Source organism: Cupressus sempervirens, chromosome 2, assembly GCF_028749045.1.
Source record: "Cupressus sempervirens isolate cs-2001-9-10 chromosome 2, ASM2874904v1, whole genome shotgun sequence".
NCBI lineage: Eukaryota > Viridiplantae > Streptophyta > Pinopsida > Cupressales > Cupressaceae > Cupressus > Cupressus sempervirens.
Window position 1 is genome coordinate 248,295,968 of NC_143119.1, and position 72,089 is coordinate 248,368,056.

A 72,089-nucleotide genomic window follows, 5' to 3' on the forward strand; every position below is an offset into this window, starting at 1 on the left:
AACTATACACCAAGGTCCTCTAAGGGCCAATAGTCTCAGTAGCAGTAAGTACTCTCACAGGGTTACCAAGGCTCCGAGCCTAGGCATTGGCAGTCACAGCAAGATCAAAAAGTACATACCCCATAGCCACAGTCAGTGCAGACTCAGCAGTCTCCCAAGGGTGGATACAGTGGGTCTAGCAGGTCAGAGGCCCACAGCAGTCTGGATCACAGGATACATGATCTTATACTTGACGACCATGCTACACTTGTGGTGGCATGGGTCACATAGCTAGAGAGCATTCACAGGGACAGTCATCTAGTGGTCAGAGAGGGGCTTTTTCAGAGCCGACAGTTGGAGACATGGGCAGGTCCCATAGAGTTTTTACAGTGGTTGACAACCGCCAGGCTGAGCATCAGGCTACAGATATTGGGGCTATAGGTGGAGTTGGTCAACCAGTTAGTGCTAGAGACTATACATATTATTTCCCGACAGACCGTAGCTCCTCGAGGTCGAGAGCTGGACCAAGTTAGGGTCTAGTAGGAATGGTACGATGAGGTCATGGCTTTGTGGAAGGATGTGCCACGGATGCGATCTCAATACCCTTATCTTTTGATGAACTCCAGGAGGAAGTTCATGCCTAGTGGGGGAGAATGTGAGGCCTCACCTCGACCCTTCATGGGCTTAGTTGTTACTTTATCTTTTTGTTACTCATGACTCAAGATGTCGAGACATTATTAGATACTTGAACATATCATATTATTTCATGTTGTGTGATGTTATTTTCAGATATTTGATATCCTTCATTTAATGCTTTATGTATATGTATGTGCATGAATTTAGTAAAATGTAGGATTAACACATTAATTTTTGGAATCTTTATGATAAAGGATATAAGTAGGATGCAAGAAATCCTAATTGATGTATGTTTCAATTTATGTGAATTTCTTATACATATATATGTACATGTGATTTTTGGGGCTACTGATGTGTGCACTTAGTGTGCAGATATTTTTAGCCGAGGAAACCGATGGAGGAACAACACTGATCCCTATGTGCCATTTGTGGAAACCTTATTGTTCGTAATTCAAGTATTGTATTGAGAGATGTATGAATTTATCTTTTCATGTTCAGTAAATGTGAATGTCTCATAATTATGTTCTATTAGTGTCGTTTGACACTCGTGAATTGTTTGTGCCCTTTAGCAAGTTAGGGTTAGCTGTGTAACCCATGGACCTAAGTTGGATTAAGTTAGTGTCAGTTTATTGATTGGGTTCTTAATCGAGTTTAGTCATCCTTAATCCAGATTAGTGCTTAAGCTACTTTTTAGAGTTGTTAGTTGGTCCCAATTATTTCTTAGCTTTTGTTTAGCTCTAAACCTCTTTCCTAAGGCTTAAAACATGAAATTTTTTTTACCCAAAGGGTATGGGTATGGGTTAGGGGTCTTTTCCAACCCCTAAGCCCCTTTTTTTGACTTTTGAGGTCACTCAAAAAGTCTCTTTTTTCCTTTGTGCGAAAATTGACCGTGGTTATCTTGAGTTACCTCACCTCATCTCCACTTAGTGTGTAACCATAGTGAGGATAGAGTTAGGAGTTTCTAGAATGGCAAGTGGGTGGGAGAAGTTATTGATCCCTTGGGTGGTTGAGTTGGAGGCTTATTTAGAGGCCTTTCTTGGTCTAGTTGGGGTTGTTACCCAATCTCTACATTTAGATAGGAGTTCTTGAAGATTGAAGCAAGGAAGGGGAAACTCTACTCAAACTTTTTCATTTGCCATTACCTCTTGTGAAGGTAGGAAATTCTCATCTCCCTTGTTCAGTTTCCATGTTTGTTTCATGTTTATGCTACCTTGTTGATTGTTTCAATGTTTGCATGTTTGTGGGTATGTTGGGAAGCTTTGCAAACCATGTTATTGTTGGATGATTTCCTTTCATGTTTATGTTTGCAATTTTGAGATTTTTCTTGCATGGGTGTTTTGGTATTACTCACCCTTGGAGAGGGCAGAAGTGACCAATTTTGGGAAAGGTTTGTTTAGTCGGACTCCAACCAGTGTAGTTCTCAGGATGAGAAGAGGGAGAAAGGGTGGGGTGTTATGGGCCCCTACCTATCACCACAAACCTTGTATGATTATGGTATGTTGAAATGGAAGAACGGAAGTTCTTTGTTTATAGCCCCGATTGGGCATCTGTTTGGTGTTGTGCTTGACTTCTCCTGTTGGAAGAATCCACCTTTCCCTAGTGTTGATTCATTGTGAATCATATAGTGATAACCTTGTGTGAATATGCATGGTTTAATTGTACTTGGTCATGCTTGTTGTCACCTGATCAGAATTCTGTTCCCTCTATGGTTCTTAGAAATGTGATGCAGAAAAAGATAAATACCCCTTGATAAGGGCCATAAAGGAAACTTATATTGGATTGTTGAAAATTTGGAGATTGGAATCCTATGTATATTGTATTTCAATTTTGTTGTAGTGGCCACGACGCTAGGTTTTCTTCCTGGTTCTTTCCCGGCTGAGCCCTTGAATCAGGTTGTTAATAAAATAAGTGATTGAGTAATTTATGTCTCTTTTGAAGTTTTCGTATTTTATTTTGTCATATGAATGTATATCAAAGATAAGATGAAACAAGGATGTTCAATTATGCAAGTTTCAATTTGTAAATATATGGTATCTCCTTTGAGTTGATATGATCTAGTTCATGATTGATTGCGTTGAAAGTAAATTTGCTAGAACATGTAGGAAAGTATTAAGTCATGATTTCCAAACTTAAATTTGAAACACGATAGAGGAAAGAACTCGGTGTGTTTTGATACTCCCTTCAAAATGAATAGAGCATTATCATTTTGATCTCTTTATTTTCTCAATTGTCCTAAGATTAGTTTAGTCATTATGTTATTCAATTTGTGCTCCATCAGTTATAATAGATAGTTAAATGAATATGTAGATGATTATTCCATGTAATGTGGGTATCATTGAAATGCATAGTGTTTAGGGATCATGGAAATTATTAACCAAGAATTCATAAGAGATCTACGTAGATTTTGATGATCTTGCAATAGTTGTTTTGTTGAGCATGATGTTTAATAAGATGATAAGTTAATATCATTAAGAATTAAAACACTCCATAGTAAGACTTAAACCTACAAGTAAGTTTTAAAATGCATGAAAAAAAAAGAAAAAAAGCCTGCAATAGCACTTATATCATTCTGGAAATTGTATGGCAAAAAAAAATGAGTTCATACTATTACAGACTAATAAAATAACAGACCCTCAATGATATAAAACCAATACTTTATAAAAATCTAAATATCCTAGCTACTAATATCTTTTCCTACCATATAAACTTTATGTCATTAATGTTTCCCTCAGCTTGGTGGATGTCACTTTGGATGGAGGTTTTAAAAATGTGTTAAATCTTGAAAAGTCAAATTTTACTGCCACTTGGTGACATCACCGTACCTCCACCCTGTTCTTGGTTTGCGCTAGCCTTGTCTTGTCTTGGCTAATTTGCTTTTGGTATGGTTTGATGTAAACCTTTGTTTTCATTGCCATTTTTTTTATTGGCTACTTTTTCCTTTAAACGTGGGTCTGCTCATGACTAAGGCTTGGTCAGCGCTCATGATGATTGGGCAGAGCACTGTCCCAAGGACAGCACTTGGGAAGCGTTGCCCATGCTTGAAGGGTGATGTTAGCATAGGGGGATGTAGGGTTAGTATAGGTTAGTTTGGATAGGTTAGTGTTTAGTTTAAATTATGTTATGATATGTTAGTTTAGGATAGTAATTGTTAGGATAGTTAGGATTTATTTGATGTTAACTTTATTTTATTAAAGTTATATGTAGGTTAATTCTATTGTTTAGTTTAGGTTTTAATGATGATAGTTTCTATGTTTAGTTGAGTTGTTTTATTGGGATTTAATTCATTTAGTTTAGATTTTGTTAGAAGTCATTTCTAGTTTTATGATAGTTAGATCATTTTAAATTTAGTTTAGTATAAGTTATTTTCTTGCTAGTTACTTTGTATTATTTGTTAATAGTTTTAGCAAGTTAGTTGTAAATTAAGTTAGTTTAGTATTAAATTATTTTAAAATATAATATAGTTGGATTTTAAATTAGTTAGTATTTTTATATATAGTTTTTAATTTAGTGATCTTTAAATTTTGGTATTTGATTTATGATTGTATTAGCATTATATTAAAAAGTTTAGTTTTGTTATGAATCAGGTATCATGATTAATTAATATTAATTTATAGGTTCCATCATCTTTTAAATTAGTGTAACTTTAGTTCTATACTAATATGTTTTTTTTCACTAGTCTAAATGTATTATCGATTTAATTTTTGTTAGGTTAAATGTTAGGTTTATTAATGTTATTAAGGTAACTTTTTATTAAAAGAATGGATTGATTGATTTATTAGTTTAAATGTTACAAATTAATAATAATGATAAATTTTACGTGAGACCCATAAGAATGACTAAAATTGTTTTGCTTTAAGTATTCGATGGCATTTCTGGGTATGTGCAGGATCATGGTGTGCCAAAAAGTGGCGATGTGAAAAAAAAAGAGTTTGAAGACGCCTAAAAGCGCTTCAAAATCCGCTCTGACTTTTTTTTACCTATCCAGGAACCAAACCTGGAAGGTTAAGCCGAGCCTTATCAGATATCCGATATCATATCGGATATTCGATATCATATCGGATATCCGATTTGATATCAGATATCCGATTTTAAATCCAATATCCGACTAATAATTAAAATCATATAATAGTATGATATATTATTTAATATTATTATTATTGATATAAAATAATAATAATAATATTAAATAATATATCATACTATTATATTATAATAATATTATTATTATTTAATATTATTATTATAATTATTATTATACTATAATATAATAATATTATTATACTATAATATAATAATATTATTATACTATAATATAATAATATTATTATTATTATATTATAATCGTATAATATTATACTATAATAATAATATTATAATAACATATTATATTATAATAATATAATATAATATTTCATATATTATAATATATAGTAATGTAATATAATATATATATATAATATAATATAATAATAAAAAGTAATATCTTATAATATAATATATAATAAAAAAGTATAATATATTATAAATTATAATAATATAGTATAATAATAATATTTTATATTATAATATATAGTAAATTAATATAATAAATATAAAATATAATATAAAAATATATAAAATGTAATATATATGTTATATTATATATATTATAATATCAGATATCCGATATAATATCGGATATCCGATACCTGTGCATGGATTAAACACAAAATCACAGACCCACGACCCTTATTTTCACGCAAATTTGGGCCAGTCAGATCGGATATCAAATAATAAATCAGATATCAGATATCAGGTATGTTTCCCCCCCCCCCCCCCTTGACTCATTTTTAACCTAAATTTAATAGATTTTAACAAGATTTTGTTTGTTTTAGTTGAATCTAGGGTTTTTTTGACAAAAATGGTTAAAATTTAGATTTTTTTTTAATATATATTACGTTTTGCAATTCAATAGGAATGGCTGATCAAAATGATGACACTGAGGCAGGGAATAATATTCCTCGCAACCCACCACCAAACGATCCAGTATCCCCACAAAACCGTCCACCAAATGATCCTCTACCTCCTCAAAACCCTCCTCGAATCAAGGATTTGATAAATGAAAATCTCACTGAGCTGAGAGGTTTGCATAGAACATACAATAATGTACCTGCACTGGCTCCTATGTTATCCATGTTAAACACCATAGTGGATAACATTGAAACTCTTACAAACCAACAAAATGCCGCTCTTTTTTGGTGTGATGAAATGCACCAGATGTTTGATGATGGTTTGGATTATGATGAGGTCGCGGCCCTCAACATAACCAAAGATGATTTGGCAAGCCTTTTTGCTAACCCAAAAACGGGTATACCAGTTGACCCAAAAAAAATCAAACTATCGATTAAATGGTGCACAAATGACGCCATACGTGCAAATTTTTGGGACCGTTGGTGGATGGTCTTTGATATCCCTCCACATGGCAATTTAGACATACCATTTTATTTCATTAAAAAATTATATGCAGAATTTGTGTTGAAACTTAAAGTGAACTATTGGAGCATGAAGCCCAACATGGGCTTAGGACTAGGAGCTCCTCAGGATAGACCCTCTTCCCAGCGGAAGAAACTTGGCACTTCCCCCCCCCCCCCCCCCCCTGATATCTCCCCCCCTCCTCGAGTGTAGCATCCAGATATTATGGCAGAGGCTAGCTCTCAGACCATCAGAGCCATTCATAGGCTACGTAGCCTAATGATATCTCAGGCTAGGTCAGTCTTGCCTCCTTGTGTTGATGATGTTGGTGCCAATTCATCATCGGCTAGCTCATCACACGTTTGTGTGCCTCACACTTGCATTACATGCAAGAATATTTGCCTGGGTCCCATAGGTGATCTTCCTGAGTATCATTTTGTATTAGACGAGGATACACCAGACGCACGTGCAGAGGCTACAGACCCTGATGCGAGAGAGGAGGGGAATGTAGAGGCATGGACTCCTTCGATGTCGGTACGTGTATACATTTTTTTGTTATGACATATGTGATTTAAAGTTAATTTTTATAATAGAGTAATTTTAATTTTTAAGCCATACTGACTTTTACATGTATGTGATCTTCATTCATGTTTAGTTGATGACCGAGGAGGAGCTCAAACAGATAGATGATGCTACACTCTCGGCCATTTCATTTGGCCTTGAGACATCTACGGTACATTATGTTGTGTTCGCATTTCTTTTTTCTATTTGATATTGTAGCATATATGGTTGCTAATCTTTCTTTTATCTTGCAGATACCACCTGCCCCAGGGGGACAAAGTGCGGGGGGTGAGCCAGCATGCATTAACAAAGGAAAGGTAATTAGATGTTTTCTAATTGATTAAATATTGATGAATTCTTGTAAAATTTTTTTGGTAATCTCATTTAATTAAATTATTTATTGTATATAGGGTGTGGCTACTGGTGATGAACCTGTACAGATTCGGCATCCTAGATCATTAGGGATTTTCATTCGCACAGAGAGCCCCATTGTATGTATAAGTATCATTTATTTTTTATTTTTTTAATTGATGTAGAGGAAAGTATGATTGTTGTTCTATACAATTTCTATGATTTTTTTCGTACCAATAATGATTCATGTCTTGCATATGTTCATTACAACTTAAATAGGCTTATATGCACCTGTCCAACCGACCAAGTTGGTTACAAAGGTTTATTTAATCAAACAAATACCAAATTACTACTTTCCCTCCAAAACTAATATGACCGTTTGAATTTGAAATTCAAATTTCAAACTATAGTTTTTATGCATTCCCTAACTTTCTAAACTATTCCATTGACTCAAAATTGGTCATATGGATTTATTAAATGCAACTAAGTAAATTTCCAGAAAATTGAAGTTTTTATTATTTTTTCTCCAAACCACCGTACACTCTGATCTCCCCCTTTCAACTGAGATCACATATGACATATATAAAGGTCTACATGACCGTTGGAACAACCATATAGGCATTCCCAACCATAAAACAAACAAACAACCACTTTTTGCTAATATTGTTTAGACTCTAAATACCCTATTCTAAGGCCTTTTGGTCCCATGGAGTCACTTGGTTTATAACCACACCAAAATGCTTGTGGGCCTTACATGTGCCTCTATTACAAAACATAGACCAACTTGTAAAATATTGACCAAACCTTTATTCCAACTTCCTAATCTACTTGAATCCTCGCTTTCATGGAGTGGCAAGGTGTCCGGCAACAGAGATACTTGTTCCCCCCTGCCACATAGGTTAGGTGCCCTGCACCACCTTTCCTCTCTCTCATTCTGAACACTAGTCCACCAAGTGAGTGATGTTCCTCTTAGTCTTGTTGTTGCTACTTTTACCTTCTTATCTGCCTCTATGTCTTCAAGATCAAAGTAGTTCTCAAGGCCCTCTATCCACCCTAGCACTTCTTCACTATCCATTTTACCCTGGTATATTGGAAAATCAATATGGTTCTTCCCACCATTACCTTGTACTGCCTTAATGATTCTCATAAATCTCCTTTCTTCAGGATCATCTATTGTCTCATGCTCTTGCCTTGCATTACCAACCTCTTCTTCTTCATGATTCTCTCCATGATTTCTTCCTCTAACCTCTTCTCCTCTAGGTTCTTGCCTTTCCTTTTCTAAGGATTCTATCCTTGCAATAAGCTTCAGCCTCTCTCTTCTCATCTGTCTTTCTTCCCTCACTCTAGATGCTTCAAGTTCTCTCCTCTCTCTTTTCTCTTTTGCCAACTCTTCTCTCAATTCTTCAAGTTCTCTAGCCATTTGATTTTTAGGAGGCATTTTCACAAAAAGTTTTCTTCCTTCCCAAGGGCCAACTCACTGATTCTCTTTCTTTCCTCACCAAGAAATCTCTGGACACCACTTATGTACCTTTCAACTCTGGGACACACAAGGAGGAATTAGACACACCAAGGCTTCAACAAAGGGACCAACACACTAAGGATTTTCAAGATTATAGGTCTTGGTCACACTCCTAAACACCCAAACTTCAAAGCCCTCCTTAAAATGGCTTAAAAACCAGGGCCTACTTGTTCAAACCCCAAAACTCAATTCTAGAATGTTTTGACTTGTCTAATGACAAGATATGATCATGACAACCTACATGAACCTATCAAATGACACATCTACCATATGAAATCCTAAAATCCTATCTCATGCCCAATTACAACTTTCTTCCACATATGAGTCCAACATTATAACTTTGTATGCTTCCATGAGCCATAATTGGTGCAAGGATTGCCCAATTGACTTCAAGAGATGTTCCATGACCTCTGTAATGCCTTGGATCTTCAATGTTCCCCTGATGAGCATGGGATTCTCTTGCATCACTTATCTTCATAAATAAATTCAAAACTAATTTCCATGATATTAACAACTACTATTTTGTATCTCATAGGAGACTCCTAGTGCACATGAGGTTCGACGGGACAGTTATGTAGATTTGATGACGCGGCCACTCACTCCTGAGGAGGAGCCTATAATAGTAAGTTGTAGTTTGAATTCATGATTAAATATGTTATAAATTTAGCATGCTATGAATTATAATGTTATAGTTTAAATTGTAGATTCATCTGACAAAGGTATTTGAACATATACAACCCACAATCACAGAGGTACCAGCATTGCCGAGGGCATACGAGAGGACTTCTGACCGGCGCACGAGGTCGACGAGAGAGGTATTTATTATGAAATTTTGATAGTATTAATCTCCAATACGGAAAATATCATTATGCATTTGAGTAATTCAATGTTAGATACGTAGAATCATATAAATTTAGTAGTCTAACTTTGGGTTTTCCTTTTTTGTTTATGTAGGAGGCATCTGATCCACCTAGTGTAGTGAAGAGGCTGCATTTTGATCATCCACCAGCACCCTAGGATAGTATAGTTTTCGTAGGATGCATCATGAGACATTTTGAGATGGCATATGCCACATTGTATATAGAAACATTGATATTATACACATTCTGATGGTAGGATCAGCCACATTTTGTATATGGATCTATGTATTTTGATATATATATATTTGAGTACTTTGTCTATGGATACATGATCTTTGATATATATTTGTGTAAAATTTTGTCTATGGATACATGTATTTTGATATATATTTTTATCATTTACGTGCACAATGATATACATATTAATTTAGTATCTAGTATTGTTCAATTTATCGTGGATCATGTGTCATGCCCTAAATTTTACAAGTAAAAACACAACAATTTTTTATTTTTTTTTTAGCTTATGGCTCAACTGCCCATCCGGAGCTAATGGCACTGACGATTCGATGCCAAGATCAGCGGTTTCAAAGTTACGCTGTGGTGCACCTATGAACTGAGGCACACTGCGAGTTTTGGCATCGAGCGAGATCGTTGTGCTGAATCCAAATGGAATGTGATCTCTCAAAAATGAGATAGGTTATTTTAAGCCTCAGGATCACCGTCCTGTAGCATTTGATAGTTCATCGATAGCCCTCACGAGCTCTGAGTTATGACCCTCGAAAGATCGACCTCAAAATGCACTTAGAGCACCTTAGAGACTCCTCGGTACGGGGTGGCCGCAAATGATGGATGGTCTTCGTGGCCAGAACAAGGGTGTGACTAAGGTTCACCCGCCCATCCGGAGCTAATGGCACTGACGATTCGATGCCAAGATCAGCAGTTTCAAAGTTACACTGTGGTGCACCTATGAACTGAGGCACACTGCGAGTTTTGGCATCGAGCGAGATCGCTGTGCTGAATCCAAACGGAATGTGATCTCTCGAAAATGAGATAGGTTATTTTAGGCCTCAGGATCATCATCCTGTAGCATTTGACAGTTCATCAATAGCCCTCACGAGCTATGAGTTATGACCCTCGAAAGATCGACCTCCAAATGCACTTAGAGCACCTTGGAGACTCCTCGGTACGGGGTGGCCGCAAATGATGGATGATTGTTTGAAGACTACTCCATGTGTCACTATCTTTCTTGGAAAAAAAAATTCTTTTGAACATCAAGCTTGCAATATTATCAATTATTGTCAAACTTTTTCAACCAAGTCAAAATGTCAAATGCAAATATTTGTTTGCATTTTTTGCTAAGGGGAGTTTCATAAATTGACTTTGATTTTCTATGTCTCTAGTGCTTGAACATACTTAAAATGGCTCTTTGGTCTTAGAGCTATTGGTATTTTCTAACTTCATGGTCTATGATATGCATACTAAGAATTTCTTTCACTAAATGGTTTCCTTGATCTATTGACTACACTTAAATTTGTTCACTTGTCATCTCTCTTTCTATATGTTCAATACAAAGAGCTAGAAGAGACAAATAATCTTTCTTACCTTCATCTCTCTAAGCACATGATAGAAATCAATTCTAAACTTGAGAAAAGGCTAGAGGAGAATATTGCATTCTTAAATTAATCTCCCTCAAGACCTTTACATACACACGGGGCATTCTTAAATTAATCTCCATGGAAGAAAATTTCATAAAACTAAAGATTCCATAGTGTTGAAACATAAAATCCAAGATCTCATTTATGATGGGATTGTTGATACCTCTAATGACTCATCCACTCATAGCCTTCATATCCAACTTCATATCATGTCAGTATGCATGTGCTATCTTGCTTATTGGCTTTAATTGCTTATCCTACATGCTATCTTCTTTCATGGATTTTATGGCTTATCCCAAATGTGCTTCATACAACTTTTCAATATGAAAGTCTTTCAAAACATTATACAATATTATGACTCTTTATGCTTTCAAATGCTATGATTGGTTGTAAAATGGAAGAAATCAAGTATTCTAATTTTTCATCCGTACTTTATGGATTTTTCTTATTTGATTAGTTTGATAAAAATAGTTTTAATAATCATAATGTCAGCTTTATGTCAAATAAGGAAAAAACCAAATTTGTAATAAGATATCCGCATGCAATTATCTTTCATATAGTTATAAATGCTCTTAAAATTGTCGTTATAGCCTTGTATCACATGCAAATATGATTTGGAAGAACTTGTTCAATATCTTCCTCTTATAATTCCTTACAAAGAACCTACCAAAATACAAAAACCATATACAAAAAACTACACATTTTACATCATAATACATCATAAATTTTAGAAATTCTCCCCAATACCACCCCCCTCCAACTCTTCATGATGTACCTACATTCCAATATCATACAAAAATTAGTAACTTATTGTATTAAACAAGATAATCATCAATTCATTAAATCATTATGAAGAAAATAACATAAGAAGTATATATACCTAGTCAAGTATTCCAATAGGGTCCTTTCTCTGTTTTAGGGTCTCCAACAAGGCTTCATGATCAGCATTAGCAATAGTAAAAAGTTCTTTTACTTTTGGTCTTCCTTGATGCTTCAATAAGTTTACATTTGTTGCTATAATAAGATGCGAATATATGAGAATTACTTTGTGCTTCTAATAGTCTTCGAATGCAGGAATTCCATTCCTTCTAAGCATGTATGTCCACAGCCATGTTCTAGCAACAACCACTGAACCAGTAGGATACGTGAATCCATCATCATCTGTGATCGGTTGTGCAAGTTTTTGTTTTCCTCTTACACAACATGCTAACCAATAATCGGATTTCTCATCATTCCCCTGTGGTGCAACCAATGCAAAGACATGTCCTGGCTGAAGTAGATCTGATAGATGATTATGCTCAAGTGAACTTTCCATGTCATCATTTTTGATAGAGGGTATGATAGACAATGGAGTAAGATAATGTGGAGCCCATGTGTCCACCCACTCACTTGACTCACAGTGATCCCAATCACATTGAAAACAAGTACGACAAAAACAAGCTAGTTGTCATGTCCAAATGGTCCATGTACTAGAATTAGAGCTCCGAAATGAATGCATTTTTGATGAGTCTGTCACTGTAGCACAATATGATCTATCACCTATGGACCCTTCCTCAACCAACCAAAAGAACCTGCGTACCACTGAATTAAGAGTCCCCCCCTGTGATAATGCTAAACTACACCAATCAACAATGCTACGAGCATCAAGAAGCTCTGTTGTTGAAATCTTCAGTTGCTCCTTAACTAGAGCTCTCTTCACACATGCCCCTGCTCCATCATGTTCCCCTTTTCCATGGCCGGACTCAAAAAAACTCCAAATATGAGGCACCCCTCTCTCTACGTGCATCCTACACAACCAATAAAACATGCGAGCATTCTTGAATTCACCTGTAGAGTTATCTGACCAAATGATATGTCTATCCATAGCAATTGCATGCTTGTGTAAGAAATAAAAAAAATTCTTGAAACAATGTTGCACAAACTCGTGAGAGTGAGATCTATCATCACTCATATAAAAATGATACTCTCTAATAATCTTTCAATTATCTTTCGCACTATCAGGGGCATGTCTATATGTTATGTGAACAAAAATTGCAATCTGAATAGAGTTGTAATACTAAGATTGTGTCTCATTTTGAGGTTGCAATGTGTAGTTCTCAGCAAAATCAACAACTGATATAATAGTGTCAATGGGAAAAGTCTCCTTACACGTTCTAAATTGTTGATCCAACCACTGAGACCTGTGACTATGTCTTGCATACTTGTAAAAAAGATTTTCCTTGAAATCTGAAATAAAATTAGCCACATTGATATCTTTTTCAACCAATTCACATCTAGAGCTCTCACTCCCACTCTTCAATGTGTATTTCACCATTTCATAGACCCTTTTTTTCACTATTGTCTTTCCAAGATCTTGTTCACACCCCTCATGGAAACATGTGTCAAACTTGGATAAGCCACCACATTCTGAACACTTCTCATTTAAGCAAGCATTTTTATAAAAGGAACAACCATCAACTCTACGACATAAGAGTTGATCTAACAAGTCTCTTGATGATTTTGGAAGCCCACTAGCCCCACAATCCTCCAACATTTCTTTACTATGCAAAGTAGAACAGATGGAGCATAATAGTTCATGGTGCATAGAAAACTCAACATGATATTTGCAACAACATGTATTTCGAATTTTGAGTGGCACACAATAAAATGGCTTCAAAGATTCAAAAGCCCTTTGTGATATATGAACACTTGGATGACTCTCTCTAAATTTTTTGAACAACATAGTTTGACTTACCTCCAAATAGTTTTTAGGATGTGGCGTGCGGTCTCTGATGCCGATTCTCAACTTTAAGACATCTTTAACATTGGCTGATACTCATGAGTTAGAGTGCCAAAATTGTATAATTTCTTCCTTCACATCATCGGATAGCTTCTTATCAAAACGTGGAAGTCTCCCACCAAATGCCCATGTTTCATTTTGAAGAGGATCATCAATTTTCTCTCGTCAACTAAGTGCTCTTCTCAAAGTAGTACGGTTTAGATTCAAATCAATACAAGTTTGTCTCATATATCTACCCTTTCTCAAATGATGACTTACCAAAGAGGTTGTAATAACCCTTCGAGCAGCTCTATTATCCTTCTCTCTGCTATTTTTCCCAATGCTATTGAGAGCACTGAAAAGATTCTTCACAATAATGGCATTTCTTTCCAACTTTTTATTGACACGAATTTTCAATTTGGAAAGCATAGGTCTCATCTTTTGCATCTTTAATAAATGCATGAAAAGCTGACATTGCTCTACCACTGTCTTGTTGCCGAAAAACATCTGATATAGTTTTGAAGCCCATAACCGAATGGTTCTTTCTGATTTTTTTCCTTCCAAACTAGTCATAATCGTTTCATCAATTTCAATTAACCATTTTGGTGTTTTAGAACCTTCATTTCGATTATAATTAGGAGATATGTAAGGTTCTTGTGCATTAAGTTCCTGTGCATTGTCATCTTCGACATGGTCAATTATGCAATTTGGATTATGACTTGGTGGCATTTCTTCTTCAAAATTTTCAATCTCTACATTTTCAATTTCCGCATTATCATTTTCAATAGGTACATTTTCATTCCCCAACTGTACATTTTCATTATCTAACTCTATGATTTCACCTTCTATTAATTCATCGTCAACTTGATTGATATTTAGCATACCTTGTCTTTTTTTTTCGGTGTTTCATTTTGTCCTTTTCCCTATATGCTGCAATGTCTTCATTGGATATCTTCTTTTACGTTTATTCTTTCGACGACTACTGCTCCCCATTCAGATGACAAATTCGAACACCTAAGGTTATATTTTCGAATTCTTTTCGATTGGTTGGGCCCCAAAACATGACTTTTTACAAATCCCGTGAAAAAAGAGGTAAAAAAGTAATGTTGTCGGGTCTGTAGAGACAGTTAAATATTTGAAATTGATGCCAGTATAATCGGATATCCGATATAGGAAAAGGACTTTTGGGGGGAAAACTTGCTAAGGTTTCCCTCCTTTGCCACAATAATATTAATATTATGAAAATATTTCAAGGCAAACGACTTTAATTTATAACTAAGTTAATAGTATATTAGTATTAGTATAAAATATCAATAATATTAAGATAAAATAGTATTAATATACCTATAGTATCAATATTATTATTATACCTATAATAGTATTAATATTATTAATATAGATATAATAGTGTAAATATATAGTGTTTATTTATATTAAGCTACAATATATAGTATTAATATATATTATTATTATAGCTATAATAGTATTATTATTATTACTATACATATAATAATATTAATATTTAGTGTTTATTTATATTATAATTATTATCCTAAAATAGTATAAATAGTATATCCTAAAATATTACGTTATATATACTAAAATATTTCGTTATTATATAGATATATTAATAACATATATATTAATATAATAATATTTATAATATATATTATATTTAATAAAAATATTACGTTGTTATATATATATTATATTATTATACATATTAATATAATAATATATAATACAAAGAGGGTCATCATTTAATGGGTCAAAGGGGGTCATAGGTCACCTTATAACCCCCTTTGACCCATATGAACGACTCGACTATGTCCCTAGGGGTCCTAGGACCCCTAGGGACATACGTCATCGTTTAATGGATCAAAGGGGGTCATAGGGTGACCTATGACCCCCTTTGACTCATATGAATGATTCAAATATGTCCCTAGGGGTCCTAGGACCCCTAGGGACATATGTCGTCATTTAATGGGTCAAAGAGGGTCATAGGTCACCCTATGACCCCCTTTGACCCATATTACCCATTCGAATATGTCCCTTGGGGTCCAAGGACCCCTAGGGACATATGTCGTCGTTTAATGGGTCAAAGAGGGTCATAGGTCACCCTATGACCCCCTTTGACCCATAATACTGATTCGAATATGTCCCTAGGGATGCTAGGACCCCTAGACACATATGTCATCATTTAATGGGTCAAAGGGGGTCATAGGCCACCCTATGACCCCCTTTGACCCATATTACCCATTCGAATATGTCCCTAGGGATCGTAGGACCCCTAGGGACATATGTCGTCATTTAATGGGTCAAAGGGGGTCATAGCTCACCCTACGACCCCCTTTGACTCATATGAACGATTCAAATATGTCCTTAGGGGTCCTAGGACCCCTAGGGACATATGTCATCGTTTAATGAGTCAAAGGGGGTCATAGGTCACCCTATGACCCCCTTTGACCCATATGAACGATTCGAATATGTCCCTAGGGTCCTAGGACCCCTAGGGACATATGTCATCGTTTAATGGGTCAAAGAGGGTCATAGGTCACCCTATGACCCCATTTGACCCATATTACCCATTCGAATATGTCCCTTGGGGTCCGAGGACGCCTAGGGACATATGTCGTCATTTAATGGGTCAAAGACAGTCATAGGTCACCCTATGACCCCCTTTGACCCATATTACCCATTCGAATATGTCCCTAGGGGTCTTAAGACCCCTAGAGACATATATCGTCGTTTAATGGGTCAAGAGGGTCATAGGTCACCCTATGACCCCCTTTGACCCATATGAACGATTCGAATATGTACCTAGGGGTCCTAGGACCTCTAAAGACATATGTCATTGTTTAATGGGTCAAAGAGGGTCATATGTTACCCTATGACCCATTAGAACCATATTACCCACTTGAATATGTCCATAGGTGTCCTAGGACCCCTAGGGACATATGTCGTCGTTTAATGGGTCAAAGGGGGTCATAGGTCACCCTATGACCCCTTTTGACCCATATGAACAATTTGAATATGTCCCTAGGGTCCTAAGACCCCTAGGGACATATGTCATTGTTTAATGGGTCAAAGAGGGTCATAAGTCACCCTATGACCCCCTTTGACCCATATTACCCATTCGAATATGTCTCTCAGGGTCCAAGGACCCTTAGGGAAATATGTCATCGTTTAATGGGTCAAAGAGGGTCATAGGTCACCCTATGACCCCCTTTGACCCATAATACCCATTCGAATTTGTCCCTAGGGGTCCTAGGACTCCTAAAGACATATGTTATCGTTTAATGACACAAAGGGGGGGTCATAGGTCACCCTATGACCCCCTTTGACCCATATGTACGATTCGAATATGTCCCGAGGGGTCCTAGGACCCCTAGGGACATATGTCATCGTTTAATGGGTCAAAGAGGGTCATAGGTCACCCTATGACCCCCTTTGACCCATATGAATGATTCGAATATGTCCTTAGGGGTCCGAGGACCCCTAGGGACATATGTCGTCGTTTAATGGGTCAAAGAGAGTCATAGGTCACCCTGTCACCCTCTTTGACCCATATGAACGATTCGAATATGTCCCTAGGGGTCTGAGGACCCCTAGGGACATATGTCATCGTTTAATGGGTCAAAGAGGGTCATAGGTTACCCTATGACCCCATTTGACCCATATTACCCATTCGAATATGTCTCTAGGGGTCCTAGGACCCCTAGGGACATATGTCGTCGTTTAATGGGTCAAAAGGGTTCATAGGTCACCCTATGACCCCCTTTGACCAATATGAACAATTCGAATATATCCCTAGGGGTCCAAGGACCCCTAGAGAAATAGGTCGGCGATTAATGAGTCAGAGAGGGTCATAGGTCACCCTATGACCCCCTTTGACACATATTACCCATTAAAATATGTCCCTAGGGGTCCTAGGACCCCTAGAGACATATATCGTCGTTTAATGGGTCAAAGAGAGTCATAATTAACCCTATGGCCCCCTTTCACTCATATGAACGATTCGAATATGTCCCTAGGGGTCCTAGGACCACTAGGGACATATGTCTTCGTTTAATGGGTCAAAGAGGGTCATAGGTCACCCTATGACCCCGTTTGACCCATATTACCCATTCGAATATGTCCCTAGAGGTCTTGAGACCCCTAGGGATATATGTCGTCGTTTAATGGGTCAAAGAGGGTCATACGTCACCCTATGACCCCATTTGACCCATATTACCCATTCGAATATGTCCCTTGGGGTTCGAGGACCCCTAGGGACATATGTCATCGTTTAATGGGTCAAAGAGGGTCATAGGTCACCCTATGACCCCCTTTGACCCATAATACCCATTCGAATATGTCCCTAGGGGTCCTAGGACCCCTAGAGACATATGTCATCGTTTAATGGGTCAAAGGGGGTCATAGGTCACCCTATGACCCCCTTTGACCCATATTACCCATTCGAATATGTCTCTAGGGGTCCTACGACCCCTAGCGACATATCTCGTCGTTTAATGGGTCAGAGAGGGTCATAGGCCACCCTATGACCCCCTTTGACCCATATTACCCATTCGAATATGTCCCTAGGGGTCCTACCCCTAGAGACATATATCATCGTTTAATGGGACAAAGAGGGTCATAGGTCACCCTATGAACCCCTTTCACCGATATGTACGATTCGAATATGTCCCTAGGGGTCATAGGACCCCTAGAGACATATGTCGTCACTTAAAGGGTCAAAGAGGCTCATAGGGTAACCTATGACCCCATTTGACCCATATTATCCATTTGAATATGTCCCTAGTGGTCTTAGGACCACTAGGGACATATGTCGTCGTTTAATGCATCAAAGGGGGTCATAGGTCACCCTATGACCCCCTTTGACTCATATGAACGATTCAAATATGTCCCTAGGGGTCCTAGGACCCCTAGGGACATATGTTGTCGTTTAATGGGTCAAAGGGGGTCATAGGTCACTCTATGACCCCCTTTGACCCATATCAATGATTGGAATATGTCCCTAGGGTCCTAGGACCCCTAGGGACATATGTCATCGTTTAATGGGTCAAAGAGGGTCATAGGTCACCCTATGACCCCATTTGACCCATATTACCCATTCGAATATGTCCCTTGAGGTCTGAGGACCCCTAGGAACATATGTCGTCGTTTAAATGGTCAAAGAGGGTCATAGGTCACCCTATGACCCCCTTTGACCCATATTACCCATTTGAATATGTCCCTAGGGGTCTTAGAGACATATATCGTCGTTTAATGTGTCAAGAGGGTCATAGGTCACCCTATGACCCCCTTTGACCCATATGAACGATTCGAAAATGTTCGTAGGGGTCCTAGGACCCCTAGAGACATATGTCATCGTTTAATGGGTAAAAAAGGGTCATAGGTTACCCTATGACCCCATTTGACCCATATTATCCATTCGAATATGTCCTTAGGGGTCCTAGGAACCTTAGGGACATATGTCGTCATTTAATGGGTCAAAGAGGGTCGTAGGTCACGCTATGACCCCCTTTGACCCATATTACCCATTTGAATATGTCCCTATGGGTCTGAGGACCCCTAGAGACATATATCATCGTTTAATGGGTCAAGAGGGTCATAGGTCACCCTATGACCCCCTTTGACCCATATGAACGATTCGAATATGTCCATAGGGGTCCTGGGACCCCTAGAGACATATGTCATCGTTTAATGGGTCAAAGAGGGTCATAGGTTACCCTATGACTCCATTTGACCCATATTACCCATTCGTATATGTCCCTAGGGGTCCTAGGACCCCTAGGGACATATGTCGTCGTTTAATGGGTCAAAGGGGGTCATAGGTCACCCTATGACCCCCTTTGACTCATATGAACGATTCAAATATGTCCCTAGGGGTCCTAAGACCCCTAGGGACATATGTCATCGTTTAATGGGTCAAAAGGGGTCATAGGTCACCCTATGACCTCCTTTGACCCATATGAACCATTCGAATATGTCTCTAGGGTCCTAAGACCCCTAGGGACATATGTCGTCGTTTAATGGGTCAAAGGGGGTCATAGGTCACCTCATGACCCCCTTTAACTCATATGAATTATTCAAATATGTCCCTAGGGGTCCTTGGACCCCTAGGGACATATGTCATCGTTTAATGGGTCAAAGGGGGTCATAGGTCACCCTATGACCCCCTTTGACCCATATGAACCATTCGAATATGTCCCTAGGGTCTTCGGACCCCTAGGGACATATGTCTTCGTTTAATGGGTCAAAGAGGGTCATAGGTCACCCTATGACCCCCTTTGACCCATATTACCCATTCGAATATGTCCCTAGGGATCCTAGGACCCCTCGGGACATATGTCGTCGTTTAATGGGTCAAAGAGGGTCATAGGTCACCCTATGACCCCCTTTAACCCATATTACCCATTCGAATATGTCCCTAGGGGTCCTAGGACCCCTAGGGACATATGTCATCGTTTAATGGGTCAAGAGGGTCATAGGTCACCCTATGACCCCCTTTGACCCATATGAACGATTCGAATATGTCCCTAGGGGTCCTAGGACCCCTAAAGACATATGTCGTCATTTAATGGGTCAAAGAGGGTCATAAGTTACCCTATGACCCCATTTGACCCATATTACCCATTCAAATATGTCCCTAAGGGTCCTTGGATTTCTAGGGACATATGTCATCGTTTAATGGGTCAAAGGGGGTCATAGGTCACCCTACGACCCCCTTTGACTCATATGAACGATTCGAATATGTCCCTAGGGGTCCTAGGACCGTAGGGACATATTCGAATCGTTCATATATTCGAATATGTCCCTAGGGTCCTAGGACCCTAGGGACATATTCGAATCGTTCATATGGGTCAAAGGGACCTATGACCCCCTTTGACCCATATGAACGATTCGAATATGTCCCTAGGGTCCTAGGACCCCTAAGGACATATGTCGTTGTTTAATGGATCAAAGAGGATCATAGGTCACCCTATGACCCCCTTTGACCCATATTACCCATTCGAATATGTCCCTTGGGGTCCGAGGACCCCTAGGGACATATGTCGTCGTTTAATGGGTCAAAGAGGGTCACAGGTCACCCTATGACCCCCTTTGACCCATATTATCCATTCGAATATGTCCCTAGGGGTTCTAGGACCCCTAGAGTCATATATCATCGTTTAATGGGTCAAGAGGGTCATAAGTCACCCTATGACCCCCTTTGACCCATATGAACGATTCGAATATGTCCTTAGGGGACCTAGGACCTCTAAAGACATATGTCATCGTTTAATGGGTCAAAGAGGGTCATATGTTATCCTATGACCCCATTTGACCCATATTACCCATTCGAATATGTCCCTAGGGGTCCTAAGACCCCTAGGGACATATGTCGTCGTTTAATGGGTCAAAGGGGGTCACAGGTCACCCTATGACCCCCTTTGACCCATATGAACAACTCGAATATGTCCCTAGGGTCGTAGGAGCCCTAGGGACATATGTCGTCGTTTAAAGGGTCAAAGAGGGTCATTGGTCACCCTATGACCCCCTTTGACCCATATTACCCATTCGAATATGTCTCTTGGGGTCCAAGGACCCATAGGAACATATGTCGTCGTTTAATGGGTCGAAGAGGGTCATAGGTCACCTTATGACCCCCTTTGACCCATAATACCCATTTGAATATGTCCGTAGGAGTCCTATGAACCCTAGAGACATATGTCGTCATTTAATGGGTCAAAGGGGGTCATAGGTCACCGTATGACCCCCTTTGACCCATATGTACGATTCGAATATGTCCCTAGGGGTCCTAGGATCCTTAAGGACATATGTCATCGTTTAATGGGTCAAATAGGGTCATAGGTCACCCTATGACCCCCTTTGACCCATATGAACAATTCGAATATGTCCCTAGGGGTCCGAGGACCCCTAGGGACATATGTCGTCATTTAATGGGTCAAAGAGGGCCATAGGTCACCCTATGACCCTCTTTGGCCCATATGAACGATTCAAATATGTCCCTAGGGGTCTGAGGACCCCTAGGGACATATGTCATCGTTTAATGGGTCAAAGAGGGTCATAGGTTACCCTATGACCCCATTTGACCCATATTACCCATTCGAATATGTCCCTAGGGGTCCTAGGACCCCTAGGGACATATGTCATCGTTTAATGGGTCAAAGGGGGTCATAGGTCACCCTATGACCCCCTTTGACCCATATGAACAGTTCGAATATGTCCCTAGGGTTCCAAGGACCCCTAGAGAAATATGTCGTCGTTTAATGAGTCAAAGAGGGTGACCCATATTACCCATTCGAATATGTCCCTAGTGGTTCTAGGACCCCTAGAGACATATATCATCGTTTAATGGGTCAAAGAGGGTCATAGGTCACCCTATGACCCCCTTTGACCTATATGAACGATTGGAATATGTCCTTAGGGGTTCTAGGACCCCTAGGGACATATGTTGTCGTTTAATGGGTCAAAGAGGGTCATAGGTCACCCTATGACCCCCTTTGACCCATATTACCCATTCGAATATGTCCCTAGAGGTCCTAGGACCCCTAGGGATATATGTCGTCGTTTAATGGGTCAAAGAGGGTCATAGGTCACCCTGTGACCCCCTTTGACGCATATTACCCATTCGAATATGTCCCTAGGGGTCCTAGGACCCCTAGGGACATATGTCGCCGTTTAATGGGTCAAGAGGGTCATAGGTCACCCTATAACCCCCTTTGACCCATATAAACGATTCAAATATGTCCCTAGGGGTCCTAGGACCCCTAGAGACATATGTCATCATTTAATGGGTCAAAGAGAGTCATAGGTTACCCTATAAGCCCATTTGATCCATATTATCCATTCGAATATGTCCCTAGGGGTCCTTGGACTTGTAGGGACATATGTCATCGATTAATGGGTCAAAAGGGGTCATAGGTCACCCTACGACCCCCTTTGGCTCATATGAACGATTCAAATATGTCCCTAGGACCCCTAGGGACATATGTCGTCGTTTAATGAGTCAAAGGGGGTCATAGGTCACCCTATGACCCCCTTTGACCCATATGAACGATTCGAATATGTCCCTAGGGTCCTAGGACCCCTAGGGACATATGTCATCGTTTAATGGGTCAAAGAGGGTAATAGGTCACCCTATGACCCCCTTTGACACATATTACCCATTCGAATATGTCATTTTGGGTCCGAGGACCCCTAGGGACATATGTCATCGTTTAATGGGTCAAAGAGGGTCTTAGGTCACCCTATGACCCCGTTTGACCCATATTACCCATTCGAATATGTCCCTAGGGGTTCTAGGACCCCTAGAGTCATATATCGTTGTTTAATGGGTCAAGAGGGTCATAGGGTGACCTATGACCCCCTTTGACCCATATGAACAATTCAAATATGTCCTGAGGGGTCCTAAGACCTCTAAAGACATATGTCATCGTTTAAAGGGTCAAAGAGGGTCATAGGTTATCCTATGACCCCATTTGACCCATATTACCCATTCGAATATGTCCCTAGGGGTCCTAAGACTCCTAGGGACATATGTCGTCGTTTAATGGGTCAAAGGGGGTCATAGGTCACCCTATGACCTCCTTTGACCCATATGAACAATTCGAATATGTCCCTAGTGTCCTAGGACCCCTAGGGACATATGTCATCGTTTAATGGGTCAAAGAGGGTCATAGGTCACCCTATGACCCCCTTTGACCCGTATTACCCATTCAAATATGTCTCTTGGGGTCCAAGGACCCCTAGGGACATTTTTTGTCGTTTAATGGGTCAAAGAGGGTCATAGGTCACCCTATGAGCCCCTTTGACCCATAATACCCATTTGAATATGTCCTTAGGGGTCCTAGGACCCCTAGAGACATATGTCGTCGTTTAATGGGTCAAAGGGGGTCATAGGTCACCGTATGACCCCCTTTGACCCATATGTATGATTCGAATATGTCCCTAGGGGTCCTAGGATCCTTAGGGACATATGTCATCGTTTAATGGGTCAAACAGGGTCATAGGTCACCCTATGACCCCCTTTGACCCATATGAACGATTCGAATATGTCCCTAAGGGTCCGAGGACCCCTAGGGACATATGTCATCATTTAATGGGTCAAAGAGTGTCATAGGTCACCCTATGACCCTCTTTGACCCATATGAACGATTTGAATATGTCCCTAGGGGTTTGAGGACCCCTAGGGACATATGTCATCGTTTAATGGGTCAAAGAGGTTCATAGGTTACCCTATGACCCCATTTGACCCATATTACCCATTCGAATATGTCCCTAGGGGTCCTAGGACCCCTAGGGACATATGTCGTCGTTTAATGGGTCAAAGGGGGTCATAGGTCACCCTATGACCCCCTTTGACCCATATGAACAATTCAAATATGTCCCTAGGGGTCCAAGGACCCCTAGAGAAATATGTCGTCATTTAATGAGTCAAAGAGGGTGACCCATATTACCCATTCGAATATGTCCCTAGGGGTCCTAGGACCCCTAGAGACATATATCGTCGTTTAATGGGTCAAAGAGGGTCATAGGTCACCCTATGTCCCCCTTTGACCCATATGAACGATTGGAATATGTCCCTAGGGGTTCTAGGACCCCTAGGGACATATGTCATCGTTTAATGGGTCAAAGAGGGTCATAGGTCACCCTATGACCCCCTTTGACCCATATTACCCATTCGAATGTCACTAGAGGTCCTAGGACCCCTAGGGACATATGTTGTCATTTAATGGGTCAAAGGGGGTCATAAATCACCCTATGACCCCCTTTGACCCATATGAATGATTCGACTATGTCCCCGGGGGTCCTAGGACCCCTAGGGACATATGTCGTCATTTAATGGGTCAAAGGGGACCATAGGTCACCCTATGAGCCCCTTTGACCCATATGGACGATTCGACTATGTCCATAGGGGTCCTAGGACCCCTAGGGACATATTTCATCGTTTAATGGGTCAAAGAGGGTCAGAGGTCACCCTATGACCCCCTTTGACCCATAATACCCATTCGAATATGTCCCTAGGGGTCCTAGGACCCCTAGAGACATATGTCATCGTTTGATGGGTCAAATTACCTATGACCCCCTTTGACCGATATGAACAATTTGACTGTTCCTAAAGGTCCTAGGGACATATTTCGTCATTTAATGGGTCAAAGGGACCCCCTTTGACCCATTAAAGGACGACATATGTCCCTAGGGGTCCTAATGAATGCAAATCCTTCTATTTTATTTTATTATTCAATTAGAATGCAAGAACGTAACCAATTATCTATATCAATCTTATAATGAAAGTTCTAATCTTAACAAATGTATTCCTCCACAAGAGTTATCAACTTATGATGTAATGAAGAGAATTTTTTCATGCAATGTGATCTTAACCTTATCGTACTTAGAGCATCTTAATTATTATTATTATTTTTTTTAAAGTTTTGTGTTTTTGCCCCGTAGTTTGGACATGACACTATACAATGTCTAATTCACATTAGTAGAAAAATCATTCTTTGAGAGCTTATGTGTAGTAGCTATAGGTATGTTGATTGGTATGGAGTCTTCCATACCAAAAGTTTTTAGTATATCCTTGATATATTTGGATTGAGTATGTAGATACCTTACTTCATATGATATACTTACAAACCAACAAAGAATTTGATTTCCCCAAGTATAGACATTTTAAATTCCTTCTGCATCTCACTAGAAAATAATCTTGCATAATGCATCGTGTCCTCCAAATATAATATCATCCACAAATATTTCAGCTAATAGTATCCCTTTGCCACCTTCATTCTTTAAGTACTAATTACTATTATCATTAGTCATTGCAAAATTAATTTTTACCATTTGAATAGTTTTACAACCTTTCATATGATGCTCTTGTAGCTTGTTTCGGTCCATATAGTGCTCTGTGCATTTTTCATGCCATGTTCTTCTTACTTGGATCAACAAATACTTTAGTTTTTCAATGTATACCTCTTCTTCTATAATTCCATTATGAATGTAGATTTGATATCCATTTGATATAATTTAAATATTTTATAAGAAGAATATGCAAGTAGAGTTCTGGCTCCTTCCAATCCTACAACTTGGGAAAATATTTCTCCATAGTCAATGCCTTCTTCTTATGCATATCCTTTGCATACCAGTCTACCTATGTTCCTTGTGACTTCTCCTTTCTCATTTAACTTGTTCCTAAATACCCACTTGGTTCCAATGACATTCTTATCCTTTGATCTAGGTACTAATGACTAGATTTTGTTCTTCTCTATTTGTTCAATTTCTTTATTCATTGCCTAAATTCAATCCTCATTCTCCAAAGCATTCTTCAAAAATTTAGTCTCAAACTCACAAATTAAAAATGTGTCACTTCTTAGTCTCTTCCTTGCCATAACTCCAGAGCTTTTATTTCTAATGATGTGATCAGGTCTATGATATCTTCTCACATATTTTGCTAATGTAGGATTTTTTTTCTTTCTTCTACTTCGGGTTCAACTAGAAGATTTAGTTTAGGTAGCACTTCATGTATTGTTGTTTGTTCTTTAGGTTGATTGACAATAGCTTCCTAATCTTGACAACCTCTTCTTTTATCTTGACATGATTCTACTAGTGCTTGGCTTCCACAGTCTGTTTCTCGACAGCTTGTTGAGGCATCTCAACTTTCACAGTTTTTTTTGGCTTGGTAGCTTTGTTCTCTAGTTCAGGTAAAGTAAAGGGAGATCACCTTCATTGACATATATAAATGAGTTTTATCTTTAGGTTCTTTCTTGGATTCAACTTCTCACTTTTCTACATATTCATCAACTCTCACATTTGCACTTTCCACAACTTTGTTAGTGTTAGAGTTTAAAAACTTATAAGATTTTCTCTCAGTAAAATGTCCTAGGAATATACCTTAATCACTTTTAGCATCAATTTACCCATTTTTATTTCCCTTCATTATATAGTATTTACTTCCAAATACTTTAAAATATTTCACATTAGGTGCATACCCACACCATAACTCAAAGGGTGTAACATCTGTACCTTTCCTGACTTGTACTCAGTTCAAAGTATAAACTATTACACTTACAACTTCTCTCCAGTATTTATGTGATACATTCTCCTCCATCATAAGTATTCTAGCATAATCCATGAATAATTTGTTCTTTCTTTCAACTGTTCCATTCTGTGGAGAGGTCCTAGGTGTTGACATTTCTATGTTAATTCCTCTATCATTGCAGACTATGTTGAATTCATTAGATATAAATTCACCCCCACTCTTAGATCTCAAGTACTTCAAACTTGTACCTAGTTCTTTTTCAAATCTTGTTGGATACCACTTAAACATTTGAAATGTACAAGTTTTTTCTTTAAGAAATTACGTCACAGTCATCATTATAAAGTAGTCATCAACAAACTATAGAATATAGTATTTATCACCTCTATAGCTTTTCACACCAATAGGTCCACAAAGGTCAGTATGAACCAATTTTAAAATAACATTAGAATTATAGGTTTTTCTCTTGAAACTATATTTTGTCATTTTTCCCAACTAATATTATTTACACATCACATTATCAGGTTTCTTCAATTTTGGTAATCCTTTTGCCCTTTTCATCTTACCAATGCTTACCAAATTGTCAAAGTTCACATGACATAATCTCTTAGTCCATAACTATATATCATCAAATTGTGCAAACAAACATGCCTCTTCAGATAAATCTAGATAGAACAAGTTGTGTCTAGTTTGGTCTCCACTTTGAATCAATTCTTATGAACCATTGTATAAATTTGACTTCTTATTCTAAAATCCAAATTTGTATTCAATCGTGAAATAGTCAACAAATTATAGTTAATTCCTTCAACCCAATAAGAATTCTCACATCTAATCTTATTAGTTAGTTTTACCTTTACCTTTCACAAGATATGGTGAATTGTCACCAAACTTAACAAAACGTTTTTTATACTATTGTAAGGTTTCAAACTTACTTTTATCACCAATCATATGATGTGTTAAGCCACTATCAATTATCCATCTATCACCTTTACTCACATATGAAATTAAAAATGTTTTCACATCTTCGTCATAATCATATTTCATAAAAACATAGACAACTTCTTCATCATGATCATCATACTCATTGTTAATTTCTTCTTTAGAAATATAGAAAGATTTCTTACCTTTTTCTTTGTAGTCCTTGTATCTTCTATTGTCTATGTCATCTCTCTTGCCTTTATACTTTATTTCCCTTCAATCATCCTTGTCTTTTCTATCAAGACATCTTGCAACAATATGACCAACCTTGTTGCATGAAAAACATATTATAGGAAGTTTACCTTTGAATTTTCTTTTTCCTCTTGGTAATCTTCTAGCCATTAGTGCTTCAAGTTCATCAAGATTATAGTTAGAGATATCACTATCACTATTACCACACTTTACTTTTTTCTTATTAAGAACCAATTGAAGCACAAATTCAAAAGTAGTAAGTCTACCAACTAATCCTTCCAAAGTCAGATTGTTACTAGGAATACATCTTAGTTCTTGTATTTTAGAAACTCTAATAGCATAAAAAGGAAGTAGGGTTCTCAATACCTTGCTAATCATAGTTTCATCATCAATCTTTTCATTAGATCCTTGTATAGCATTCACTACCTCTTTGACTCGACCATAATATTGAGCAATAATTTCACCTTTGTCATTCTCCTCTCATCAAACTTTCCTATCAAGATTTTTGTTTTAGCTCTCATAACATTCTTATCTCAACCATAGATAGTATGCAGTATATCCCACATTTTCTTTACAGTAGTACATTCTTTTTATGTCATCAAACTAAGTATAACCTAAGGTTGTTGCAATCTCCAAAATTGCCTAATTGTGTTCTTGGTTCTCTTTCATCTATTGAGATATCATAGGTCTTGGTACCTTTATTTATTCATGTTCCACATAGCATGTTTCTCCATTTCCAACTCCTCCTAGATGAAACTTCATTAGACTCAATCGTGTAGGGAAGTTCTCCTTCTTCACCCTTGACACCTCCTTTTCATGAATTTTGATCTTTAGCTTCAAGTAACTTGAAAAAAATTCTTACAATCACTACAAGCTTTGATACCAATTTTGAGAATAATTTAGAATAACTTAGTGGGGGGGTGTGAATCAGTTTTCCTTGGGTCTAGATGTCCTTATAAAACTTTTAGATACTTCAACCAACTTTTATCTATTCATTAATTCATTCAACCTCTATAGAAAATAACCAATAACATAAAACTTGCACTCCACTTTCCCAATAATAACCAACACCCAGAAAGTAAAACATTAACACTAAAACATTTCAAATAACATCCACACAAATATGACACTAGGATTTAATATGGAAACCCAATTTAAGAAAAATGACTAGTAACATGCTACCAAATTTTGACTCTTCTTAAGTGAGTTCTATGAGGAGCCAACCCTATTAAAGGTTACAATACACACTATTAGGTGTGACCCTATTAAAGCATTTAATCACCCTATTAGGAATGGCCTGGTTAGAGGGCTTAAGTACATTCAATGAGAACATCACTTTGATTAAATATTTACAAATGACTCTTAGATCAACCTTAATTAAAGGATTTCAAATTGATACAATGGTTAGAAAGTAACAACAAGACAACTCACTTTGTAAATATAGAACAAAATATAGCTCATATGTTGATCAATTGACCAACCTCTATTATCATCTCTATCTCTAATCTTCTTGGCAACCCTTCAAGAAATCACACTTCACCTCTTCACAACTCTTCTCGGTCTTCTACTCCAATTTTCTAATCAATAACATCAAAAAATGTCTCTTTTCTTCTTTAGGTTACCCTTAAGGTTCCTCAAATAGCTACCTTGATTTTTTTCCCACTTAAACACCACCATTGATCTTAGGGTTTCTGTCTGATTCAACACATAAAATGAATCTATCGACATTTTCATTCATATTCTTCTTTTCTAGAAACTACTATTTAAATCAAACAGGTTTTATCACTCACCTAACCCTTTCCTTGTATTATATAATCCATCTCATCAATTCATATCTTCAACACACTTTCCATATTCCATGAATTCAACTATATTAGCTAGGAAATGAGATTTCTTCATAAACTATAAAATGTTGTCACTTGGTCGACATTATGATCCTTGGCCTTGGTCATCACTAGATAACTCAGCCATCACAATACTAATTTACTTGGATTACACTATTTTTACTTAGTTCATTTGCTGGTGCTTGGTCTAACTTCTTTGTTATTTTGTCTTTTACTGGCACTTAGTTGACACTAAATTTTCTCATCTTCTATTATTTGATCAATTGACAATAGTATTTCTCGTCTTCAAGTATAAGTTTCTTACTCTTTTGCTTTGAAGCTTGGTGAAGCCAAAGGTTTTTTTCTTCATTAATAATCTATTCTAAGATTTAACATAATTATCTTTTCCACTTAGTGTTATGATTAAACAACACATTATCTTACTAAAGTCCAAATAATGAAGTACTCATTGTAATTCCATATAACTCAACCTTTTCATTAGGTCCTCATGTTATCTCTTCTTCTCAAATCGTCTTCATCAATCGTCTTTATATAGCAGTCTACTCAGGTAGAAATTGTCTCACCAATAAGAATTAATATCAATGACAACATAACAATTGTTCCAATTGTAGCTCCAACACTTTTTGGCATATATGTTCTAATACTCAATGTTACTTTCTATTTATGGGTTCAAACCCTTCCCGCTTTAATTAATTAAAACATAAATAACCATTTCTAGTCTTGGAGTAATTTTCATTAAATAAGGGTTCTCATTTTAATATATTTATCTTTGATGGCACCAAGAATTCTAAAATCTAATAAATTATTTGAAAATTCATTATTCAATTCAAAGTAAATTTTAGGGCTTCGTCAAGAAACTAGTTTAGCAACAAAAAATCTTAAATATCACTACAATTATTATTTCTTTAAACTAAAAGGAAGTTGTTAAGGAAATATAATGGAAAGATGTTGATCACAATATTGATTGTTTTCTCACACAAATTTGACAAAGCAACAACAACAAAAAATATATGGTATAAGAAGGATCATCTCCATTCTTAAGAAATGGAAACTTATTTTAATGTATTCCTATTGGATTATAAAAGAGGTGAAGCATTAATGCAGAAGAATATGGCAAGAAGTCCATCAAATTATGTCATTTGGCAAGCTAGTATTTTTCTTTTAGAAAATTAAAATAAAATTTTGGAAGCTTAAATCCTTCCATGATTCTTCAACTCTTACAAATATAATTATACATCTAGTACATAAATGTATCATACCCATTATAAATTCTTGAAGGTTCATTAATTGTATACCCCTGTGATTGTACAAATAACAAGACACCTACACACACACACACACACACACACACACACACACACACACACACACACAGTTCTTATCCATGCATTCCCATCATAGTATTGGTTAAGGAAAACCCCAAGAATCAAAGAAATATCTCTATCCACCATGAGAACATAGTGTTATTTTGTTATATCTATTCATAATACTGTCTTTCTATCAATTTATTACATCAAATCTTATGGTTTTATGATAATCTCATCCATATTATCCATATTGGTTGACTAGGGTTAAGGAAACAGTTAAAGAAGGATGGTACAACTTAGGCATGACCACCCCCCTCCCCCCCCGCCCACACACACACACACATTTTCCATGGGTGCAAATTATCATAAGGTGTGACACAAATATGAACATCAACCCTCACAAAAAATTATACCAAACTTGCTCCTGCTTGTCAATGGAAAAGAGAGGGAGTTAAAGAAATTTGGTATAGTATGAGAATGAAAGTTTCCTAACATGGAATCAACCAAGTATGGAAATTGAGATATATTAGGATTGGGAGTTGATACATTGAAATGTGGATTAGCAATGGAGCAAGAGTGGGAATTATTTCAAATGGTACATGGTTATAAGTATTCAAATTAATGTGGGTGAGAGTAATGAGAAATGAGAATTAATTAGATAAAGGTTCAAACTTAATTAAATAGCATGCCATTGTCAATATTTAATTATTTTGATATGTTTAACAAAAATGAGTCAAATTGTATTACAATATACTAATGTGTATTAAATAGAAAAAAAATAGAATATTTATAATTATACATTATAAATTATAAATATTAATATTTTTTGTTTAAGCCATAAATTTGAATATCAATGTCTGCGTTATTTTCTTTTAGATAAACATATAGGTTAATTTAAATAAATATAATCAATCACTAAATAATTGAATTGCATATACAAGTCAAGAAAAATGATAGAGATAATAGAAATGTCAAATATGAGAGAATGTGTGTGTGTGTGTGTGTGTGTGTGAGAGAGAGAGAGAGAGAGAGGTGTTTATCTTGGCTTTTTATGCATTTAGTTCATGTCAAGCTATTGGATGGATTTAATTAATACATATTGATTTAAATTTTATTCATTTAATAGGCAAGAGCCTACAACACAATGGTAACTTGTAAGCCTCTTATGTGAAAACTATTGAGTTCTAGATACCCTATAGAATGACATGTACATTATCTTGCAATGACTAATTAAAAAAAGGTGAAAATTTTAATTTTAAAATTTAAAATCATTTACATACTTCTAAAATTTACTAGAATCTTTTGTAAGAATAAGACTCCGAACTCGATAACGCTGATTAACATTATATTACGTTGAAAGAACCTAGATATACTAAAGTTGACCTTTACAAATGGTGACCTTTTTCCCATTGCTTAGTACGAGTATGGCTCGATTTAGTAGGAGTTGGATGAATCGAGGCGATCAACAATTTGATAGAGCAGAACATTATGACACTATACACTGTTCAAGTACTTTCCTGCCGCACCGATAATAAATTTGCACCCGAATGGGAATCATGTATTTCAGAGAAAAATGAGATCAGGATCTCAACCTTTATTCATTATAAGCCGTTAGCATTCTCATCATTGTCAATGTCAATCAGCATTTACAAAGAAAAATAGATTTCTCAGATAACTTTGGTAAACTGTTTACACAAAATGTATCTAAGACAAAAAAAAAAGTTAAACATGATTTTTTCAGATTTATGAAAATACAATGAATTTTTTCATAAAATTTGAAAATTTCAAAAATATTCATTGTGTTTCCTTTTTTCAGAAATTTAGTCAATGATACAATTTGTAGGAAGAATGATTTAGTATTGTCATTCCAACAATAGCTAAATGATTTAGTATATTGTCATTCCAACAATAGCTAAACTCTTAAGCATTATGAGGCCCCACGCTTATTAACTCTGCACAACAAAAACCATATTTCCTCAATGTTAATGTCACACACACTGGATCTGCTTCTCCAATCACAGTTATCTTTTTTTGCTTCATGTCCAGAGCCACTGAATCCACCCCTGCAATACAAATATATTCATTTTAATCAGATTAAATAATAAATAAAAGATGAGGATTTGAAAGTAAAAAGGAAAATGCAGTATACCCTCTACGGTTGCAACCGCCTTGAGAGCCCTTCTTTTGCTTTTCTCGTCCTCTATGCTCACTTCTATCACCATTTTCTGCAAATTTTGAAAAGATACTACGATTAACAACAAAAGACTTCTACAGTCTATGAAATGTACTGATATACTTGCAGACAAGATTGTGTATAATTTGTTTCAGATCAAATGCTATAACTAATTCTTCAAAAGAAACTACAAGAACAAATATAACTTCGACATAAATCTAGACTTGCCTTCATTTTGATTTCTTAGAAATGGGTTTCTATTTGCAGAAATCTACGAGGCCTTGTAATTTTCTGCATAGTTGTGGTGTGTGGGAGGTGAATAAATAGCAGGCTTTTTGCGGTTCTTCGTGGAAAGTAGTCGCCTGATGGTGAACGCGGTAATCGGTAGATGGTCTGTAGCCACCAATTTAAAAGTAATTTATTCCAACATTGGAGATGTATAAATACAACTATTCTTCCTGAAAACAATATCAGTTTCTCGTAAAGCTGAACTAAGTAAATAAAAAAATCATCAATTTCCAGGAATTTGGAATCTTGGATCATTCAAGGAAGCCCGTATGTGATATACTCTGAATCTCTACTGAATATAGGCGTGTTTTTTTCTGGCCTTAATGCGAACATGGCGTTTTCTTCCGTGAGACCAGGAAAGAAAATTGGAAGCTTCTGCCTCGTCTGAAGAAATGCAAACGTGACATAAACTTTTATCGGCGGGCGAGAAGGAAAAACTGTTTTAAAATTCAATAAAGACAAAATGAGGACAGTATTTACGCGTCTGCATGTGATGTTGTGGATTTAAATTCAATGGCTGAGTTTTTAGCTGCGTCCTTCACGTGATCGAAGCTTTTCCTTGTCATTTCTGGGCGGGATGCTTCGGCTTCTTAGAAATTGACTTATTCAAATATTGTTTCTTTACACATCGGTCACTGAGCTTGCGGACGGTAATTCAGTAAAATATTGTTTCCGTTAGAACGACGTCCTCAAAGGTCCCCCTATTCCGTCATATTAACTAACTAGGGGAGAGGACCCGTGAAAGTGTTCCAATAGTTGTGATAGGAGTTGTTGACTTGACACTTATACTTATTTACTTAATGTCCAATTTTTTTGACAATATTGTACCAATACTTGTATAAAGTTGTTAGGGCAATTATAACTACCCAAAATTGAATAAAATGTACCCTTAGCTAAAAATAATAACCAATGATGTGATGTCACATTAGTTGTGCAAGTATGGGTACCCTTTATGTACGATCATTGGTCTCACTTTTATTTAGGTTGTTTTGGACAACTTGGCAAAAAGCATGCTGATGTGGCATCATAATGGGTGATGTGGACTTGAAACCTTAGTTATAAGTAGACGACCCATCAAATAAGCCGCTGTAAAAAATGGGAGTGATTTGAAATTTCTGAAGTTAGGGTGGTCGACTACCAGTTCCTCTCCCCTAGCAATCGCACCTTAGTGTACAATAGGTACGTCGTAGAGGTATTGAAGATCATTGAAGTATTTATTCATTTACATGTCTCTTCCTCTCATCCTCTATATATCTACTATCTTTTTATCAATTGATACATCTTACCATCTAGATCTCTCCCTCCTATCTCTTCCTCTCCAAGCTACCCTCTACATCTCTCTACTTGTATTTCTATCTTTATCTCTTAATCTATGTATTTCTCTCTATATATTTTTCATCCACACACTCTATATTCATCTTTATCTTTAGCTTCTTCTCCCCACTCCATATCTAGACACATCTCCCTCTTTGCATCCATCCACTCTTTCCATCGCCCCTCCCTATAATTTTATATCTCATTATCTCTCCTCTTCTCCCTCCATATCTCTCTTTGCAATCTCTCTCTATCTCTTTTGGGTCATCACCATCTTATATATTCCATTCTTAAAATTACTCTTCATTTACTCTTTTAGTCAACAAATTGACTATTGCAATGAAACAAAATATACCATTTACAATTGAATCCATTCTAATGATTAACAATCTAATTCATGCATGACTATGTGGAATAGTTATACAATAGTAATGATCAGTATATCAAAAGTCTCTTAGAAACATTCTTAAAATTTTCTACCATTCTCTTTAATATATTAACTTGATATATCTTTCTATCAACGTAACCATTGCACAATTCAAACATTAGACTTGGAAATCATTTGTATGTTTTTTTTAAAAAAATAATATGAATGTTTTAGGATTTCAAATGAATTTTGGTTTTTCCTTTTTCCAACATTGGAGACTACTTTATTTAAGTTATCTGCATATTTGACCATTGTAAGTATGTTGATGAGCTTTTTAATAAAGGGAAATGATTTATAAAATGGTAGGTTAAGAATGCACCAATAAGACATGGAAAAATAACCACTTTAACATTTACTTCATAATTTCCATGTTTGATTTATCATTTATGATAATTGAAGAAGACTCTTGTTTGTAGTAGTCTTAAAATTTCCATGATCTTTTCTTTATACATTCCAATAATGAGTGCTTTGAAAAATTAAATACTTCCACCACATGTTGCTCACATAAGGGTTGATGACGTAGTAACTACCGAGGCTAACTCTAGGCCCACCTAGAACTCCTAATCCACCTGTCAATTTTTTGTTTGTTTGGAGAACCTTCGTAGGTGAGTGAAGATCTTAAAGCTATCATTTTGACTTTTCCGCATTTATGACTCTCTATAGAACTCGTAGAGTGTGAGGTGGTCTGAAAGTGTCATTTCAAAATGTTCGCCTATAACCCATTATGTTCTCCCCCTAATAGTTGCTCACCGAAAAAATAGTATTTTTTGTACAAATGGACCAATCAACAACCTAGAAAGCAAAAAAATGATTAACTATAAATACATTTGCTATCATTGTTTGGAACTTTTCATGAATAGTAATTGGGGGATCTAATAACAGTAGATATAATGGTCATTAGAACATGAGCAAATACTCGCTCATCTCCCCTACATAAGATGTTTTTAGTTCCACTCTTCACATTGGGATTTAAATCTACTTGTCTGGATGTCCAAAATCAAAAAGAAAGAATAGGAAAAATGTATGTATTGGAAGTAATCCCAATGACCACTCTAACAAGAAAAATTAGAAAGAGGCTTACTGACTCTACTAACAAGTCCTCCTATGAATCCACTTTTCCCCTTGGATGTATTATATATGTCTCTTATGCCTCCGCATTACTTTATTCACAACAAATTTGTCTCTTAAATGACTACCACACTTGAAGTAGCAGGCAGAGTCTATTCAAATTCAAACTAATTTGACTTTTCAACATTTGATTTAGTTTACAAATTTGGCTTTCAATTCTTTCAAATTGATCTGAACTGCATAATTAATTATTGATTGATTTGTAGGTGAAATAGCTGAAGATTCTGTAAAACTTCATTTTATTTATTTATTTCAAATTACATACAATTGTGTGTTACATCCACCCTACTAGTTATTCATGCCATTGTTCGTTGTCATTATCATAACTTCTTTGTGTTTTGTCAGATTACATATAATTTGGTGTGTCTAAATCTGAGCTACTAAGTGAAGCATTCAAGACTACTGTAAGCTTTGACAACTTTTATACATGCAAAATTTTATACTAGAATATTCAATAATGATTTATACCATAATTTATGTCATTATTGAATTCAAAGACATGGAAAATAATCACGTGTCCACATCATCTAGAGGTTGAAATAAGAACCAATGGATCTGAAGACATAGACAAGGATTGAGTACTTGGCAGCCAAATTTTGAACCCAAGCCATAGTCAAGTCATGGACTAAAAACACTCTATTACTCTTCTCTAACCATATTTTGTGCATCAATTGATCAACATGTGGCCCTAGCTGATCCTCAAGGGATTCAAATAGAGGAGGGTATGTGTAGGATCATGGTCAACCAAACTATGGCCTTCAGTGGCAGTGAAACACCACCAAATCAGGGTTATGTCAACTTAACACATAATTTTAAAGTGGTTTCTATAATCTATAGGAAATTGAATGTAGTTTCTAAACTATTAGTCCTTATCTAAAGAAAAAAAAATGATTGGTTAAAAGTTTGGATTTTAATGCAGTACTATGAAAATTTTAGGGAAAAAATTAAAAGTATGTGTATGTTTGACCAGCTTAATCAAAATCAAATGATAACATTTTTAAATATAATTATAGATATAAAAAGTAGACTCATGCCTAGATGTGACACTTATTTTTGGGTATTTTTATTCAAAATATGAATTTTCTACTATAACTTTTCCAAAATAAAAAAGAACTCTCATGTCTGACCACCTTAACTAATTGAAAAATTTACCAAATTAAATTTTATTTTATTTTCCTTATACTAGGTGAAGCATAGAATGTGATGCAACTTTTGGATTTCAAAATTGCTATACCATTTGAAAGTTATAACTATTTTTCAATCAGTAAGTCAATCAACACTTTACAATCATCTTCATTAAAAATTAACTAATAAATACTGTAAGGAAACTTGGCAACAAAGAATATAATCGTTTCCACATAACCCATAATAGATCTAAAATAAACACGGAATTAAAATCCACATGCAAGAGAATAGACAACATACCCACAAAATGTGACACAAGATATACCCTGGGAAACCCTTATTGAGGGAAAAACCTAGCCTCCAAAAGCATCCATCATCATGTATTATTCAGCAAAAATACCATTTCCATACAACCATGGAAGCCTTCATGGCCATAGCCACAACCGAGCAAACTATGTGAACAAGCATGAATCCACACATCCCATGCCATGCTTTCAACCTTCACAAATGCTCCCTTGGCTAACCTGTCAAGCCTTGTCCCGCTCGATTCTTGCCTTTTGTCTTCTCCTTGTCACTCTCTTTATAACAACTACCCTTATGGCTACTTATATAGTAGCAAGTCCCACAAAACCACTAAGTGGTATTACATAAACCATGTGCTACCTAACCCACCGACCCCACATTTAATATTGGGCATTTAATTCTTTTTTCCCAATATTAAATAATTACATAAAATATTATCACAATGTTACAATACAACTTATCAAGAATAAATCCATGGGAATCTTTACATGTTGCACGTCCATTGAGGTACAACATTACATAGTAAAATAAAATAATAAAATAACAATATTATGCAATGTGTACAACACCCATTATCTCAACAATCTCCCACTTGTTGTATACATTGCATAGGGTCAATCCGTAGCCACATAAATGAACAAGGGAACAATCCCTCCCAGCACATCCACCATCATGGATCAAAATACACCAAGTGCTCCATCTTGGTACCCGCAACAAAATCAAAGTCTCCAGCATCTCAAACATGAATGATCTCACCTCCTATTATGCCACTCTCACTGGACATACATAGAAGCCATCCAAAGAGAAAGCCACCCAACCTGTCGCATTAGAAGATCATAAAATCCTGTACCAACTGAAATTTCAAGCACAAATAACCTGATCCAAAGGTAATCACATGTATCTGTAGTTGTCAAAATATCCATAGTTGAAATAGCACCCACAGCAAAGTGCCAAACCCATCCAACTATCCATACCTCAAAGGTATAACAAGTGAATATCATATCACCAACATATCCAATCTATAACCTACAATCACAAGCCTCAAGAGCAATACCTGCCACATATACATCAAGAAGCTCCCACTGCAAAAAATAATGTCAAATCTATAACCAACCCACTCAAAACATCTCAAAGAAGTGAATCCATGTAGTATCAAGGACATCCACAATACATAATCCAATATCCTGCAAGAATAACTCTCATTACAAGTCTCCAATGCTCTCCCAAGTTCACCACAACCAACAAAGGAAAGAGATAAAGGAATAACCAAGTCATCTCTCACATGACATACATGAGCACAAACCAGTGATCACAATCTCTAACCAATCTCAAATCCAATGTAGGCAAAACTGAACATCCAAGAAGATAACCAAGACCGAAGAAACCATGCAAATCATAACCTGTATCATGTCCTTCTACACACACCTCTAGATGTAAACTATGCAAGTATGATCTCCTCCATAAAACCCCAACAAGAAGCCTCAACAACACCCAAACCATACCATATAACTAATCATGGATGTAAGCCTCTCACAAGAAGATCAAACTCATAAACCATTCCTAAACCAAGGAAAATGCCCAATATAAAACCATCTCCCAAACTCAACCAGCATAACAACATATGCACATGAAGATAACCAATGCTAAACCATCTCTCAAATGAACCCTCCAGAACTAACTCATGTACCATAGCTCAAGATCCATATCCATGAAAGACAAGCATAAATATAATACAACTGAGAGAAACAATGGCTATACCTCTCAAGTAGCAAACCGCCGAGTAGACCAAGAGTGGGGAATGAGAATGCTAATCAAGATACCCAAGTCTCCAACCAAGACTCATCTAAGAACAATCTCCTCTCAAGTCCATATCAGGTGACTGCCCCTTGGACTTCCTGTTGAAACCATCAACCATCCCAACAAATACTTCTCTAATCCAAGAGAAATCAGCATCACCACCGTCTCTAAGTATCCATGAGCACATGTAACCAATCAATCCATGCCAACTCCAAATGCAACATAGCAATATCATGAAGTATCTAGCTTATGATTAGTGTACTCAATACCAAGAAACTAAACCAAGATCAATGTCAAAGTTCCAACCATGGTCTCAGGAACATAAACATGACAACATGATCTTACTACCTCAACTAAAGAGATAACATGCTCCATATGAACACACTATAACATGTCACAACTCTAAACGCGTATCAAGAGTATACCATGACATAATAATGAAACCATCCTCTCACCAAGGATAACATGCCAAATAAAAGCATAAACCACACCTTTGCCAAGAACCCTGTAAGTCCTCAAGATGCAACCATCTCCACACACCATGAAAAAAACCATCTCCACATACCAGGAAGAACCATCTCCACACACCATGAAGATAAGCAAGAACTCCATGAGTCCTCAAGATCTAACCATCTTCATACACCATGGAGATAACGAGTGCACCATGCAAATGTCAAAGACGCTTCTGCAGCAACAGGATCTAAGACAAACCTCCAACATCTACAAACACTCAATAAATATATCAATGCCAACAACTCCCACTCAACTGTGGTACCAAGTCACCTATGGCATCATAAAATCCATCTTCTCCAAACCAAGAAGATATAAACCAAACCAAGAACTAATCCTGCACTGTCACCTCATCATTGTCACAAGCTCTCACTAAACTGTGTATCCAAGCTATCCATGACATCATGATGAAAATCCATCCTCTGTATATCCAATCATGTCATGCCAAAATCCATGACCTCATGATCACATCCATGAACCGAGCATCTATCTCTCAATATGTCCAACCTGTCAGCATAGTCAACCACAATCCTCCGCCATGACTATACCTGGTAACAACATCTCATCCCTTCTACATGAAGAAAATAGTAAATCATGTGACTTAGGGCATAGACAACCCAAATCCAAGCCACCAATCTGAATATGCACCAATAATGAAAGATCAATGGGCAAAGACAACCCATAACCAAGCTATAAATGCAACCTGTAAGTATAGACCACTTACAACACTACACAACTTGTAGACCCAACAAGTCATCATGCATATCTAAACACTGATAACCATATCATCATGAGACCAATCTGAAATATGAACTGAGTATACAATGACATCAAAACTTAAATCTCCAATGTCATAAACTCACAATGTTACCATAGTCAAAATATACCTATAAACTGTTCAGATCAATATATCAACAAATAAATCATGCCAAACCTACACCAAATTTGAACCAATTTGTAGAGCTCTCCAAGAGCTTTTCGTTGACTACTCGAAGTCCAAAATCCGACTCCATATGCCCAAGTTATGCCCTAATCCGTGCTCAAAACAAATAACATCTGACTTTCGGGCTCTCAAAACCTAACAAAATTTCAAAATCATAGAACCAAAACTACACCATCTTATAGTGCTCTCAATTAGCTTTCCAATGCCTGTAAGAACTCTGAAATCTGATATTCTGAGAGAAAGTTATGGCCGTTTTACTAAGACAGTCTTTTTACCATTTTCAGTATGATTTTTCATTTTTAATTTTTTCAGTGACGAAAATTCCGACAGGATTAAATTTGACGGCCATAATGGGCTGAAACCAAAAAACTCTTTCATTTCCTCTGAACATGGCCAAACTAGGGCATATTATATATCAAAATTTATGGAAATGTCTACCCGGATCCAATGGCGAGGTCTGTTTTTACCCAGGAGGTCATTTCTGCATGCTACTCCCCAAAACCCTCATTTTAAATGAAACATCCAAAAAAATCATTTTGTCCAACAATTTCACATGCCCAAATCTTTTAACATCCCATCATAACAGCAAATCCAAAACCCTCAGATCTGCAATAAATCATTCATATATCTTGCTCTTTCTTTTTTTTTTTTTTTAATCCTCTCATGCATTCCCATGGATTCAATCTAGGGTTACAATAATAAAACCATAGCTCTGATACCACTTGTAAGGAAACTTGGCAACAAAGAATATAACCATTTCCACATAACCCATAATAGATCTAAAATAAACACGGAATTAAAATCCACATGCAAGAGAATAGACAACATACCTACAAAATGTGACACAAAATATACCCTGGGAAACCCTTATTGAGGGAAAAACCCAGCCTCCAAAAGCATCCATCATCATGTATTATTCAGCAAAAATACCATTTTCATACAACCATGGAAGCCTTCATGGCCATAGCCACAACCGAGCAAACTATGTGAACAAGCATGAATTCACACATCCCATGCCATGCTTTCAACCTTCACAAATGCTCCCTTGGCTAACCTGTCAAGCCTTGTCCCGCTCGACTCTTGCCTTTTGTCTTCTCCTTGTCACTCTCTCTATAACAACTACCTTTGTGGCTACTTATATAGTAGCAAGCCCCACAAAACCACTAAGTGGTATTACATAAATCATGTGCTAAAACCATGTGCTACCTAACCCACTGACCCCATATTTAATATTGGGCATTTAATTCTTTTTTCCCAATATTAAATAATTACATAAAATATTATCACAATGTTACAATACAACTTATCAAGAATAAATCCATGGGAATCTTTACATGTTGCACGTCCATCTAGGTACAACATTACATAGTAAAATAAAATAATAAAATAACAATATTATGCAATGTGTGCAACACCCATTATCTCAACAAATACTTATCGAACTCAAAATTTAACAACAATTATATTGAAGGAATCTTGAGAGTGTTATAAAAAAACCCTTTTCATTTTATTGAATTTCGATGAAAATAATATTGTCAAATGGCTACTTGAAGTTTGAATGTCAATGAAACCCTTCTCAAACATGTTTTTTGAGTTGACTAAATAGGATTGGTAAATACCAAGCCTAATTGGGTACTCGTTTGCAAATCGTGTATCCGATTATTATATAGATCGGATACTCAATATGAAATCGAGTGCCCGAAAAATTTGAATTTTCCAATTTCCAAAACTTTGGAGGGAAACGACCCATATTAGAGGGAAATGAATATTTGGGAAGTGTGTGCATTATTATTATTACATATGATTATGATTATTATTATTAACTATTATTATTATATATGATCAAGATTATGTTTATTATTATTATTACATACAATTATGATTATGATTATTAATTATTATTATTATATATGATTATGATTATGTTTATTATTATAATATATAGTAATATTATATTATTTATTATTTTATTTTATTTTTAGGCAAAAGTGGCTAGCCACTATAATATTTATTAATCTGATTCAACGAGGTCAACTGGGAAAGAATCAGTGAAGAAAACCCAACTTCATCCCTAACGTTTACATATATTTAGATATTATGAGCAAGTAATTACAAAGGGTTATCACCCAGCCATTTACCCCTAAAGATAACCAAATCTAAAATTTTACAAAATTTGGATACAATAGCTTTGGCATGAAGTACTTAGACATAAAGTTGCAACATACAAGAGATAACACCAGTTGATTATGACATAACTTGAAAGTGACCTTTAGAAACACTGCCTTTCAATCCTGCCCAAACAAATACCAGACCACGACCAAAAAATCCAAGTCCATCAAAAAGAATTCCCAAGCCAAATCAAAATTCTAAACTATCTACAAGCCAATCAGAGTTAATTGCACCAATTGAATCCCAAAAACCCTGTTCAATTGGTTGTAAATTTTCTGAAGGTGCATTAGGCTGTATGGATTTTGAAACATTAGAATCCTTTTGCAATTTAATCATGGCCAGACCCACTAACTTAACTCTTTCCACCAATTGCATACCCATTAATCTTGGATCAGATGGCAGAGTATGCTTCAAATAAATAAAACTGCAAGTATCTATAGATTTCTTCATAGCCTCAAAAATAACATAAAATTCATGTTTTTCCGAAAGTTGAGAATGTGAAAAAAAACCACCAACTAAATCCATAACATGCCATAAATCATACTTTTGCATAACCATAATCAATTTATTATCCACTAGAAAAAAAAATGGTAGGGTTACCTTTCAGGCCAAGGCTTGAAGCCTATCTGGAGATTGCAAAAAATCTATGGCATTGGATAGAAATATAGATATGACCTGAGAAGGATAAAAAAAACATGTGCCGATGGACAGAGAAGCTCTTCACCAATGATATGCCGGATGGCTGTTGTGATCATTTGTGAATGAATTATGAACATTTGGTTCATCACCTCGTCCGTAACATGACTGGGTAGCATTGATTCCTCTAATGCCGGTGGCAACCAAATACGATTTTTTTTTGGCATGATGAGATGATGTTGTTTATGACACATTTCGCAAGCCAAAGCAATATCCCACCCACAATTCATCTTGAAGCACAATCTCAACTCATAAAATAAATTTACCTGATTGAGCATTTGCAGGATGTTTATGAAAGTGTGCAATGAAAGATACATATAGGCAACTTCAATAAATAATCATAGTGCAACTTGTCAGTTTCCATGTAGACTATCACCAATTTTGTCCTTATCATGCCTAGAAATGGTACTAAAGATGATTCTCCTTAATGACTCAGATTTATTCGCATGAGGCAATCAAAAAATAGGACTTCAAAATTAAATCTCATCAGGGAATAAAAGATTTGGAGCATACAAAATGTACTTTAGAAGTCGTGTCATTATAAATGCACTTAAGAAAAACATGCGGCATTAAATTCACTTTAAGACGATAGGGCAACTCGGCACTTGACAACCTCCTCTGCTTTACTTGGCACCAGAGAATAGCTTGTTCAACTCAGCACTTGACCAACATTACAAGCCTGAGCACTCCTTTCTACTACACAACTCGACACCTAATAGATTTGGCACCTTAAATAACTCGGCATCTGATTTAAGACTCAGTTACTCGAAACTTAGTACTAAGAAGAGTGACTCAGCACCGATTACCTTTATGCCTACTCGGCACTTGAAAATCTCCTATTAACTCGGCAATTCTGAAACACTCGACACCTGAAGAACTTAGCATCATATGACTGATATAAAATTCTAGTTTGCTTTTATGGCCTTTTCCTTCACTTAGCATCAATAAGAATGCTTGCAAGAAGAGTCTGAATTGACTAATCAATGACCTAACATGAATGTGCAACTTATTTTGACAATATTCAATGCATATATGTGACTAAAACTATTTTCAATATGCAGCTACAACAACTAGTAATTTTGACAAAAACTTGGGATGCAACTTGTGATGGCGTTAATGTACTTATAGCCAAGTGGCATTAATAAGAACACTTGATATGCAGAATTATAACATTATTTATGCCAAAAAGAGAACCTACAGCCAATTGACATTTTGTCAAACAATTGGTATGCAAACTAATAAGCTGATAATGAATGATAAATACATATTCAATTACACTATATCAGACCAGCAAATTATGTCTCCTTTATTGCACATAAAATGTTAACTACAATGCTAGTATGAAATGGCTAGGACTCTTGGCTTACATCTACAAGAATAATGCTTAAATCTATTACAAATTTCACCTACAGCCTTACCTTCTAATATGCATCTAAATGATAAGAACAATGCATGTAATATCCAAAGGAACCTGATTGTAGATGGCTGTAATAATTTTCTCCAACGCTGCCTTTCTGCTTTTCTTTTTCTAATCTTCTTTTTCACTTGCTTTTTTTGGATTTGCTTTTTCGCTTTGCTTTTTTGAACTGCTTTTTCGGATCTGCTTTTTTGGATCTTTTTTTTCGGACTACTTCCAAAAACTCAAACCCTTAGGTAGTCTAAGTATACAAATTAAGCTCAACTTGAAATGGTTGAATACAACTTCCCTTCAGAAGGTCTTTCACTTCCTCAGTTATGCAATCTCTTGAGAGGTATCGTTCTCAAGGATTATGTTGAATATTTGCAGACCTGGATGGTGCCACAAATGCTCAAAGAGAATGGTAGTAGAATCATCAATTCTCGTCTATCCAAATGAGAGGCCAAGCCCTCTATTTATTTACTTTTCTAAGAAGTTACTAAGGACTTTTAGAAACATCCATTATAAAATTCCATTATAATGCACTTTTATAATTAAACAACTTTATAAATAAAAAGTGCAACTCAACTTAGAATTATAACATGTAGGCCCAATATAAGAAGCAATGATAAAATATAAATAATATCTCCAAGAGCATAATAAACCATCCAATCCCCAAATAAATGCCAGAATGACTCTCTCATCACAACCACCCGTCTATGAGAGTCTGTGATAGATTGATCTGGCACACAAAACAATGTTAGCCAAAATGGGGACATTACAGTCTACCCTTCCTAAAATTGCTTGTCCCCAAGTAATGGTCGAACAACAAACCAGTCAATCCACATAGATCCAAAATGTAGTCATGAACCATACTACTATTAGTCAACGTAGGCTCCAGCGACAAGCTCTGAAATATAACCAAGAGGAATCCATGAATGGATCGCAAACCACTGCACAAATGAAATCCAAATCCACTACTGCCACAGTCAAAAACCCACGAGACACAAACTCTCAAAACATCAAAAGCCAACTAGAGTGAGCAACCCAAAATGCCAACACCATCCACATAGCCCACCGTGTTATGCAGAATGCACACTCAGACTTTGCTAAAATGGTGACCACTCTCGCATGAAACTGCACCAAATACAAAGAATCCACACACTATACACCTACTGCAATCAACATAACTCTGCAAATCACTGACCACTGTCTCATAACCATAACTCCCATGCATCGCTGATGGCAAATAGTCATCACATGATAGATAGAAAGAACTAGAACTGAAACTAAATCTAACGGCCATCAAGTCCTCAACACCTAGATCCAATGCAAACTGATGAACATACCCTGCAGTATAATGTTGATTAAAAGAACAAACCTCAGTTGACAGCTCGCCATACATAGGTGATGCAACCCACTGCAATTGATCACTAACCAAGCCGGAACTAACTACTACTTCTAAAGATATTGCCAAGGGAGTAGTGTCACTAGCAAGAACCATGCCAACTACCGACTCACCAACATCACACATGATCTCTGATACAACATCACTAGTCTCCTTGCCATCCGTAGTAGAGACCACCACCAAGTCAAACATACCACCATGCTCAACTACAACACCCAACTCAACTGAACCTACCTCCAATGGAAACGAACCAAACATGCCAATACTGGTATTGAGCACAGATATATCCTCATCTCCACTGCCTCTATCAACCTTGACCATGGACATCCCTAGATCACCAGACACCGTGGCCTATGACTATACAGAATCTGGTAAAGATTGAAGTCACTCTAACTCCATGGTCACCTTAGCCAAATGAAAATGTGACTCCTCGAAAGTCAATTGTGTACTTTCAAGGAACTCATAAGTCACCTTGAGCTATTGAGTAAGCTCACTCACCTCATCTTCCTTGACCAATAATGTGTCATATGTTGTACTGCCCCACTCCATGAGATAATCTCTGTCGGCTACCAACTACATATAATTTTGTCTTAGAATCTGGATAGCCTCCCATAAAGAGTGGATCTCTATCAAGGAAAGATAACTGCCTCCCTACTCATCACTAGTAGGAGAACCCCATCCATAAACTGCTAACAACTGATGAGTAGCATCGAAATGCTCGCAAACGATAGCAATGTCTCGCTCACTAACTCTCAGCTGACTAGACACATGATTGTGCTAGCTGGTCAAACTCCTATACTCAACCCCTGGTACACTGTCCAAAGGAATAACCTCAGAATAAATATCGTTTGTAATACTGCCATTAAATTCTGCAATCCAACTGCTGAACTCGTATCATCAAACGAAGTGACTGAAGCATCAACATAAACCTCCATATCAAAGGAACCCATTGAAGAGACTAAGTCCTTGACATTGTCTACAACATCCCCCTGGGTGTCATCTGTAATAATCAGATCCTAGGACTCTTCCGTAAACTCTGTCATATCTAAGAGATCATCAACCCATTCCAACAAGAATGGTCATTTGGATACATGAACAATGCCCAACATAGGTGTATAAAAACTGATTCCAACAACAAACAAGCTACTGGCATGGATGAGAACTATACCTAGTAAACTACTAATCAAGTCCATGATGGTGCAACAGATACTATTACCAAAAAATGATAGACATCTCCGATCAAAACATTCCCAAGTACTAAGATAAGGATCCCAACAACTAATCCATGAACGAAAATCAACTGGAAACTCAAGTAAACTCCTCACCTAAGTAATGTGAACAATACCAATTGACTTAATGCACTTGTCTACAGTACCCACTACAATCTCTAAATCTGAAGTGTGAATGCTAGACATACTGATACCATCATCAACATGTGACCCAACTGTAAAAGAAAATTGAGTCCCTGCCATATGCGCTAACTCCTAAACTGAACTCACCTCAAGACGAAGCTCATCCACATGTCTTTGAGTATACATCAAAGAATTATGAGTATCCTCCAGCTCATGAGAAAATCGGTCGACCTCCTCTTCCTTCTTCTTGAATGCATCTGAATAGATCCCCACAAGATTAAAGAGATGATCACAATTTGAAAGTAGGTGTATGTAACTCACCTTCATTGCTTCAATGCCTTCCTTGATCTGCTATAAGTCATCACAAGAAGAACCTGTTGTGACTCCTTTCTGTCTCTCTTGCATTTGAATCATCCAAATGTGATTCTTGATCAATCCATGCATCCTGTCATGATGAGATAAAGCCACGGCAATATCCTTTTTCTTCATCTTTAGTTGGCTTGCCAAAACACGTGAAGAACTACTAGCCTATATCTCATGTGGAGAAGCATCCAAATGTGCCTAATAGTCATTTTCTACAAAGTCCTGAATGCTCACTTTTTGATCAACTGTACTATCCTCAAACATGACAGTATCCTCAACTATTGTAGCTTCATCCAGCCCAACTATACTGGAATCACTATCTGTGTCAATCATGCAGTCCAGTGTGCCTGTGATATCATGTTCTGATGCAACTGGCTCAACCTGCACAACATTTGTAACCACTTCTGCTTGTGAAGATGTTGCAGATAAACCATTACCTGAAGATGTGCTAATGTCTCCTTGTATCGAATCAACATGTCTGTTAAATTCCTCATACAAGTTTCTGCCTGTCGTAGGAAAAGTACTTCGATCCTTAGGCCTATAAATCAGGCTCTTTAACCACGTACATACCATAGGTGACACATTCCTCTTTTTGGTCCAAACCCACCATAAATCTTTTGCCAAAAGTTTAGAAATTTCATCCTTTCTCAAACAAGATTGTGAACATGATGGAGTGCATCGATGCTAATACGCTACTAGGATGAAACTCATCCATAATATTCCAAAATGTGTTAAACATCCTACGAATGTCATTGATACAACCTATTGCTAGCATAATGTTTTCAAATCTACACCTTGCAAATAGTTCAAGTAATCTTGCCCTTTTTGTGAAATAAGGGTCCCAGATGTTGTCCAACTTTTTGAAGCTTTTTACCATGGCGTGAAGTATCTCTCTCATAATCTGATCGTCATAAGAATTAAGGTCAGCTATTATCCTCATGATTTCACTAATGCAAGAGAGAGTTGCAAGTCTTATCACCTCATCATTATGTCTCAATAAGCGGGGCTTAACTAATGGACCAAATGTTGGAGATAAAGCTATTTGCATAGCATCGGGTTTTGACTGATCAATCTTGCCTAAATAATTTTCCAACTCCTCCAAAGTTTTTAGAAGGTCCTCTATTCACTGAAATGGGCAATCTAATTTCTTCTTTGCATTAGGCATTCTTCCTTCCAAATCTCTATCTCTTGTTAACACCATACTGATAATTGAATTCATTCTGAGATAACCCAGTCAGGCTGGCAGGAAATCGTTTTGATACCACTGTAATGACCCTGCTCAAATTTGATCCCAAAATGCTCATAAAAGTTCAAGAAAACACTTTGCATACAAGGGTCATATGACAGATATAAAATTTCAGTTTTCTTTTATGACTCTTTCTTTCACTTAGCATCAATAAGAATGTTTGCAAGAAGACTCTGAATTGACTAAACAATGACCTAACATGAATGTGCAACTTATTTTGACAATATTCAATGTGCATATGTGACTGAAACTATTTGCAATATGCAGCTACAACAACTAGTAATTTTGACAAACACTTGAGATGCACCCTGTGATGGCGTTAATGCACTTATAGCCAAGTGGCATTAATACAAACACTTGATATGTAGAATTATAACATTATTTATGCCAAAAAGAGAACCTACGGCGAATTGACATTTTGTCAAACAATTGGCATGCAAACTAATAAGCTGATCATGAATGATAAATGCATATTCAATTACACTATATTACACCAGCAAATTATGTCTCCTTTATTGCATATAAAATCTTAACTACAATGCTAGTATGAAATGGCCAAGACTCTTGGCTTACATCTGCAAGACTAATGCTTAAATTTGTTACAACTTTCACCTACAACCATACTTTCTAATATGCATTTAAATGATAAGAACAATGCATATAATATCCAAAGGAACCTGATTGTAGATGGCTATAATAATTTTCTCCAATGCTGCCTTTCTACTTTGCTTTTTCTGATCTGCTTTTTCACTTGCTTTTTTTGGATCTACTTTTTCGCTTTGCTTTTTTGAACTGCTTTTTCGGATCTGCTTTTTCAAATTGCTTTTTTGGATCTACTTTTTCTTACTACTTTTTTGGATCTGCTTTTTTAGACTACTTTTTCAGACTGCTTCCAAAAATTCAAACCCTCAGGTAGTCTGAGTATACAAATTAAGCTCAACTTGAAATGGCTGAATACCACTTCCAAAGTGCAACCCTTTAGAAAGTCTTTCACTTCCTCAGTTATGCAATCTCTTGAGAGGTATCATTCTCAAGGATTGTGCTAAATATTTGCAGACCTGGATGGTGCCACAAATGTTCAAAGAGAATGGTAGTAGAATCATCAATTCCTATCTGTCCAAATGAGAGGCCAAGCCCTCTATTTATTTACTTTTCTAAGAAGTTACTAAGGACTTCTAGAAACATCCATTATAAAATCCCATTATAATGCACTTTTATAATTAAATAACTTTATAAAATAAAAAGTGCAACTCAACTTAGAATTATAACATGTAGGTCCAATACAAGAAGTAATGATAAAATATAAATAATATCTCCAAGAGTATAATAAACCATCCAATCCCCAAATAAATGCCAGAATGACTCTCTCATCACAATCACCTGTCTATGAGAGTCTGTGATAGACTGATCTGGCATGCAAAACGATGCCAGCCAAAACGGGGACATTACATTTTGGATGGGGCTTCTCTATAAATCCTAGTTTGGCATCCAATCCTACTATGGGTGCCTCAAGCGAGGATATGGTAGAAAGATAGCTCAAATGTTTCTTTCTATTTTTTTGGGTTATTTTTCCATACTTCAGGCATGTTATATAAATTGTTGAAATTCCTGACTGAATTTGAGTCCTCCATGCCTGCTCTGTGATGAAAATGTAAAATTCGACAAATTTTGAATTTTTGATGGTATTAGTTTTGTCCATCGATATAATAAGGTTGTAAATATCGATGTTAGTTACTTGTACATATTGCAACGATGATGAGTTTTCTTTCTGGTTCTTTCCCAGTTGAGCTCTTGAACTAGTTTTATTTAATATATATATAGTGGCTCATTCACTTTTGCCAAAAAAAAGAGAGTATGTATAAATAAATGATATCACTCTAAATTCATTGATGAGAAGAAAAGAAGACATTGTTAATTCAAGTCACCTATTAATTTTCTTATAAGTTAAAAATAAAATAATATCTATATTTATTAAACCTTCATAACATATAATCTCAATTTTTATATAATTATTTAAAAATTAAGTATAACTAAATAAGTAAATGTCACAAAATGTTTATATAAATATCTTAAATAAATCTATCTACATAAATGCTAATAGATATTTACTACAAAATAATTATAATTTAATTCACTACATCTAAAATTATTTATACTTCTTTTATCTCCATTTATTTAATTTTTTACAAACTTGATTTTTTTTTTTTTTTTTTTCTAAAAAAAAAGGATTATTTCTCCAAATATTATAATTTAAACAAATATTTTATATCATATTTATTAAATTATTTTTAAAAGTATATTTTATTTATAATAAGATTTAAATTTTGACATGTAGATGGTTGTCAAATTTAACCTTGAAGAATAAAAGTTAACATAAACACGTTCAAACCGTCCCACTCTACACCCACACCCATTCTGCCATTGTAGAATGCCTATCAGCATTAATAAATAAAAATAAATATTTAATTTAAATTAATTTTTTAATAAATATAAATCAATAGCTCTTATGAAAATCATAATTGAGAAATGAAATTTAAATTAAAAATTGCAATACTAAATAAGTAAAAAGTGTTTAAATAATCTTAACCATTAAAATCTCACTTCAAAGAAAAAATTTAATTTTTCAATCTTCAAATTCTTGAAATCCAATTCAAGAAACCTACAATAGTAAATAATAACTATAATAATAAACAAATAAACAAATTGTCAAAATAAATTTACCATAATTAAGAAGAAATCTTCATAATTGAAATAATTGATTTTCAATGAAATTATTAAAATATTCGATAAATTAAATTATGCAAATTGGTCAAACTTAAATAGGAATGAATGAGAAATCGTAGAATATAAAAGTAAGGTAAATATTAAAAAGACTAACCCTGGGTTCCATGGGGGGCTTGGGCTTTATATTTAATATTTTTAATATTTCTTTCAATTTAGGATCTAATTTTTTAAAGCAAATTTAAATGTCATGCCCATGAGACCGCTCCCCTTTAAATGTTCCTAAAAAAGCTCAGCGGCACCCGCTCTATTTTTACGCAAGCGGGTGCCCATGGGACCCCAGCCTAAGTAAGTTTAACGAAAACTTTGAAATAAATTCTTTTATTAATTGTAAGACAGGGACAGTTGTCGAGACTCTCTGACATTTTTATGGGCGCTGACGGTGACTTCTGTACGACGATGCATGAGGTATATGGGGAATCGGGCAAGAGATATATGGGGAATCGCGCATCCAGCCACGACGAATTGGGAATCGGGATGAGAAATATGACTACTAAAAACATTGTATTAGTAAATGATGGCGTGTCTTTTCTGCTCACACGCTGTTGAGCCGAGCCGAGTCAAGCCAGGAACCATTAATTTTGAATTAGGGGTTTCCGCGAAGGAGAGCAAAATTCTCGCTATGAATTCTATTTATTCATCTCCCATACACCAGAATCATTGTACTCCCCAGTCTTGGGATTTCTTAATAGGGATCCCAAAAGTTATGCAGCAGAGAAGAGGGAGAGCCTCGCCCATTTCTGTGAGCAAAATCCTTCTCCAAAGATTCTAAAATGAAGGTACGTTCTACTTCTCACTTAGATAAATGTGATCTATGTTCCCGAATCCATGTTCAAATCTGAACCTTTGTTCAAAATTTGCAGAAAATTGTGTTAAAAGTGACGATCGACGACGAGAAAAGCAAGAGAAAGGCTTTCAAGGTCGTTGCAGCGGTCGAAGGTATTTATAGTGACTGCTTCTCTTGTTTTCTTTCAAACCCTAACCCTAGCCCTAATTTGACGAATGGAAATTCACATTGCAGGGGTGGATTCAGTTGCAGTGGACATGAAAGAAAACAAGATCACTGTAATTGGCGAAGCAGACCCTGTTTCTGTTGCCGCAAGGCTGAGGAAAGTCGAATTCGGCCACGCAGATCTGCTCAGCGTGGGTCCTGCCAAGGAGGAGAAAAAGACGAGAAGAAGGATGAGAAGAAAGACGTGAAAAAGGACGAGAAAAAACCAGAAACCCCGAAAATTGTTTATGTTCAGGCACCTTATAGTAATTACAGTTATGTCAGTGATGAAAATCCCAATGCCTGCACTATCTTATAAATTCTCTGTTTAAAGCTCTGTTTTCCAAAGAGGGATTTCTTGACTTGAGATCAGAGTTTTAGGGATTAGATAAGCTCCTGCCGTGTTGCTTTTTGGGGCAAATATCCGAACGAGCTGTCGAAAAAGACGTCTCTTGATTAGAACAGCAGAAATTGGGCGGAAAAGTGTGGTCGAATATTTTGTTCTGTGTCGTAATTATAGCCAACGGATTCTTTTTTTTTTTTCATTTTAATTATACCCAGCTTTTAGTTCCTGATGTCATATTCACGATTATTCGGACAGCTCCTTGTCGCCTTTTCTCTGTCATCTTGTTTTGTTTCTTCACTTACATCATATACAGGGAAACATTTGCCATATGATTTGAAGAGTTATGGTCGTTACCACATTATTTTATTTTATATTAGCAAAAGCAATTCAAGTCCTCATTAGAAACATTGTTGTATACAATTTCCTTCTCATGGTTTCTAGCGTCTTGGATTATATGATGGAGAGGAATATAATATTATGTGAAACATATAATCAATTGTGTTTGCTCGAGAAATGCATCTGATGTGGTTTAATACAGAATCTGTAAAAATAGTGAAATATCATTTTAAATCAAAAATAATATGTTTGAGTAATTTCTAATTATGAATTTGATTAAATTTATAATTTTAATGATTAATATAAATAAAATTAAAATTACAAGAATATAACTCGTATTAAATAAAATGTTCTTTTGTTAATTTATAGACAAGTTTGAGTTGTTTATGATGAGTAATGTGTTATATTAGAAGGTTAAGAATATGACACATCATTCACATAAAACATAGATAAAATAATATCGAAAGAAAGTCATATTATCACATGCCAAAAGGGGCTAATTATTAAGAGAGGCTTATCTAACCATTTGAGAGGTCCTGGTCATAAAGACTAAGTTTCAAATCTATGATAGGGTCTTCCATTTCATTCTTCTTCTTGATCAATAAGAGTTCTATGAATAAGTGAAATTGGAAAAACTTCATAATGTCGTGTATATGCGAAGCCCAAAATGGTAGTAGAGACCTGCCACCAGATTGATGTTAAGGGGATCCATGAGGTTAAATGGACATTATGGCTATAACCATGACCACTTGTACATGGACGAGAAGGGAAACATTTTTCAAAAGTTTTTAGCTCATGGGCCATTTATTGTGGGAATCACCCTTAGGCAATCATAATGTCTCACGGAGATACTTGGTGGTGTTCAAAATTCCATGCTTGATATTTGATGGTATGCTAGTCTTTCTAACTCGAGACCCACTTTGTAGCCTTCTCTAGCTCAAGATTTGAGATTACAGTAGCTTGCTTAACTAGATTGATCTAGAGAAAATTACCATTAGGTTGCAATCCATGAAAGCATTCAAGGAAATAGATGCAACTTTGACACTTGATTCACAATATTCCCCTATGCATTTATAATGCTCCATATTATAATATTTTTAAAAGGGTGGGTACAAGAACAAGACACAAGTATACAAGAAAGGAAAATGAAATACCTCTTGGTAGTTCTTGTTTCTTAAAATAACAGTTGAAAGAGGAATCAATCCATTATTTTTCTTAAACCTCCATAATTAGTTGATCTCATCAAAGAAAGCTTATTCTTATATGAACTCTCTGCATAAGCATCAAGGGGCTAAAAAGTGGCATTGCGAGTGTTAAGAGAAAAATACATGATATCATGATCAAACTACCCCAAATACATCTATTGATCATGCAGGTCATCAGACATGATAATTGGCATTATTCATGAGCAATGAAGCACAAAACTTCATAGAAACTAAATGATAAATCATTACAAGATTTGACGATTGTATTTCTACAACTATTGGAATCAACATTGAATGAAAATTAACTAAATATATGAGAAAGAGTTGGACTTCCATAAATTATCATTGATTACAAATCACAACACTAAATATGTGAATTAAAATGTCCTTTATGCTTCAAAATTGTTAAAAATAGAAACAAGAAATTACATTTCCTAAATTCTGCAAAATACAACCTTAATGGATGTATATGGCCTGTTCTTCCAATTGTTGGAATCAATATTCAAGGCATTTTTACAATAAAGAATATGATTTAAAAAAATCACCAGGATTTCTAAGTCAAGACACTAAAGATTTGGCATAAATAATAATAATAATAGAAACTTCATTCCATAAATAATAATAATAATAGAAACTCCATCCATTATCAAATAGAAGCATAAGAAATAAACAACAAATTTTGCCAACTTACATGACCATATTTTCACTTCATTTCAAAAGGAAAAAATTACAAGTATGGAATTATCTAACCAAAACATACTTAAACACTTCCATGACAAAGTTGGTACAGAATGCACAGTTAGGTTTTAAATGTTAACTTTGGGTAGAATAGGTTTAATTTTTTGTCATTTGAAGTTCAGTTTGTTAAGGGATTGCATTAGAGTTTTTCCATTTGAAGTTAGTCTTGCATTATCAGTTTTTCTTTTGGCAACTTAAATTGTGTAGGATTGGTTGTAGTGAATAGTATGATTTGAAACTAATCTTTTGATCAATTGGTTTCAAATTTCAATTACATGAATATAAAGTTGTTTGTTGAAGGTTGTAAATGTCATCATTTTAGGGTATAGAAGCAAAGCATGAATTTATTATGTAAAGGCTATAAATTGTGGTGTTGACTACATTTATTTATTTATTTTAGGCTGTACTTGTGTAGTGTTGATTTAAAAAATATGATATTTTTAGTCATGGTTTATGAATTTCTTATAAAGAAATCACGAGTCAATTACCATCATTTGATTATATTTATGTAGAATATTAAAGACCTAAAAGAAACTTAAAACCAAAGGCTGAGTAGGTTATTTGCATTAATTGGAGAAAAAATAAATTCACAATAATATTCCAAATGTTCAAAAAGGGAATATTTAATCATTTACCTTCTTATTATAAATTCGATGAAATAAGTTTTAAAAAAAAAGTGGTTTAATAGTAATATTTCTATTGTAAATAAATATTGAATGATATGAAGATAGTTAACCGTTAAAAAATAATATTCAAGTGCAAATTACCATTCTAAGATAAATGTTGGGGTTAAGTATTACATTTAGAATGAACATTAAGGTTCAATTAGGATCAATTATAGTTGAAGTTCATAAGATATAAATCACTATTAAAGAGTGTTAAGCATGAGTTTCAATTATTATTAGGACATGGTTTAATATTATGATTTGAGTTAATGTGTCTTATTAATGGGTTTGGTTTTTATTAAATTTTTCATCCCACCTACAATCCCAACCATGATGTTAATCCTAGGGATCTTAAGACATCTATCAAATTAGTCTAAATTGTTAGGACCTTTACACTTGAAATATCACATCTCTAATTATTTTTTACAACATATCATTTACTATATAACCTCCTTTCGATGCAAGTGCTAGTTAATTAAATTAAAAATTGGTCTAAGTGTAAAAAATACATAGAACTCGGTTCTTTAACATTATATTAGAGCATATAATGAATTCAACATATATGAAGAAATGAAAAAGCATAATGGATTGTAAAAAGGGTACAATAAGTTCAAAAAACCTAAATAGATAATACGAGTTCCATGTAGAAAATATGGTATATGAGATACCGAGTAAAATGAGGTCATTTAGATGTTAAATGATAAATGGAATTATTTGTAACCTATACTACCATTAAGTAAAAGTAGACTAGTTCTACCTAGTATTAAATTAGAGTATTAATTGGTAATAGATAATACCTTCACAAAATTAATGCTACATTTTTTATTTTTGAATTAAAAAAAAATTAATTTCAAGCTAATAATCTAAAGAGTTTTACTTGTGTAAAATTTATAATCAGACCTTGTCTTTTAAATGCATGAATACTTTTCAAAGTATATATCATCTAAATAACTTGAATTTCAAATTTTAGATTATAATTAAAATATATAACTCACTATATTAATTTCTAATATTGAATTTAAATTAGAATGTCGAAATGGTTTTTAAATTATTTAGGTAAATTTAATTGGGAGTATTTTGATTAAGTCTTCCTCAAGCATTAAAATTAAAAGATATGATTAGTTTTCTAGATGATTTTGTAGATAGGACTAAACCATCCAAATGCAATTTTTCCTAGTAATTGTTCTGATATCATTTTTCAAAAAAATCATCTACCATGACAATCTTATCATCATTACTCAAACCCTTGAGTAAAGCGACTAGAAATTTCTGCTTGGAAATGGTTCCAATCCACCCATAGGTAGTCTCCAAAAAAGTTAAATTGCTTCACTATTATAGAAAATAATGTCAAACTGACAGGGTTTCATTGAAGAATTGCAAAATGCTTGTTAAACATTCCCTACATTCCTCCTCTGACTCCCAAATATGAAATTCCTCATAGTCTCATAAATTTTGCGGTTCAGTAGAGGGTTTCTCTAACTTCTGTGAACAAAACACATTTCCAGGATTTTAAAATGAAGGTAAAAGGCTTTGTAGCTTACTATTTCTTGGATTCATGTCAACATAGTTTTTGTTCAAAATTTGCAGAAAATGGTGTTAAAAGTAACAACTGAGGATATAAGAGTAAGAGAAAGGCTTTCAATGTTGTTGCACTTGTGAAAGGTATAATGCCTTATTTTTCTTTTTGCTCTCAAACCTTGACCCTAGATTTATTCTGCTAATAATTTGATGAATTGAATATTTAAAATACAAGGGTGAATTTTATGGTAGTGAAAATAGAGAAAAAAGAGATAATTGTAATTAGGTACAGAGACCTTGTGAATGTTACAACAAAGCTATAAAATAATATTTTAATTTACTAACCTATTTCACTAACTTAGTCTCTTTATTACCTAAATTCATTGTCTTGACCTTTTAATAAATTTAGTTTTTCTAAAATAAAATTGCCCCCACTAATTTTATATATAGTAAATTTCAACTATTCGAGGAATCATGTATTTGGAGTACAAGTCTACTCTAGCTAAATAGTCACATGTTACTATTGGCATAATTGGTAGCAGGAGTCAAGTTATGGACTAGTGGAGATTACAAGTGAGACATGTAAGTGCAAGTTTTGTCATTGATGTCAATGCAAAATCTTAGTATCGACCAATGCATGAAAGATAACTGATGAAATAAGGAAAGGAAACAAGTTCATCATAGGAGGACAAACTATTGTATAACATAAGGAAAACCAGTGAAGATAAGTGGTATTCAAAATCTTACTCAGATAGATTAGGATAAGTACAAGTTGGAAAATATGCAAGAAGACATGATAGGAAGATAACATGGAGAGAGTGGTATTCTTATTGATAGGATGAAGGGGAGTCATCAAGATCAAACACTAAGGCAATCAACCTGATACTGGACATGTCATAGAGTGGGTGGAAATATTATAACACCTTGAAGCAAGGTGTAGAAGCTATCACATCGAGTTTCAATGGGAAGGTGGACTAGAAAATTCAAATTTGAATTCTTCCCAGCAAGCAGTTTTGAGTCACAAAGAACCCATGACTTTCCATGTCAAGAAAGTACACTTGAAACACATTATCCATGAATGTAGTGTTTGATAGAGAAAGGAGAGCACATCTCATAGAGATTTCAAAATTCAAATTTTGAGTCCATGAATTAGGTTTGAGGATGAGAAAGAAAAGAACATGTATATACTCGTTCATTTCAATATGGGATCGGTGCACAAAGACGAGGGACCAAAAAGAGGGTATAAGTTGCCAGTTTTTCTGAAATTGGGAAAATCTGAACTTCAACAAGAAATTGAAGATAGTTGGACAAAATATTTGAAGATATGAAAAAAACAAAAGTTGTAGCCCTTTGAATCTAGTTTCTAAACTACTAATTTTTTTGTTAAATACTGGAGTTTAAGGCTGTCAAAAAGGGGGAACACCCAAAGTAGTCCTATTTTTTGAGTAAATTTATAACATAGTGTTAGGTGTGCTCCCCCTAAAATCTTTTTTTTTTTTTTTTTGAAATTTTTTTATTGCTCTTGTCAAAAGTTTGCTAACACTATGTAGTTTATTTTGGATTTGTTTGGTAGATGTTTACTATATATTTAATTTATTATCATTTTTAAAAAGTGGAGTCATCTTGAAAATGTAGGATTTTGGTGTGGCACCCCTAGAAATTATTGAAGACTAATTGAAAATCATTTTTTATAGTATGTAGAATGGAGTCTAGTTTCTAAAAAAGTAACTTGTTACAAGAAATGACAAAATAGAAAAAGACTATCCCTAAAATACTACACATTGGTTCTTGACCAAAAAAAGACATACATTGAAAATAAATTAGTGATGAAAGACATAACATAATATTAATTCAAAAAAAATCATATTGTTAAATAACTAGCAAAGAGATGTATAATCTCATGTAAGGGTAACTGCACCAAGATGATGTACAAAAAGGATAGTATAAGTGGACACCTTTTTTCTAAAATTAGGTAAACTTGATCTTGGATGAGATGTTTGAGGGGCATCCACTCAAAATGACAAGATGTGTAAAAAATATAAATTACAATACTATGAATCTACTTTCTAAACTACTAATTTCTTAACAAAATGGATAAGATTAGATAGTTCAAACCCTATACACATGAAAAATAGTTCCTATTTTTTTTTTCCAGAAAGCATTACATAGTTGTTACCACATTCAATACAAAACACATAGTTATATTAAGTATTTCACAAATTGCTTTGGTTGGATGATACTTAAGAGTAATATCTAGAAGTTATATATCTTTTTTCATAATTTTCTTATGAGTATTTATTTTTTTAATCAATTATTAATGTGATTGCATCTCAAAATTTTGGTACATGTTTGTGTGTTGGGCATAACTTGCATCAAAAAATATATATTTTTTTGTAAAAGTGTATAGACCGAATTGTAGAACAACAATATTTAATATTTTTTGAATTTGGTTAAGTATATTAAAAGTTATTAAAAAATGGGTAGACATATGTTTGTGAGAACTGTGGAGACAGTGGTAAAAATAATTAAAGTTTACAACATCAATGTTGTCCATAACAAGAAAATTTTATTTGGTTAGAAAGATAAGAAGACATGTTGAATGGAGACATGTAGATGGAATCTGTTGTGATGTCAGTTTCTATTGGGTTGATTGATTTTAGTTGGAAGGTAGTTTTTTTGACATGATGGGGAGATTGTGCATCTCTAGTTGGATCTTTGATGGTATCGCTTGTGATACTTGAGGATGTGCACCTTGATGTTTCTTCCTTGGTGTCACTTTTGGCTAGTTTATCAACACCAACTTATCCTGTGGGAGGAAATACTGAAGTCTAGTAGGCCCCCAAGAGGAAAACAAGAGGTGCAATGAAGGCTAATGTGGGTTTAGAATCTATGTTTAGGAGACCATGAGGGAGGATGACTAGGACCAAGGCGAAAATGTAGGAGATTGCACAAGGGAGATAACTCACCTTGGAGGATATTCAAAAACAACAAAAATGAAGATTATCACATGGAATGTGAGGGGTTTCAATAGCCCGAGGAACTAATTTTGTTTGAAGAAAGAGATTTTTTTTAAAATAATAAAATGAATATTATCCTTATCTAGGAGGTTCAAATGACTAGATAGAATATTGAGAAAGTTTCTGACTATGTTTGGTCGGGGGTTGAGTTCTTCTATACTGAGGCTACTAGTGCCTTTGGGGGAATTGCTACAATGTGGTATCTTGGTAAAGTTAAGGTGAGGAAATATTACTCAACCTACATTTTCTGATTGTGGATTTTAACAATAATGAGTGTAACTGGCTCTTGTGTGGGAGACTCTAGGTGTAGGAGGATGCCTCCCTTTCTATTGGCATCCACAAAAGCGAAAACATCATTTGTGTGAGGAATTTTAACACTATTAGCATGAATGCTAATGATACTACATTTGGGGAGTATCCTAAGCATTGGATAACATTGATATGTTGCATTCATGATAGTGTTTGTCATCGATGACAACATTGTATGGTTTTTGTAGATGACTGAAAGAATATTAGCCAGAGATCTTATGATGTATAGTAACTGAGTAGGAGTTAGTGGTGCGTGGTTAAGGACATGTTCATGTTAGTGTCTTGATGATGTGTACCAGTGCACAGATGTGTATAGATAGTACAACACAAGTTATACAGAGAGTATGACACAAGTTATAGTTGATTTACTATGAGCAACGTAGAAAAAAAGCATTTATTTGGTATTTTCTTATGTTTGAATTATATCTTTTAGCCAAGATATAATGAGGTGATGCATAGTCAACCAGTGATAGAAGATAATTATGTGGTGATATCATCAAGTGTGCAAGACCTGGAGTCGCACGATTGAAGTTTTATAATAGATTGTTAGCTGGTAGTGTTATTGTAATTGTAATTAATTAATTATGTTATTTTAATTAATTGGGAAAGCCTTAAGGCTAACTCAAGGAATTATTATGAATATAGCATAAAGGAAATATGATTTCCTTGATTGTAAGTGCATCTAATGTGTGTATTACTTGTGAAGTACAAAAAGGAGCAGAGTGTTGATTGATTGCATGTAAGCAATCCAAGGGATAACTGGATGTGCAGTTCATAATCTGGTTACAAGATCAAAAGGAGAAAAAGTTTGGTTGACAAGGAAAAGATAGAGGAAGGAAGTACATTTCAGTTCTATTATTATACAAGGAATAATATAGATATCATTTGGATAGTGGGTTCATTGGTCTTAACCTAGAAGCAGTTTGGGTAGTGGGTTCAACTATCTTCCACAACTCCTAATAGGGTTGGAATCTCCTAATAGGGATTCAAAGTCTTCTAAGAAGGACTCATATGTATTGAATGTTGTAATAGACTCCTAACAAGGTCCATCCTATAACAAGGAATATTTATATTAGTACATCATCTTGTGGGTGCCATCTCCAGTGGGGTTTTCCCTCTGATCAAGGGTTTCCCTAGTTAACATATTCAGTGTTATTGTATATGAGTTATTGCTATAGTTTATGTTTATATTGATCACATGGTTAAGGATTATTAAGGTTGATAAATATGGAAATAGTTGGATAACTAATTCTCCCCCTCTTAGTTACATAAGTGGACTGTATATTCTGAGATAGTTCTAGATTTGATGGGGCCAACTATGACAGTTAGAAGCAGAAGACGAAGACTCATCTGTTGTGCATGGTTCTAGGCTATTGGATCTTGACAAAGAGTGAGAAGACAATTGTGGATGAAGACAAGCTCAAGGAGTGTAGTGAAGTAGAGAGAGACTTGTTCATGTGTAACATGAGATCTAGAGAAGCACCATTGTCAGCTCTTCTTGATAATGAGTACACTCAAGTAAAGAATTTTAAAACATCTCATGAAATTTGGAAAGAATTAGAAGATACTTATGAAGGTGATAAACATACAAAGAGAATAAGATTACAAAATTGGATATGTGCATTTCAAGATGCTAAGATGATGGAAGATGAATCTGTAAGAAGTTATATTGGTAGAATATCATAAATTGTTGTAGGTATTCAGTCACTTGGTGGAAATAAGAAAGATGATGAAATTATGTGGAAGATCTTGAAAAAATTGACACCACCATTCAAGGAAGTTGCTCAAATGATTTAGCTTGTGATGCCTTGCACTAAAGATTTCACAAAAGAAACATTGCTAGAAGATTAGAGTTAGCAGAGGTAGATCTAAGACAATCTGGAGATCTAGTCAAAGTTGAGATAGCTTTTAGTATGCTGAATTTTCAACCTAACCTATCAAGAAGCACACGCACTAGAGGAGATATTGCTAGCAGCAGTAGATCTGATGAGGATAGAAAGATTGAAGAAGGTGTAGCCCTTATTGTGAGAAGAGAAAAGGATGGTAAGAAAATATTTAAATGTTGGACTTGTAATGAATTTGGTCATTATGCATCAAAGTGTCCTAAAAGAGAAGAAAAGTATAAGGGAAAGTTCAAACCTAGAAGAGATAGAGATTGTTTGTATGCTAAAGAAGATGAAGAATCTAATGAAAAAGGTCAAAGTGAAAGTGATGATGAATTAGGATTTGTGGCTATCAAGGAAGATGATATTGATAGAAAAATTAGAGAAGAAAGATCTCTAGTTACCCAAGTTGAGAAGAAGTCCCAAGTTGAGAAGAAGCCTAATTGGATAATTAATAGTGGATGTTCACATCACATGACTGGTGATATGAATAATTTTATAAAATTCAAAAATCATGGTGGAGGTATTGTTAGAGTTGGTAACAATGTAGCCTACCATATTATAGGGATTGGACCCATTACTCTTGATGGCAAAACTAACATTGATGAGGTTTATTTTGTTGATGGTTTGAAGCATAATTTGTTGAGTGTTAGATAGTTGGTAGAAAAGGGATATCGATTACAATTCTCAGAGAAGACTTGCAACATCAAAGACAAAGATGGTAAGATGATTGGAACTAGAGGCAAATTGAGAGGTAATGTATTTTAGTTGAATCCTACTAAAATGACATGTTTGGTAGCAAAAGTTCAACAATTGGTTGTGACATAGAATATTTTGTCATATAAAATTTGATAATATTGGGAAGGTTAGTAGTACATTTGCAGTGAGAGATCTATCTAAGATTGTTAAGCCTACTAACATTGTTTGCAAGGAATGTATTTTGGTTAAGTAGAGGAAAGTATTTTTTTCCTAGCAAGAAATTATCTGCAATAGAGAAATTAGAGATTGTTCACACAGATCTTAGTGGTCCTACAAGAACCAGAGGGTTCAATGGTGAAAGGCACGTTATGATTTTTGTTGATGATTTCACTAGAATGATGTGGGTAGCATTTCTAAAGGATAATTCTGAAGATTTTGAGAAGTTTAAAATATTTGAAAATAGAGTTGAGAATGAATTTGGTGTTAAGATAAAATGTTTGAGATTAGAAAAAGGAGGAGAATTCACCTCTATAGAGTTTAACATGTTCTTTGAAGATAATGGAATCAAAAGTTAGTTGTCTTCACCTAGAACACCTGAACAGAATGAGATTGCTTAGAGAAGCAATAAGTTAGCAGCAAAAGTAGCAAGAGCAATGTTGTTTGAAAATGATGTTTCCAAGATGTTTTGAAGAGAAGTAGTTAACACTATAGTGTATACTCTGAATAGAGTACAGATAAAAAAATGTATGAGTAAGACACCTTATGAACTATGATTTGGTCATTCACCATCAATCAAGTATTTCAAAATATTTGGAAGTAAGTGTCACATAAAAAGAGATGATGATATTCGTAAGTTTGATCCTAGAAACAATGAAGTTATGTTTCTTGGTTATTCATTGAAAAGTAAAGCATATAGATGTTTCAATTATAGAACCAAGACTATAGTTGATTGAGAAAATGTAATGATTGATGAAAAGTTTGGAACCAAGGAAAAGATGGTAGATTATAATTCAGATGATGAAGAGGATCATTCAAGAATTATTAGACAAAATGCTAAAGTTCTATTTGAGACTAATAATAATTTGTAGAATGATGTGCAAATTGTTGAGAAAAGAATAGAATAGAATTCAGGTCCAAGAGAAGAGATAAGAGTTGAGATAGTAAATCCTATATCAAACAAAAACATGACAAAAACTATCCTCCAGAATAGATCATTGGAAGTAAAGACAGAGGTGTGATGACAAGGAACAAACTGAATGAGGAATTATGTTTGATTTCTCAAGTTGAGCCTAAGAGCATAGATGAAGCATGTAAGGATGATCACTAGATTCAAGAAATGAAAGAAGAATTGGATTAGATTGTGAAGAATGATACATGGAAACCAAATGGATATTCAGAAATAAGATGAATGAGCAAGGAGAAGTGAGAAATAAGGCCAAACTTGTTTGGAAATGGTATTCACAACAAGAAGGAATAGATTATGAGGATACATCTGCACCCATAGCAAGAATAAAAGTAGTACATATGTTCTTGGCATATGCAGCAAATAAGAAGTTCAATGTATATTATATGGATGTTAAGTTAGCCTTCTTGAATGGAGAATTGGAAGAAGTATACATAGAGCAACCTGAAGGATTTCCTTTGACAAAAGAAAAGGATATGGTATGAAGATTAAAGAAATCCCTATATGGTTTGAAGCAAGCACCTAGAACTTGGTGTGCAAGGTTGGATAAGCATTTGGCAAAACTTGGATTTGCTAAAGGTACGATAGACAGTAATTTGTATTTGAAAAAAAAAGACAATGGTTTGTTAATCATAGTATTATTTTTTGATGACATCATATTTGGAGGAAATGATGAAGCTAGTGATAAGTTTGCTGATGAGATGAAGAATGAGTTTTAAATGAGCATGATAGAAGAGATGAAGTTCTTCCTAGGATTGTAGATTGTACAAAACATTGATGGTATTTTCATGTCACAAGCTGAGTACTTGAAAGACTTGTTGAAGAGGTTTGGACTAGAGAGTTGTAATCCTATTGGTATACCTATGATAATTGGTCACAAGTTATCCAACAAAGATGAGACACCTATAGTTGAAAAGAAGAAGTAAAAATCCATGATTGGAGGATTGCAATATCTAACTCACACTAGACCAGATATATAAAATGTAGTTGGGATTGTAGCTAGATTCCAAGGAAGGAATATCATTATGCAACAATGAAGATGATATTTAGATATTTGAAAAGAACATCTGATTATGGAATATAATATAACAGATCAAGTGATTTTACTTTGTGCACATATACTGATGCATATTAGGTAGGTAGTATCGATGATAAAAAGAGCACTAGTAGTAGAGCATTCTTTCTTGAAGGAAGATTGGTTTCTTGGTTGAGCAAGAAGTAGGATTGCATATCTCAGAGTACAACTGAGATAGAGTATGTTATAATAGAAAATAACTGTAGCCAAGTTATGTGGATGAAGCAAATTTTGAAGGATATCAAGATTAAGATGGAAGAACATGTTATCATTTATTATGATAACACAAGTAAAGTGAGCATGTCTAAGAATCATGTATTGCATTCTAAGACTAAGCATATACCTATTAGGTAGCATGTATTGAGAGAAAAGACAATAGAGAAGGAAATCAGATTGGAGTATGTGAGTACTAAAGATCAGATTGAAGATATCTTTATGAAGCCTTTTCCTAAAGATATTTTTGAGTACCCGAGAGGAATGCTAAGGGTTACGCCCCTACCTAATTCAGAGTAGATGATGAAGAGAGTGCATCAATCAAGTGGTACAAGGCACTATTGTTTACTTGGACTAAATGTTGATGCTTCCTATATGGGGGAGTATCTATGATGAGTTGAGTCATTTAGGACTCATGGTATTTGGTATTCAGTATTTGAAAAGTGTCTTTGGACACTTGAGCTGATTGAAAACTTGGAAGAAGTATATTTTAACAATTGGTAATGAGCAATTGATAATTTGTACTTATATTGATACCTTTGACATTGATGTCAATGGGGGAGAGATTATGCACATGAAAAATATATCCTAAGCATTGGGGAGAGAGAATGTAAGAAAAACACCTATTGAGATGTAACTGGGGGAGAGTTATCTCTTTAGGGAGATTTAGAAAGCTTCATATAAGTGTGCATAAGGATATGATAGTGTGTAGAAGGAAATAGTTGTGTGCAAAAGAAAATGAAACTGATTCACCCCTCCCCTCTCAGTTACTCCTCTTATATTTCCAACATCTAGAAGAAGATTCTCTCCTCTAGAATGTCATATAATTTTTTTTTTTTTTTGATATGATTTAATATTTTTTCTTTCTCAAAATATACATCTTCTTGAGTGTTAAAATATGTACTTGTAGATTTTTTAATTACAATATACTATATCTAATTAAAGCTCTATGAAATCTATATGAGAATATTCATGACTTTGAGCTCTATAAAATGGTGTTTATATGTTATTAAAAAAATATAATAAAAAATAGTAAGAGTTATTGAAAATCAATTTTCTGAAATAATTTTATTTCTTTAGTAATTAGATAGTAACTAGTATAATACATGCATTTAATAGACATTTTCAATTGGAAAAGTGTGAGACCATATATAGCTTAGCTAGAATAAATTTATCAAGATCATGTGTTTGAACAAATTGATTTTTAGATAGATATACTCAAATTTAGTCATTCTGATAAGTCAGCCTAAAAGGTGACATAGCTTTGTACTTTTACCCATGTATGCTTTGGAGGAAAGAATGCATCTCTTGACTAAATTTACTATCAAGGTGACACATGTTGCTGCCACCATGTTACGTCTACTAAAGGAGGGTGATCTAACCAATGAGGACTCCAGGATGCTATTTGACTTCCTTGCAAAAGATTGGGCTAAAATCCTCCTGAGGGGAAAGGATGCCAAGAAGCCTTAGGGCCCTTTCCTCCTGACTCTCTATGTTTTTTTTCTACTGGTTGTTGAACTTTGCTAGGTTCAAGGTGGTAGTACCTTTGTTTTTATGCTTTCTTGGTTTTTGTAGTTCTAGTGCAAGTAGTAGTTGCTTAATTCATGTTAATATTTTTATTGTTGTACTTTGGAACAATGTTTTTTGTGTTAAAAGTGGTAGGGGGCAATTTTGGTTGGTGGTAATCTGCTAGTAGTTTACTAGTTTGTCTATTTTAAGGGCCAAACCCCCTTGTTTTGGCTGCTTTTTAATTAAAAAATAAGTATTTTTCACAAAGTCAATTCATAATCAAGATAGTTCAAGCACTTGCTAACCTTAAGGTCAATTTGGCTTCAATATGTTACTCGTTAGACTTGCCAGGAGGAGCCCATCTTGATGTTTTCTAGTTCTAGTGTGATATTTCCCTCTCAATCTAAGAGGTGAGTTAATGCACGATTTTATCAGTAAAATTACATGTAAATGAACCTTCAAGATATGGAAAATAGAATCTCCCTTTCTATAGGGTCAACAACTCTTGGAGAAGAAGCCCAAGTAGACTTATGCCTATGTTAAAAAAAAATGCAAATATCAGGTAACTTTAGAGAAGCCTTATATTCTATTGCACCATGAGTAACATACCAAGGATAAATGGGGTAGTTGCTAGTTGGTTCATAATAAGATATGTGGCATACCACCATTCAATTTGAATGCACGTGACTCACTTGAGAGCCTAGTTGACCATGCCAAAATAATAGGGATATTCACCTACCTTAGGCTACCATCAATACAGCTTGCTTGATTTTGATAGGATAAGAAAATATTACCTTACTAGTTATTTATAAACTAGCTAGAGGGATTTACTGGTTTGAGCTTGGTCTCTAATGGGGACACATATTCCCCAAAGGATATAACTCTATAGAAGTGCTCCTAGGTTGTTGTGGATGATCTTGCTAACAACTTTCAATATACACATTGTGTAATTAATGGATCTACTTTTCAAAATTAAATATAGCTCAATGATGTGTTGAAAAGACATCTTAAAACATGCAAGACACTTGTTCATTCCAAATTCAAGTTTAAGATTTTTTACTTATGATTGAAGACATTCATTTTTAGCATGCTAGGTTCCTTCCTACTTAAAATTTCATATGTTCTTGAAAGTAAATTGTCAAAACTTTTGAAAGAGTAAGGAATAAGAGATCCTTGAACTTAACCATTCAAGATTGAGTTTTCTCTTTTTAAGCCCAAATTCAAAATGTTCAATTTGCAATGTTCTTTGAAAGTCTAAATTTGAAGTGTTTATTGCATTAATCCATTTTAAGCTTTAGACAGTCAAGATTATGTGATGATCAATTTTCATAATCCGAAAATTGATGTGTTTGAAATTTTCCTTGTTTGATTTTAGTACCCAAATTGAAATGTGATTAATTTTCCTTGCTCAATTTTAGACCTTTGTATTAAGATTTGTTTGATAATTTTCTTAAGCCCAATTTAAAAGTGTGATCAACAAAACCATGGTTAAGGATGCAAGTCAATTTCCAAAGAAAATGATTTAATATTTTCAAGACAACCTACAAGAAACATTTAGTGAGAAAACAACTTCTTAGGCTGCTCCACCTGCACACAATATGAAACCCATAATTACATTCTTTATATTTTCCATCCTTGTAAAAGCCCTATAGAAATGATTAAAAGTGCTACAAAAAATGTTAAACACACTAAAATAAATTGTAGATGTGCTAGAAAATACTTCACTAGGCGTTGTGCAAACCTTTTTTCTAAATGTGTTATAGAATAGTTCTAAAGTTCTAAAAGACTACTCAAAAGTGCTAAATCTATGTACAAAAGGACTAAAAAGGGATGTAAATTCTCTAACACAAGTTTTAGGTGCGCTATTACAATGTTTTTGTTGTTGATGTACAAATAGAAAGTGAAAATTTATAGCAAAAACTTTGTTGTTATAGAAATCTTTAAATGCATTGTAAGAATATTTAAATGTGCTATATAAATATTTTAATGTGCTATAGAAAACTTTGAATGTGCTGCAAATAACCGTAAATGTGCTATATAAAACCACAAATGTGCTACTAAAAATCTCAAATGCTCTATACAAATATTTAAACTTGCTAAAAGAGGTTTTATATGTGCTACAAGATTTTCTTTTTTCCAGAGTCAGACAAAAAAAGTCTTAAGCACTTAATAAAAATGCAAAGGCCCTATAGGAATTTTTACTAAGTGCTATAGAAATGTTTAAATGTGTGGGAAGAAGTCTTAAATGCACTACAGAAAAGATCAAATACATTAGAACAACAAAGAAAAATTTGCTTAAGTTGTTAAGAGTTTTTAAAGTATTTTTTGAAATCTATAAAGCATCAACCTTCCTTCCAAACATGTCTCAAAGCCTCACAAGAACTAAAACACACTTGCAAAACAATAAACAACACCAAACATTAGATTGTTAGTTTGCAAGAAAAATAGATTTAGATGGATGAATGAATGATCCACAAAGTGAGTCCCACTAGGTGTACCAAAATGTACCACCCAAGATGTTAGTGTTATGGAATACCAAGATTAAACAAAGCATTCAAAAAAAATAACTACATTAACACCTATGAGTGGACAAAAGGAAAAAAGACAATAGGAATGCAAACCAAATAAGAAAAACCCCAAACCTCCTTTTATAAAGAGATGTGATGTAGAGCATATTACAAACTAACCAATAAGTGGGATACATTTTGATCCCTTCAACATCCATTAAATATATTCCATTTTTAGAGGCATCTCATGAGGCAAAACAAAATATATTTTGACCCAAATTAATTAATACTTCACCATTCACATGGTTTGACTTCTATTTGAGAATATATTATTCATAACATTTGTTCCTCATATTTTCTTTCCAAGACCTATTGATGAATTTTTAAAAACTATTCTTACTAGATCATTTCCAAACCATAGTCCAATCCAATAAATAAATCAAAAGTTATGATCTCTTTACCGAGACCCATTTTCATAGTCAAAAACTAGAATATAAACTTATAACCCTGCCTAGGGCATCTAGTATATTTCTCAAAAAAAATCCAAATTAATAAAAACAAATTTCAAAGTAACCCTATATGAATATAGATTCTTCATATGTAATTAAATAATTTTTTCAATGCATAAATCATTATGTGAGCACAAATCATTGCCTACAACTCCATTGAAGGTATTTAAAAACCAATTTTTACTAAAAGATGCATAACTTCCACAAATGTGAATGAAGATGACTCAAACAAAAATTAAATGAAATTGGATTCACATATGTTTCTAATGAATCTATTTTTGTTTCCTTAATATTCCAATTTTTTCCATACCAAAAACTTCAATCTGACTATAGTCAAAGAATCTCAAATCTACAAACAACCACTTTTACCAAATTGTTCATAACATATTCATTTCTCCAAATAATAACTCTAGTCCAAAAACAAAAGTAATATTATTCATCCTAATATAAACATATATAGATTGTGCATGTTTTTTGGACATTACATGGCCATACAAGGCCTGGAAACAATACAAAATTGAAACACCTATCAAAACAACAAGTCTTGAATACACCAACCAAACTAACTATATTAGAATTGCTCCAAAATAATTCCTTATTCTCATCTTGATTTGGAATAACAAATACAATGCTTTTATATTGGTTTTGGTGGTTTATAACTTCCCAATCACCTTTTGAACTAGCCTATTACATGCTTTTAACCCTTTTTTGCACTTTTTGCAAAGTTTTAAAATTGCAACTTTTAAGAAACTTTTACATTTTAAAAATTTTGATCTCACAATTTTTTGTTGACCTTACAAACATTTCATAATGGAATATTGACCACCATTTACA

The 72,089-nt window shown here is 35.1% G+C and overlaps 1 protein-coding gene and 1 pseudogene across 2 annotated transcripts; one reads left to right on the forward strand and one right to left on the reverse strand.

The window, feature by feature from the left end:
* Positions 1-33,053: 33,053 nt before the first annotated feature.
* LOC149571978 (heavy metal-associated isoprenylated plant protein 39-like) lies at positions 33,054-33,358 on the reverse strand. Its single transcript, XM_089810303.1, has 2 exons — positions 33,283-33,358; positions 33,054-33,196 (listed from the first exon to the last, which is right to left on the reverse strand). Exons 1-2 carry the CDS (start codon positions 33,353-33,355, stop codon positions 33,054-33,056), a joined length of 216 nt encoding a protein of 71 aa, XP_089666429.1. The 5' UTR covers positions 33,356-33,358.
* A 19,652-nt stretch (positions 33,359-53,010) lies between these two features.
* On the forward strand, positions 53,011-54,296 carry LOC149571979 (heavy metal-associated isoprenylated plant protein 39-like; annotated as a pseudogene). The gene is made up of 3 exons (XR_016358833.1): positions 53,011-53,331; positions 53,416-53,491; positions 53,574-54,296. The product of XR_016358833.1 is annotated as a heavy metal-associated isoprenylated plant protein 39-like (transcript).
* Positions 54,297-72,089: the final 17,793 nt, after the last annotated feature.

Coding starts and splice junctions, on each gene's coding strand:
- LOC149571978 (XM_089810303.1), bottom strand. CDS start 33,355: ATGGTGATAGAAGTGAGCATAGAGGACGAGAAAAGCAAAAGAAGGGCT. Junction 33,197..33,282: donor GGCGGTTGCAACCGTAGAGG/GTATACTGCATT, acceptor TTTGTATTGCAG/GGGTGGATTCAGTGGCTCTG.